This window comes from Lissotriton vulgaris, chromosome 1_1 (genome assembly GCF_964263255.1).
Source record: "Lissotriton vulgaris chromosome 1_1, aLisVul1.2, whole genome shotgun sequence".
In the NCBI taxonomy this organism is placed as follows: Eukaryota; Metazoa; Chordata; class Amphibia; order Caudata; family Salamandridae; genus Lissotriton; species Lissotriton vulgaris.
The window spans coordinates 1520047680-1520119768 of record NC_141685.1 but is presented as its reverse complement, the minus strand read 5'-3'; the positions used below and the strand labels follow the sequence as shown (position 1 = coordinate 1520119768).

Sequence of the window (72089 nt, the reverse complement as noted above, 5' to 3'; positions counted from 1 at the left end):
AAAATGGCCCCTTGACACCCACCACATGGCCAAGCCCTGCCTGTACCAGGTCTCAAAATGGCCCCCACCCACATGGCCAGGCCCCAACACAACCCCAAAAAGTCGAAAAACACTCAGAAATCACCACAATCCCGTGCCATCCATGCCCTCAATAATGTTTAAATTCGAGACACCCCAGTGAAAGACTAGGCCCATGCACAACTGAGTACCCCATGGCATAATAGTTAAAAGCAAGGCAAATTGGGTACAGGCCTCAGCACACTGCCTGGCTTAAAAATGGCCCCTTGACGCCCACCGCATGGCCAAGTACTGCCTGTCCCAGGCCTGAAAATGGCCCCCACCCACATGGCCAGGCCCCAACACCACCCCAAAGAGTCAAAAAACACTAAAAAATCACCACAATCCCATGCCATCCATGTCCTCAATGATGTTTAAATTCTAGTCACCCCAGGGAAAGACTAGGCCCATGCACCACTGAGCATCCCTGGGCATAATGGTTGAAAGCAAGGCAAACTGGGTGCAGGCCTGAGCACACTGCCTGGCTTCAAAATGGCCCATTGACCCCCACCACATGGCCAGGCCCTGCCTGTACCAGGCCTCAAAATGGCCCCCACCCACATGGCCAGGCCCCAACACCACCCCAAAAATTCGAAAGATCCTCAAAAATCACCACAATCCCATGCCATCCATGCCCTCAATGATGTTTAAATTCAAGACACCCCAGAGAAAGACTAGGCCCATGCACCACTGAGTACCCCTGGGCATAATGGTTGAAAGCAATGCAAACTGGGTGCAGGCCGTAGCACACTGCCTGGCTTAAAAATGGCCCCTTGACCCCCACCGCATGGGCAGGCCCTGCCTGTCCCAGTCTCAAAATGGCCCCCACCCACATGGCCAGGCCCCAACACCACCCCAAAAAAGTCGAAAAACACTCAAAAATCACCACAATCCCACGCCATCCATGCCCTCAATGATGTTTAAATTCAAGACACCCCACAGAAAGACTAGGCCCATGCACCACTGAGTACCCCAGGGCATAATGGTTGAAAGCAAACTGGGTGCAGGCCTCAGCCTACTGCCTGGCTTCAAAATGGCCCCTTGACCCCCAACGCATGGCCAGGCCCTGCCTGTCCCAGGCCTCAAAATGGCCCCCACCCACATGGCCAGGCCCCAACACTACCCCAAAAAGTCGAAAAACACTCAAAAAATCACCACAATCCCATGCAATTCATGCCCTCAATGATGTTTAAATTCAAGACACCCCACAGAAAGACTAGGTCCATGCACCACTGAGTATCCCTGGGCATAATGGTTGAAAGCAAGGGAAACTGGGTGCAGGCCTGAGCACACTGCCTGGCTTCAAAATGGCCCCTTGACCCCCACCACATGGCAAGGCCCTGCCTGTACCATGCCTCAAAATGGCCCCCTCCCACATGGCCAGGCCCCAACACCACCCCAAAGAGTCGAAAAACACTAAAAAATCACCACAATCCTATGCCGTCCATGCCCTCAATGATGTTTAAATTCAAGACACCCAAGAGAAAGACTAGGCCCATGCACCACTGAGTACCCCTGGGCATAATGGTTGAAAGCAAGGCAAAGTGGGTGCAGGCCTGAGCACACTGTCTGGCTTCAAAAGGGCCCCTTGACCCCCACCACATGGCCAGGCCCTGCCTGTACCAGGCCTCAAAATGGCCCCCACCCACATGGCCAGGCCCCAACAACACCCAAAAAAGTCGAAACACACTCAAAAATCACCACAATCCCATGCCATCCATGCCCTCAAGGATGTTTAAATTCAAGACACCCCACAGAAAGACTAGACCCATGCACCACTGAGTACCCCTGGGCATAATGGTTGAAAGCAAGGCAAAGTGGGTGCAGGCCTGAGCACACTGCCTGGCTTCAAAATGGCCCCTTGACCCCCACCACATGGTCAGGCCCTGCCTGTACCAGGCCTCGAAATGGCCCCCATCCACATGGCCAGGCCCCAACAACACCCCAAAAAGTAAAAAAACACTCAAAAATCAGCACAATCCCATGCAATCCGTGCCCTCAATGATGTTTAATTCGAGACACCCCACAGAAAGACTAGGCCCAAGCACCACTGAGTACCCCTGGGCATAATGGTTGAAAGCAAGGGAAACTGGGTGCAGGTCTGAGCACACTGCCTGGCTTCAAAATGGCCCATTGACCCCCACCACATGGCCAGGCCCCGCCTGTCCCAGGCCTCAAAATGGCCCCCACCCACTTGGCCCGGCCCCGGCACCACCCCAAAAAGCCAAAAAACACTCGAAAATCACCACAATCCTATGCCATCCATGCCCTCAATGGTGTTTAAATTCAAGACACCCCAGAGAAAGACTAGGCCCATGCACCACTGAGTACCCCTGGGCATAATGGTTGAAAGCAAGGCAAAGTGGGTGCAGGCCTGAGCACACTGCCTGGCTTCAAAATGGCCCCTTGACCCCCACCACATGGCCAGGCCCTGCCTGTACCAGGACTCAAAATGGCCCCCACCCACATGGCCAGGCCCCAACACCACCCCAAATAGTCGAAAAACACTCAAAAATCACCACAATCCAATGCCATCCATGCCTTCAATGATGTTTAAATTCAAGACACCCCACAGAAAGACTAGGCCCATGCACCACTGAGTACCCCTGGGCATAATGGTTGAAAGCCTGTCTAACTTCAGACCTATCTCATTGCTTCCAATTCTATCAAAGATCCTGGAAAGGCATATTAACACATCTGGTGGAGAGTTCAGGTTTCTTACATCCATCCCAATCAGGCTTTAGAGCGCACCATTCGACTGAAACCACACTTCTAGGAGTCACCGAGAGCCTGCGACACAGTGTCAACCGCGGAGAAACATCCGCCCTTATCCTCCTCGATTTTAGTGCGACGTTTGACACTGTGCCTCATTCCATCCTCCTCGCGACTCTCCGGTCCCTGAGAGTAGAAGGTGCAGCTCTCGCCTGGATAGCCTCTTTCTTAAAAGACCACACTTTTCAGGTATTTTCCACCTCTGCTGCTTTTACAACTTATCCCTCTGCGTTTGGTGTTCCCCAGGGGTCGATACTCAGTCCCTTAATATTTAATATTTATGTAGGACCTTTAGCTACTATTGTGGAGGAGGCGGGTCTTACACTATATTCCCACGCCGATGATTCACAGATCATCTTTTCTCTCTCTAATAAAGAGTGTAATAACACCTCTACTCTGAAAGAAGGTTTGATCCGTGTCTCGAAATGGATGAAGAGTAACTTTTTGAAGCTTAACGGTGACAAAACTGAGGTTGTGATACTGGGCAAAAAGAAGGATCTCTGGGGCCCCCACCATCGGCCCACTGACATGGGACCTACTCCTTACCGGTAACTGCAGTCCACAACCTTGGGTTTCTCATCGATGAAAAACTTACAATGAGACAGCAGGCTGTAAAGGTGGCCTCCATCTGTTTTGCCACCTTGAGATGGCTACAGAAGATCCTGTGGATGTTGCCCTTTTCCACACGTAGAACGGTAGTCCAGGCGTTGGTTGTTTCCCACCTGGACTATGGCAACATTCTATATCTTGGATCCGACCAAACAACCATAAAAAAACTTCAGGTTGTGCAGAACGCTGCTGCCCGTCTACTCTGCAACGTTCCCAGAAGATCATCTGCTTCTACAGCACTTTGTGACCTTCATTGGCTAAAAATCCCTAAAAGAATTAAATTGAAAGCCCTGTGTCACGTTTTTAAAATCAAACATGGCTCAGCTCCAAGATGCCTTCAGGACCTTATTCAGGCCTACAAACCCAGTCGAACTTTCAGATCATCACTTCACGGTGACTTTTCGGTCCCCAGATTTAGACTGGTAAAAATGGGAGGCCGTTCTTTCTCCCACTTAGGTCCTAAATTATGGAATACTCTTCCTGTGTCCCTAAAGACAGAAACCAATCTTTTTCGTTTCTGTAAGGGACTTAAAACTTGGCTCTTCCAGCAGTAATATGTAGGCCTTTAAAATCAGTAAAAATCAGCTCGCCAGTCTTTCTTCTTCAGTCTGTCCCTGAGCGCCGGGATACCCACTGCGGGTAGCTGCGCGCTTTAGAAGTTTAAATAAATAAATAAAATAAATAAATAAAGCAAGGCAACGTGGGTGCAGGCCTGAGCACACTGCCTGGCTTCATAATGGCCCCTTGACCCCCACCACATGGCCAGGCCCTGCCTGTACCAGGCCTCAAAATGGCCCCCACCCACATTGCCAGGCCCCAACAACACCCCAAAAAGTCGAAAAACACTCATAAATCACCACAATCCCATGCAATCCATGCCCTCAATGATGTTTAAATTCAAGAACCCCACAGAAAGTCTAGGCCCATGCACCACTGAGTATCCCTGGGCATATTGGTTGAAAGCAAGGGAAAGTGGGTGCAGGCCTGAGCACACTGCCTGGCTTCAAAATGGCCCCTTGACCCCCACCACATGGCCAGGCCCTGCCTGTAAAAGGCCTCAAAATGGCCCCCACCCACATGGCCAGGCCCCAACAACACCCCAAAAAGTCAAAAAACACTAAATAAACACCACAATCCCATGCAATCCATGACCTCAATGATGTTTAAATTCAAGACAGCCCACAGAAAGACTAGGCCCATGCACCACTGAGTATCCCTGGGCATAATGGTTGAAAGCAAGGGAGACTGGGTGCAGGCCTGAGCACACTGCCTGGCTTCAAAGGGGCCCCTTGACCCCCACCACATGGCCAGGCCCCGCCTGTCCCAGGCCTCAAAATGGCCCCCACCCACATGGCCAGGCCCCAACACCACCCCAAAAAGTCAAAAAACACTCAAAAATCACCACAATCCCATGCCATCCATCCCCTCAATGATGTTTAAATTCTAGTCACCCCAGAGAAAGACTAGGCCCATGCACCACTGAGTACCCGTGGGCATAATGGTTGAACGCAAGGCAAAGTGGGTGCAGGCCTGAGCACACTGCCTGGCTTCAAAATGGCCCCTTGACCCCCACCACATGGCCAGACCCTGCCTGTACCAGGCCTCAAAATTGCCCCCACCCACATGGCCATGCCCCAACACCACCCCAAAAAGTCGAAAAACACTCAAAAATCACCACAATCCAATGCCATCCATGCCTTCAATGATGTTTAAATTCAAGACACCCCACAGAAAGACTAGGCCCATGCACCACTGAGTACCCCTGGGCATAATGGTTGAAAGCCTTTCTAACTTCAGACCTATCTCATTGCTTCCGATTCTATCAAAGATCCTGGAAAGGCATATTAACACATCTGGTGGAGAGTTCAGGTTTCTTACATCCATCCCAATCAGGCTTTAGAGCGCACCATTCGACTGAAACCACACTTCTAGGAGTCACCGAGAGCCTGCGACACAGTGTCAACCGCGGAGAAACATCCGCCCTTATCCTCCTCGATTTTAGTGCGACGTTTGACACTGTGCCTCATTCCATCCTCCTCGCGACTCTCCGGTCCCTGAGAGTAGAAGGTGCAGCTCTCGCCTGGATAGCCTCTTTCTTAAAAGACCACACTTTTCAGGTATTTTCCACCTCTGCTGCTTCTACAACTTATCCCTCTGCGTTTGGTGTTCCCCAGGGGTCGATACTCAGTCCCTTAATATTTAATATTTATGTAGGACCTTTAGCTACTATTGTGGAGGAGGCGGGTCTTACACTATATTCCCACGCCGACGATTCACAGATCATCTTTTCTCTCTCTAATAAAGAGTGTAATAACACCTCTACTCTGAAAGAAGGTTTGATCCGTGTCTCGAAATGGATGAAGAGTAACTTTTTGAAGCTTAACGGTGACAAAACTGAGGTTGTGATACTGGGCAAAAAGAAGGATCTCTGGGGCCCCCACCATCGGCCCACTGACATGGGACCTACTCCGCTACCGGTAACTGCAGTCCACAACCTTGGGTTTCTCATCGATGAAAAACTTACAATCAGACAGCAGGCTGTAAAGGTGGCCTCCATCTGTTTTGCCACCTTGAGATGGCTACAGAAGATCCTGTGGATGTTGCCCTTTTCCACACGTAGAACGGTAGTCCAGGCGTTGGTTGTTTCCCGCCTGGACTATGGCAACATTCTATATCTTGGATCCGACCAAACAACCATAAAAAAACTTCAGGTTGTGCAGAACGCTGCTGCCCGTCTACTCTGCAACGTTCCCAGAAGATCATCTGCTTCTACAGCACTTCGTGACCTACATTGGCTAAAAATCCCTAACAGAATTAAATTTAAAGCCCTGTGTCACGTTTTTAAAATCAAACATGGCTCAGCTCCAAGATGCCTTCAGGACCTTATTCAGGCCTACAAACCCAGTCGAACTTTCAGATCATCACTTCACGGTGACTTTTCGGTCCCCGGATTTAGACTGGTAAAAATGGGAGGCCGTTCTTTCTCCCACTTAGGTCCTAAATTATGGAATACTCTTCCTGTGTCCCTAAAGACAGAAACCAATCTTTTTCGTTTCTGTAAGGGACTTAAAACTTGGCTCTTTCAGCAGTAATATGTAGGCCTTTAAAATCAGTAAAAATCAGCTCGCCAGTCTTTCTTCTTCAGTCTGTCCCTGAGCGCCGGGAAACCCACTGCGGGTAGCTGCGCGCTTTAGAAGTTTAAATAAATAAATAAAATAAATAAATAAAGCAAGGCAACGTGGGTGCAGGCCTGAGCACACTGCCTGGCTTCAAAATGGCCCCTTGACCCCCACCACATGGCCAGGCCCTGCCTGTACCAGGCCTCAAAATGGCCCCCACCCACATTGCCAGGCCCCAACAACACCCCAAAAAGTCGAAAAACACTCATAAATCACCACAATCCCATGCAATCCATGCCCTCAATGATGTTTAAATTCAAGAACCCCACAGAAAGTCTAGGCCCATGCACCACTGAGTATCCCTGGGCATATTGGTTGAAAGCAAGGGAAAGTGGGTGCAGGCCTGAGCACACTGCCTGGCTTCAAAATGGCCCATTGACCCCCACCACATGGCCAGGCCCCGCCTGTGCCAGGCCTCAAAAAGACCCCCACCCACATGGCCGGGCCCCAACACCAACCCAAAAAGTCGAAAAACACTCAAAAATCACCACAATCCTATGCCATCCATGCCCTCAATGATGTTTAAAATATAGTCACCCCAGAGAAAGACTAGGCCCATGCACCACTGAGTACCCCTGGGCATAATGGTTGAACGCAAGGCAAAGTGGGTGCAGGTCTGAGCACACTGCCTGGCTTCAAAATGGCCCCTTGACCCCCACCACATGGCCAGGCCCTGCCTGTACCAGGCCTCAAAATGGCCCCCACCCACATGGCCAGGCCCCAACAACACCCCAAAAAGTCGAAAAACACTAAATAAACACCTCAATCCCATGCAATCCATGACCTCAATGATGTTTAAATTCAAGACACCCCACAGAAAGACGAGGCCCATGCACCACTGAGTATCCCTGGGCATAATGGTTGAAAGCAAGGGAGACTGGGTGCAGGCCTGAGCACACTGCCTGGCTTCAAAATGGCCCATTGACCCCCACCACATGGCCAGGCCCCGCCTGTCCCAGGCCTCAAAATGGCCCCCACCCACATGGCCAGGCCCCAACACCACCCCAAAAACTCAAAAAACACTCAAAAATCACCACAATCCCATGCCATCCATGCCCTCAATGATGTTTAAATTCTAGTCACCCCAGAGAAAGACTAGGCCCATGCACCACTGAGTACCCGTGGGCATAATGGTTGAACGCAAGGCAAAGTGGGTGCAGGCCTGAGCACACTGCCTGGCTTCAAAATGGCCCCTTGACCCCCACCACATGGCCAGGCCCTGCCTGTACCAGTTCTCAAAATGGCCCCCACACACATGCCCAGGCCCCAACACAACCCCAAAAAGTCGAAAAACACTCAAAAATCACCACAATCCCATGCCATCCATGCCCTCAATGATGTTTAAATTCAAGACACCCCAGTGAAAGACTAGGCCCATGCACAACTGAGTACCCCTGGGCATAATGGTTAAAAGCAAGGCAAATTGGGTACAGGCCTCAGCACACTGCCTGGCTTAAAAATGGCCCCTTGACCCACACCGCATGGCCAAGTACTGCCTGTCCCAGGCCTCAAAATGGCCCCCACCCACATGGCCAGGCCCCAACACCACCCCAAAGAGTCGAAAAACACTAAAAAATCACCACAATCCCATGCCATCCATGTCCTCAATGATGTTTAAATTCTAGTCACCCCAGGGAAAGACTAGGCCCATGCACCACTGAGCACCCCTGGGCATAATGGTTGAAAGCAAGGCAAACTGGGTGCAGGCCTGAGCAGACTGCCTGGCTTCAAAATGGCCCCTTGACCCCCACCACATGGCCAGGCCCTGCCTGTACCAGGCCTCAAAATGGCCCCCACCCACATGGCCAGGCCCCAACACCACCCCAAAAATTCGAAAAATCCTCAAAAATCACCACAATCCCATGCCATCCATGCCCTCAATGATGTTTAAATTCAAGACACCCCAGAGAAAGACTAGGCCCATGCACCACTGAGTACCCCTGGGCATAATGGTTGAAAGCAATGCAAACTGGGTGCAGGCCTTAGCACACTGCCTGGCTTAAAAATGGCCCCTTGACCCTCACCGCATGGCCAGGCCCTGCCTGTCCCAGTTCTCAAAATGGCCCCCACCCACTTGCCCAGGCCCCAAAACCACCCCAAAAAAGTCGAAAAACACTCAAAAATCACCACAATCCCATGCCATCCATGCCCTCAATGATGTTTAAATTCAAGACACCCCACAGAAAGACTAGGCCCATGCACCACTGAGTACCCCTGGGCATAATGGTTGAAAGCAAACTGGGTGCAGGCCTCAGCATACTGCCTGGCTTCAAAATGGCCCCTTGACCCCCAACGCATGGCCAGGCCCTGCCTGTCCCAGGCCTCAAAATGGCCCCCCACCCACAAGGCCAGGCCCCAACACTACCCCAAAAAGTCGAAAAACACTCAAAAAATCACCACAATCCCATGCAATCCATGCCCTCAATGATGTTTAAATTCAAGACACCCCACAGAAAGACTAGGCCCATGCACCACTGAGTATCCCTGGGCATAATGGTTGAAAGCAAGGGAAACTGGGTGCAGGCCTGAGCACACTGCCTGGCTTCAAAATGGCCCCTTGACCCCCACCACATGGCCAGGCCCTGCCTGTACCAGCCCTCAAAATGGCCCTCACCCACATGGCCAGGCCCCAACACCACCCCAAAGAGTCGAAAAACACTAAAAAATCACCACAATCCTATGCCGTCCATGCCCTCAATGATGTTTAAATTCAAGACACCCAAGAGAAAGTCTAGGCCCATGCACCACTGAGTACCCCTGGGCATAATGGTTGAAAGCAAGGCAAAGTGGGTGCAGGCCTGAGCACACTGTCTGGCTTCAAAATGGCCCCTTGACCCCCACCACATGGCCAGGCCCTGCCTGTACCAGGCCTCAAAATGACCCCCACCCACATGGCCAGGCCCCAACAACACCCAAAAAAGTCGAAAAACACTCAAAACTCACCACAATCCCATGCCATCCATGCCCTCAAGGATGTTTAAATTCAAGACACACCACAGAAAGACTAGGCCCATGCACCACTGAGTACCCCTGGGCATAATGGTTGAAAGCAAGGCAAAGTGGGTGCAGGCCTAAGCACACTGCCTGGCTTCAAAATGGCCCCTTGACCCCCACCACATGGTCAGGCCCTGCCTGTACGAGGCCTCGAAATGGCCCCCATCCACATGGCCAGGCCCCAACAACACCCCAAAAAGTAAAAAAACACTCAAAAATCAGCACAATCCCATGCAATCCGTGCCCTCAATGATGTTTAATTCGAGACACCCCACAGAAAGACTAGGCCCAAGCACCACTGAGTACCCCTGGGCATAATGGTTGAAAGCAAGGGAAACTGGGTGCAGGCCTGAGCACACTGCCTGGCTTCAAAATGGCCCATTGACCCACACCACATGGCCAGGCCCCGCCTGTCCCAGGCCTCAAAATGGCCCCCACCCACATGGCCAGGCCCCAACACCACCCCAAAAAGCCAAAAAACACTCGAAAATCACCACAATCCTATGCCATCCATGCCCTCAATGATGTTTAAATTCAAGACACCCCAGAGAAAGACTCGGCCCATGCACCACTGAGTACCCCTGGGCATAATGGTTGAAAGCAAGGCAAAGTGGGTGCAGGCCTGAGCACACTGCCTGGCTTCAAAATGGCCCCTTGACCCCCACCACATGGCCAGGCCCTGCCTGTACCAGGCCTCAAAATGGCCCCCACCCACATGGCCAGGCCCCAACACCAACCCAAATAGTCGAAAAACACTAAAAAATCGCCACAATCCTATGCCATCCATGCCCTCAATGATGTTTAAATTCAAGACACCCCAGAGAAAGACTAGGCGAATGTACCACTTAGTACCCCTGGGAATAATGGTTGAAAGCAAGGCAAACTGGGTGCAGGCCTCAGCACACTGCCTGGCTTAAAAATGGCCCCTTGACCCCCACCGCATGGCCAGGCCCTGCCTTTCCCAGTTCACAAAATGGCCCCCACCCACATGGCCAGGCCCCAACACCACCCCAAAAAAGTCGAAAAACACTCAAAAATCACCACAATCCCCTGCCATCCATGCCCTCAATGATGTTTAAATTCAAGACACCCCACAGAAAGACTAGGCCCATGCACCACTGAGTACCCCTGGGCATAATGGTTGAAAGCAAGGCAAACTGGGTGCAGGCCTCCGCACACCGCCTAGCTTCAAAATGGCCACTTGACCCCCACCACATGGCCAGGCGCTGCCTGTCCCAGGCCTCAAAATGGCCCCCACCCACATGGCCAGGCCTCAACAACACCCCACAAAGGCGAAAGACACTCAAAAATCACCACAATCCCATGCCATCCATGCCCTCAATGATGTTTAAATTCAAGACACCCCAGAGAAAGACTAGGCCCATCCAGCACTGAGAACCTCTGGGCATAATGGTTGAAAGCAAGGCAAAGTGGGTGCATGCCAGATCACACTGCCTGACTTCAAAATGGCCCCTTGACCCCCACCACATGGCCAGGCCCTGCCTGTACCAGGCCTCCAAATGCCCCCCACCCACATGGCCAGGCCCCAACACCACCCCAAAAAGTCAAAAAACACTCAAAAAATCACCACAATCCCATGCCATCCATGCCCTCAATGATGTTTAAATTCCCACAGAAAGACTAGGCACAACAAAACCGAAGTCCTCATCCTAGGCACCTCTCCCTCCGCCTGGGATGACTCTTGGTGGCCAGAGGCCCTTGGAAAAGCACCCATCCCGACGGACCACTCACGGAACCTGGGCGTCATCCTGGATTCCTCACTCTCGATGAACAGACAAGTCAACGCCGTTTCTTCATCTTGCTTCAACATTCTTCGAATGCTCAAAAAAACATTTCGCTGGATCCCCACCGAAACTAGAAAAACGGTCACCCACGCACTTGTCACGAGCCGCCTGGACTACGGAAACACCCTACACGCCGGTACCACCGCAAAACTCCTGAAAAAACTCCAACGTATCCAGAATGCTTCAGCCAGGCTCATATTAGACATCCCGCGTAATGAACACATCTCTGGTCACCTGAAAAACCTCCACTGGCTTCCCGTCAATAAGAGGATTACTTTCCGGCTCCTAACCCACGCACACAAAGCACTTTACGAAATTGGACCCGAATGCCTCAACACGCGACTGTCCTTCTACATCCCCTCCCGCCAACTACGATCCTCCAACCACGCCCTTGCCACTGTACCTCGCATCAACAAAACCACCATGGGAGGTAGATCCTTCTCCTACCTGGCAGCTAAAACCTGGAACTCACTTCCCACTCACCTTCGCCTTACTCAGAACCACCTAGCATTCAGAAAGCAACTCAAAACGTGGATATTCGACAAGTAATTCCCCACCCTTCCTCAAGCGCCTTGAGACCCTCTGGGTATGTAGCGCGCTATACAAATTTCTTGACTTGACTTGACTTGACATGCACCACTCACTACACCTGGGCCTACTGGCTAGTGAGGCTTTACAGGCACCCCAAATTTTTTAAAAAAATCAACATATAACAGTGAGCTAAAATTCCATGACATAAATGAGAATTAAGTTTAAAAAAAAATCACAGAAACAGTTCTATCCTGCACCCATGGCTAACCCTGGGCCTACTGGATACTGTGGCTGCCCACCACAATATATTTTTTGTTAAAGTGAAAAAAATTTTAGAACTGTAGTTGCCTCAACTGCAATGCCCCAAACAAACAACACCAACTTACTAGTAAAATCTCAAGTCCAAAAGTGATCCAAACTTCAAAGTCCAAAAAGTCCTCAAATACAAATCCAGCAGCAGTCACAGAAAGTAATGCTTCCAGCTTAACAGCCAAATGAAAAGTGACCAGTACATGCACAAAGCACAGGGAGGAGCCTGCTGGACAGGAACAGGAAGTTGGAGACTCTGAGGCACTTCCTTCCTCCCACCCCACCCCAATAAATGGACTCCTGCACCAAAAAGTGCAGTCAAATGTCAATCTGAGGAGTTATTCAGATCAAAATCATCATTTTCACAAGGTTCATGCTTCCTGCGGTGGATTTCTTGTGCAGAATTGCAATTTTTGCAATTTCGGGAACGCAAGCTGTTCGAATCTCCCGCCGGAAGTCAGCTGTGCGCCGTCGCGGGCTTTTATGACGTACTCGCGTTGTCAAACTCTCGTCGTGCAAGATGGCAAGCCGCGATAACGTAATTGCGTTAGAAAAACTCTCGCGCGATCACGCAGCAAGATCCAAAATGGCGCCGCACACGCAAAACCTGAAGAAAAACAACTCGGCGGACTCAGAATCATGATAAGACAACGCAGCACGTGCGATATTGTATTTTTCAAGCGCGACCAAGCAAAATAATTCATAGCTTGCAAATTTGCGGATTATTGGGTAAATTCGCGCGATTCGCGGATCGCGAAATCGTCAAAAATCCGCAAATTTGCCCGCAAAACGGATTTTACACCCACGCTTACTTAGGAGGTTCTCAGTTTGCAAAAAGCACACACACACAGCCCCAGAAAACACAGCAAGGGTCAGTCCTTTCCTTCAGTCTCTTCAGCTGTTTCTTCCTTGGCAAAGGTTCCTCTTGACCACGAAGTAGGTTCAGTCTAGTTCACTCTTGATCAAGCCATCTCTCCAAAGTTTAGGGGCTTCAGCTCTCATATTTATACCCCTAAATGTCTTTGAAGTCTTTGTGTTCAGGGGCACTGACCCCTGTTCAAACCAATTCTGGGTGCCTCCCTGTCAGTGACACCTGCTTCCTTTGATTAGTGGGGGTCTGGATTCTGAATCACTCAGCAAGAGACAGGACCATTGTTTTAGGGCAGCAACCCAGGCCTCTTCACCTCTAGGGCTACTCCTCCCCCCTACACTCCAGATGCAGGTCAGCCTGTTGCTGTCTCACCTCCTTCCCTGGGTCAAGAAATTCCCTATATGCTATTACTTTCAAATCCAGTCAGTCAATCCACAACCAGGCAGAGACACACAGAAATGTTAGAGTACAAAAATCATGCCACTTCTAAAAGAGAGGCTTCTAAACACACAATGCAAAAACCACTTCATAAAGAGATGTGTTATTACATTGTGAGTTCAGGCACACTAAACTTCACCTCTCAATCTTAAGCCTTTGGGAAGATAGGCTGGAAAACATATTACACAGCCTCCCCATTCTATCCTATGGGCAAGATGGCCTTTCCACAGTGAAAAACGAAATTGAGATTATTTAACTGTAAGCACTTTCACATGCACTGCACCCTGCCTGGGGGTTATCTTGGACCTATCAGAGGGGTATCTGAGGTGCATAGAAAGGGAAGGGTAAGGTCTGGCAAGTGTTCCTGTCAGAACAACATGGCAGTTTACCAAACTGTGTGCAGGCACTGCAGTGGCAGGCCTCAGTTCCCTTTTTAAGGCTACTTGTGTGGGTGACACAATTAGTGCTGCAGACCCACTAGTAGCATTTGCATTACGAGCCCTGGCACACATTGTGCACTTTACTAGGGACGTTACTAGTAAGGCAAACACAACAATCAGGGACAACCAAGAACCATTACAATTTACACAGGGTGTACTTGCACTTTGACACTGATTAGCAGTGGCAAAGTGTCCAAAGCATCTGAGTTGGCAAAACAAAATCCATCACAGCACCAAAAATAGAGGAGGCAGTGGCAAAAAGTAAGGGTAATCACACCAAGAAATGCCAGGTCTAACGCCTGGGACCAGTAAATTAAATGCTACTGGTGGGCTTGCGCCACCCCCCAAAGTAGCCTTTCAAACCTGTCCCAGGCCTCTGCCATTGCAGGGCATGTGCAAGCAATTTACTGCTGCTGTGATGTGGTACACAAAGTGGATGCCACGTCTGTGACCCCCCTTTAACTGCATGTCAGTCGCCCCTAAGGTACGCCCTAGCTAGCCCTATGGGCAGGGTGCATTGTAGGTAAAAGGTAGGACATGTACCTTAAGTGTGTGACATGTCCTGGTAGTGACAAACAGCCATTTTGGTTTTTCACTGCTGTTAGGCTGCCCTCTCAAGTGTTTCAGTGGTAATTTGTGATATGAGAGGAGCAGCATGGTCAAGTTTGGTATGTTTGGAATAGTGATAACAAATGCTACATAATGGTGTGCACAGATTTATGATCACTATTTTAGAAATGCCACTTTTAGAAGTTGGCATTTCAGTGTGCTATGTGTCTTTGCCTGTCTGATGTGTATTGCATGTTTGGCTCTCTAGTGACAGGGGCTGGGATAGTGTTTGGCTCCAAAGGGGCAGGGCGAGACAGCGCTAGGCTGAATAGGCAGATCTACATTTGGAGCAATGGGAGGTGTAGCCCCTGACCTTGAATTGGTCTGTGCTTGCCGGGTACAATGTTGGCTCTGCCCCCCTGTGGTGTGGCTGAAGACAGAGCCCAACCTGAAAAAGGAGGGTGAAAGCCCTGTAAACAAAGTGCTTCAGTACACCCCAGAACCAGTTTCAACTCGTTTCCCAAGCCCTGTGCCAGGTCGAAACAAAGAAAAACCCACTATAAATATTGGGGCTGTGACCCCATGTCAGTGTGCTGCCTTGGGGGCTTACTTGCCCCGGATTGGACTGCTGGGCACCAGGAGGAACCACCACAAGTGATTGCCCCTCTGCTGAGGGCCCTGTGAGCTGGCCTGCCTGGTCCCAGCTCTGCCCCTGATGACCTTGGATTACATGTCCTGAGGAGCGCATTCGGCACGAGGAGGGTACTGAAAAGACCGGAGAAGATGTGAGGAGTGCCCCAGGGGATCCTGAGGCCAGCAGCGCTGTACTGCATAAGTATTCCCAGGGAATTACAGCGTAGGGATTCCCCCTGCTAAAGGAAAGTGGAGCGGGAGCCTACCCTACATTTCCTTGGCACTGAGAAGCCACTAATGCGAACTTGCATGGCCGGAAGAAGCGCGGCCAAAGAGGAAGTCAGGCATCGGTCAGCCTGTTTGAGTGCGGGACTTTCGTGTGATCGAGGAGAGCCCTGCGGGTGGTGATGGCGATCGCAGCAGGCCAAAGAAGGACCGGAGCCTTGTGGGCTCCATGATGAAGTTCCGCGGTGTCCAAGAGCAAGGCTAAGATGGCCCAGGTGAGTGGGGCGGGTGCCTATCGGAAGCTGCTAAAAGGAGCAGGGAGCTCTGACCGGCCGTCAGTTGGCCAGACTGCAGCTAGAGGAGAAGAGCCCCAGAGGGGCCAATTGGTTAGACTAGGACGAGCCTGGTGAACGGGGCTCCTCAGGCACTGTTTGTGCCAACACAAATTCCTTTTTGGTCCCATTCTAGAAGCCCCTGTGAGGGGGGCTGAGGAGGCACGTGGGTGCTGCTCTTGAGGAGCACAGCTGCACCGCCAGAGCACGGGTAGCTGCAATGACGGCGCACCTTGTTTTAGAGTCCAGGAGTGAGACTTGAGAGGTACTGTGGTGCCAAGGCTGACTTTCCCAGCTACACCGCAAGAAAGCGGGCAGCTGCAATGACCAGGGCATTCTTATTTTGATAATAAGGAAGGGGGGAGATGCACCCCCCGCTCCCTTGTGCATCGCACACATTTCTCTGCTGCATTGGCAGCCAGAGGGCCTGGTGGAAGGCCCTAGGATTATTGAGCCCTGACTTTTGGGACAGAAAGCATTTGGGGACTGCCCAGATGTGCCCCCAGAGGAAGGCCAGTGGGCCTGTGAGCCCCTGAGGTGCTGGGAGGGGAAAAGGCCCTGAGAATGTGCATGATGCATTTATGCCTGAGGTGATGTATGCACCTAGGGAGTGTTACCACAGTACCCTTCTAAATGTGATTTATGCCTAATGAGTTTATGCATAATATGTTCCGCTAAGTACAGTACTTTACCAGTAGTCACTGGATGTGTCATTACTTACCTGTTCTAACGGTTCTGACAGTGGCCCGATTGGCCCTGTCATGTTTTTAATCCCCTTTAAAGTATTGCCTAGTGCCAGGTGGCACAGTGTATATGTGTGATTATGATCTAATGTGTTTATGAGTAATACAAAGGCTATTTTTATATAACCTTGTGTGGAGTTTCTTTTGTAGTGTGCCTAGTGTGTCGTTGCTGTGTGTGTGTTGCACAAACGCTTTACACATTGCCTCTGGGCTAAACCTGACTGCTTGTGCCAAGGTACCAAGGAGATGAGCAGGGGTTATCTTCAGCGTGTAACTTCCTTGCCCTGACTGGAGTGGTGGTTTCTGCTTGGTTTAGGCGCATGCCCTAGCCAACCAGAAATCCCATTTCTAACAGGTGCCTGCTGTTGTACTTGACATCTAGAGACTGTTTTCTGCTGAGAGCTGGAAAAGTAACACAACTTCTAGAATCCGCACCTATTTTGGACGCATTGCTTCGCCTGCCGGCAGCTACAGAAATCGGTGCACGCCGCATTGAATGCACCGATCTCTGAAGTCCGAGAACACCGCACCGATTTCGACGCAAGGTCTGCTGTGCAGCTGCATGAGTTCATGCACTGTTCCAGATCGTTGCATCACATCGAGGCTCCAAGTTTGTCGCATCTTTGGGGGACGCAGTAAAAAACTGACACATCACATCCAACCGCAGTAAGAAACCGATGCATACCCTCCTCGCCATTAAGGAAGCAAAGCATCACCTCCCCTGCACTGCTGTAAGGAACTGACGGATCCCCTCCCCTGGAGCGAGGAACCAACTTATCACCTTCCCTGAGTGTAAGGAACAGACACACCACCTTCCCTTTGGCCCGTTTTGTTTGCTTGCGTGATGCTTCCAAGGTTCTTTGTGAGAAAAGTGTTGCATCTGCAATTTGCTTTGAACTGAATTATTTCTACCATCTGAAAGTCATATTTTTATTACTGTACTGTGGATTTGTGTTGTTTGGTCCTGGTGTGGTGTCCATTTGTAGTGTTTAAACTGTATTACTGTATGTGTTCTCAAATGCTTTACACACTGCCTCTGAGATAATCCAATGTACACATGCCAAGCGACCAAGGCAGTGAGAAGGTTTTTTTTTAGAAGTGTATCCCCCTTACCCTGACTAGAAGCAAGGGTCCCTATTTGGAAAAAGGTACCTACCTCAGCCAACTAGATATCCCTATTTCTAACATTTGTGGTCAGCGGTGAGAATCTGGACTTGCATTTGTGTCTTACATACAGTAATTGGTGTTCACTACTAGTATAGAGGTACAGTGTTCCTGGGTGTCAAGTTGGCCGACTGGTGAGTATTCAGAGTGGTGGGGAGGTGGGGAGGTGGGGAATACCTCTTTTTGGAACAAGGACACTCACAGACCCAGCTAGCTAGGTGTCATACTTCATCATATGAGTCTGCTCCTCGTCGAGCGGGCGCTGCAATGCTCGATGGGTACCCATAAAGGGGCTCTTTATCGGAGATCTTTTGTTCCTTGCCTTATAGGTGCTGTGGGTGTGAGGGGCCTGGTAAGATGTAGATGTGTTGTGTGGGTTAAAACAGGTAAGGGAATCCTCTATAATTATTTTTGTTCTGGAGATTTCACAACCTGAAAAAAAGTAAAAAGCAGACGGAGGGCAACTATTTTGATTTAATCTGACAAAAATGACGCTCTACCCCTTACTGGTCAACATGTTTCTCGCCTATAAAATGTCTCTAATAGATCGGTTGGCGATTCCTCATGACCTAGTGACTAAATGAAAACTAGCTACAGTGTGTGGTGTGGTTCTGCATACCACTTCTTCTCTCAGTAGGACATTGCCACGGAGAAAAGCAGCCAACCTCTTAAGGATTCAAGTGCTGCTTCATCAGTCCGCAGCGGAGTATATGGACACTCAACGTAGTGTTGCTTCTACCTCTCAGAGCAGTCTGGTTCACCCACCTGCTCCGCTGCATTCCTTTCTGGTGCAGGTAGGTAGGCCCAAGGTACCCCGGTGGACAGGATGCAGTGTATGTGAGAGGTAGTAGATGTGAAGGGGAAGGAGGAGCACACCTATATCAATATTTGCATTCAAATTTTACCACACCTTGTTTCTTTCTTACGATGGTTATCTGTTTTCTAGATACTCGTTACCCGACTGCAGCATTACTACACGATATTGATCACTGGGCACCCGCCCTTGAAATAGGGGTGAGTGTTCATTCTCTCGCTTCTACCATCTTATTGTCTATAGAGAACAGTGGTTTACCTTTTTTCGATTGTCCTGTTTTTAGCCCCTTAATTCTACCCTCCTCGCCTTGCAACTAAGGGAACCTGCGTTTCCCCCTAGGTGAGCATAGACTCTTTCACTCCCTGTGGGACATCCACAGTTTGAACTAGCTTTTCTTTTCTCACAGCGTCATTTTTATCATTGCAGCATCGGAGTTGGACTTCCTTAAAGTCTGATACTTAGAACTCAGCTAAGTACTTCCTGATATAATTGTTCACAGTTTAAACTGTCCATTTGTTTACCTTGGTTGTTCCGTTGCACACCACGTGTGATTTCAAGATAGTATACAAAAAATTCTATTAGTCACATGTCTCTCATGTTGTTCACCTATGTGGTCTCATATTTCTCTTTACTTCACTAATCGCACATGGGTGGACATGTTTTAATACACCATATATTAGTTTGACACTTATGGACACCCTTGAACTCATGCATCTCCATGAACTTATGTAATGACACCCACGTGTTGTCTTTCATAATCAGTCAGCAAGTCTATTTGTTATTGTAACATTGATGTTTTTGTTCACAGAATGCCCCTGACGAAGTGACGCTCCAGTCCCGAAATGTATCAGGCTTTCTTTTAAACATTTTGAATATTATTTTATGTGTTTTTCATGATGTAATGACTACATGTTATGATTTCCAAGTGATACGATGTATATCTGAGTATCTATCAGATTTTCCTGACATGACTATGATGTATAATCATGCATAAGAAGATATAGGAAAGCAATGAATCTCCTGAGGCGGAAGCCGGGAGCACGACCGCAAAAGCAAATTTGTAATAATTTGAGTGTCACTGTTGTACTGTTTTTAATTCCTACCTGCACTCTGTTTCGGGGCTCTCTCACGCTCCTGACACACCCGCGCAGCGGATATTAGCGCTGCCGCGGGACAAACCACAAGGTCCATTGCCGCCATTCCGGGCGAGCCCACAGGCCACGCCCCTTTCGAGAGACTACGCCCCCTGACTTCACTACTTAAGGACGCTGATTGCAAGCACCACTTAAAGCACTGAATCTCCTGAGGCGGAAGCTGGGAGCACGACCGCAAAATCATATTTTTAATAATTTGAGTGTCACTGTTGTACTGTTTTTAATTCCTACCTGCACTCTGTTTCGGGGCTTTCTCACGCTCCTGACACACCCGCGCAGCGGATATTAGCGCTGCCGCGGGACAAACCACAAGGTCCATTGCCGCCATTCCCGGCGAGCCCACAGACCACGCCCCTTTCGAGAGGCCACGCCCCCTGACTTCACTACTTAAGGACGCTGATTGCAAGCGCCACTTAAAGCACTGAATCTCCTGAGGCGGAAGCCGGGAGCACAACCGCAAAAGCATATTTTTAATAATTTGAGTGCCACTGTTGTACTGTTTTTAATTCCTACCTGCACTCTTTTTCGGGGGCTCTCTCACGCTCCTGACACACCTGCGCAGCGGACATTAGCGCTGCTGCGGGACAAACCACAAAGTCCATTGCCGCCATTCCTGGCAAGCCCACAGGCCACGCCCCTTTCAAAGGGCCACGCCCCTATCGCCCTTCTCCCTCTCTGTATAAAATAGGTGCTTCTTCCGGAAGTGCAGCGGACGAGCGCAGCGGGAGCGCCGTTTGCGCGCCGAAGGCTCGCCAAAGGAAAGCCCGTCTGCGCACGTCCACGCCAGGCCAGACCCTGGGCCCGTAACCCCTGGAGGAAACTCCACTATAGTTAAGATCTACACGCGTGAGCTGCTACTTTCCCTGCGACCCCCTGTCAAACATAACTGTATAATCTTAACCAACGACAGGCACAACTCTATCGCATGCCCTGCATGCAACTTTCAACTTGACGTCCCGCAGCTCTGTCAGCCCAGATTCAATGACCGTAAGTCGGCACACACGTGGCTTCTTGGCAGCCTGAACTGCAGGTCACTCAACAAACACAAAAGAGACAAATTTGATCTCCTGTCCGACAATGCACTAGATGCCCTTTTCCTCACTGAGACGTGGCTATATGCTAGCTCAGGCCCAGACATTGCTGAAGCCCTACCATCAAACTATGCCATCATCAGAAAAGACCGAACCACCGGAATTGGAGGTGGTATAACAGTCATCTTCAAAAAATCGCTGCAATGTACTCTGGAACCCATTCCCTTAACCGCTTGTGAGATGGCCCTTTTTAAACTCCAACTCCACCAGAATTTCACCTTCACTGGTCTCCTGATTTACAGTCCACCTGGCCCTATTCAACCTTGGGCCACCCAACTAGTGGATTAGATCGCTTCAGTACGGGTAAACTATAACAGCCTATCTATTTTAGGCGACCTGAACATTCATTTCGAAGACCCAACAAATAAACCAGGAAAAAATGTAATTCATGACCTGGCCACCATGAACCTCACTTTATGGAACTCGGGCCCAACACACAAAGGGGGCCACCTCCTGGACCCTATTTTTTCCAGCTTTCCCCTGCCTCACTGTCAGCCTGCTCTGCCTCTAGACTGGTAAGACCACTTCCTAATAAAATTCAGCGTGGATGATCAAACGACTTCTAGCCTTCCGAGCTTGACAAGCAAGTCCACCACAAGAAATTGGAAGAAACTGGACATAGACCACTTCGCCTCTGTCCCAATCGGTGCCCCTCTATACGAAATATTTGACACCGAGGATATGGAGATCGTAGCCACCAAAATTAATAAATGGCTCCTAGGTGTCCTAGACATTTGCCTTCCCCTGGCTCACAAAAAATCCACCCCTCACAACTCCCCAGCCTTATGGTATAATGAGCAACTGAAGGCTGCTAAATCCAAATGCAGACGATTAGCACGCCTCTGGGAGAAAGATTACTCCTCGGTAGCCAGCTCAAACTACAGAAACGAGCTCAAGCTCTATGATAGAGCCTGTAACACGGCTAGAGCCAATTATGTAGCTAAATCTATCTCTAAAGCTACAATTAAATCTAAAACTCTTTTTAACCTCGCAAAAGAGTTAGCAGGCTCCAATACATCAGTCAAACCTCTTCCTCTGAACAGTTTCCAATGTGAAGAACTGGCAAAATATTTTACAACGAAGATTGAGACAATCTACCAGGATATATTAAAATAGCACCAGCCCGAACATAGAGGATATTTCCTCTCAACCACATCTGTCCTATGAGCCACTAACATCATGGCCCGGGATCGACGTTCAGGGTCTGCGAGACATCCTAGGGAAAGTAAAATCTGGTTCGCCCACCGACACCCTCCCGATCTCAATACTCAGACTACTGGACACCCCAATACTTGACGTGATATGCCAAACTCTGAACTTATCCCTCTCCATGGCTAAAGTCCCGGCATCCTGGAAACATGCCATGTTTTCACCTCTACTCAAGAAACCATCGGCCGATCCGAAAATCCTGGCAAACTTCCGTCCAATATCCCTCCTGCCCGTCTTCTCCAAAATCTTGGAGAAACATGTCCATGAACACCTCGCAAGGTTTGCGGAGGTTAATGATATTCTGCACCCCTCCCAATCGGGTTTCCGCCTCGGATTCTCGACGGAGACAACACTGCTCGGAATGATGGAAAATCTCCGCCTCCTGGTCGATAAAGGGGACTCCGCTGTGCTGATTTTACTCGACCTCAGCGCAGCGTTCGACACCATCTCCCACAACATACTGCTTGCCTCACTCTCCAACATGGGCATTAAAGGAAATGCACTGGATTGGATTGCATCTTTCCTGACACTCAGGACATTTCAAATCTCCTCCAGCACTGCGGCATCAAATGTCCATCTCTCCCCCTATGGAGTGCCACAAGTCTCGGTGTTAAGCGGCCTGCTTTTTAACCTCTATGTAACCCCGCTCGCCCAGATCGCTGAAGCAGTTGGTCTTAATATGTTCACGTACGCCGATGACTCAAAAATCGTATTCTCCCTCTCAAATAGTGACCACAACTTCCCCTCCCTCCTGCAGACAGGCCTCAGGAACATCGCCACCTGGATGAGCACTAATATGCTTAAACTTAACGGCAGCAAAACTGAGGTCTTAATAGTGGGTCCAAACCAAAACCTCTGGAATCCTAGACACTGGCCATCTGAAATGGGCCCCTTACCAACCCCGTCGCAACAAGTCCGTAATCTTGGCGTTACCATTGACAATGGCCTAACTATGGAGCCCCAAGTCAATAACCTCACAGACACCTGTTTTACAATTCTGAGATGGCTCAGAAAAATCATTTGGATGCTCACGGATGACACACAAAAGACTGTGGTCAACGCATTAATCACCTCCCGTTTAGACTACGGTAATGTCCTCTACTTAGGGGCACCATAAGCAGTCATGCAACGCTTCCAACTTGTGCAAAACGCTGCAGCCATAGTAGGGAACGTATGTCCGGTCACCTTAAGGCGCTTCACTGGTTAAGAATCGAAAATAGGGTCAAATTCAAAACTCTTAGCCTCATGCATAGAATAAAATGGGGCAATGCCCCCAGATACCTCCAACCCTTCGTGCAAACCTACACGCCGGCTCGTTGCCTGAGATCCTCCACTCAAGGCCTTTTCTGTGTTCCCAAAACACGACGAGCAAGGATGGGAGGAAGATCCTTCTCCCTTCTAGGCCCCAAGCTCTGGAACTCCCTCCCGCCACCTCTCCGTTTGGAAACTTGCTACACTCATTTCCGCAAAGCCATTAAGACCTGGCTTTTCAACCAGTAACCTGCTCCAGTCTCTTTCCTGAGACTTTTTCTGCCCTCGTGGTTCAGTTTCTTCCAGCGCCGGGAAACCCTTTTTGGGTAGCTGTTGCGCTCAATAAGCCCAATAAATAAATAAATGAATATAACTTAATACAATATTTGTTTTGAAACACTGGTTTATTTTTTCCATTGTACGACTGAAATTTTAAATAATTAATTGACGTGGGTTCTTTAGGAATCCAGTGCACAATGTGTACTACCATGTCTTTCCTATGTGAGAGGTAGGACATACCCTGATGTGTGTGGCATGTCCTAATAGTGAATTACTGCCTATTTCGTTTTACACTATTGCAAGGCTACCTGTTTCCATAGGACAGAATGGGGAGTTTGCTTATAACATCTTATAAGCATACCTACCCCTGGGAACAAGGTAGGAAAATAAAGTTTAGTATGCCTGGACTCTGTGTCTTTTAGTGAGGGTGATTTTTACGTTTAAAAATTCCACTTTTAGAAAGTAGGTATTTTCTTGCTAAGCCATCCAGTGTGCCTCTGCTAGGTTTGGGTATTGCATGTCTAGCTTTTGGATGGCAGGGGCTGGGGAGGAGCAGTGGCTTCAGAGAGCCGATGAGGCAGGGCTGGGCTGAATAGACCTGGGCTGCATTTATAGTAAGGGGAGGAGATTTCCTTTCACCTGAATGGGCTTGGCCTGCCTTCCACAATGTTATCTCCACCTCCTGCCAGGAAGCTGCACCAGAGAGGACAGAACCGGTTTTGACCAAGCACAGGGCATCTCTGCTACCAGAGAACAAAGGAATTTGAAGTATAAATATGGGGGCCCAGACCCCAGAACTTTAGATCATTTCTGGGAATCTAGAGAAACCTTTGCTAAGGAGAAGAGCCGGAGAAGCTGAGGAGGAATACTGCCTCTGTGCTGCTTGCTGTCTGGGGTTGGCCTGTAGTGGCTACTTGCTGCCAAGAAAAGGAAAAAATTACTTTGCTGTTTGTTGTGTCCCCTGCTATGATGAAAATCTCCAAGGGCTTGAATTAAGCTTGCCCCCTGTTCTGACGTCTCAGGTACACAAAGACTTCACCCCAGCTTCCCTGAACTTCCTTGCTGGGAGTTCTGACCGCAGTAGGAAACCAACGCATCACCTCCTCCACAGTAAGGAACCGACGCATCACTTCCCTTGAGCTGCAGTAAGGAACCAACGCATCACCTTCCCTGGAGAAAGGAACAAATGCATCACCTTCCCTGTGGCCCATTTTGTTTGCTTGTGTGGCGCATCCAAGGTTCTTTGTCAAACAAGTGTCCCATCTGCAATTTGCTTTGAACATGAACTATTTCTAACATCTGAAAGTCATATTTTTATTACTGTACTGTGGATTTTTGTTGTTTGGTCTTGTTTTGACTTAGATAAAGATTACTTTTTTATTTCACTGGTGTGGTCCATTTGTAGTGTTTTCACTGTATTGCTGTATATGTTCAAAAATGCTTTACACACTCCCTCAGAGATGAGCCTGTCTGCTTATCTCGAGCTACCAAGAGGGTGAGCAGGGGTTATTTTAGAAGTGTATACCCCTGGTAGCTTGGCGCCCGGCGGAGATGGCGGCGTTCATGTAGGCGCTCCGTGGTCGCTGGGGTGAACGAGCGGTTCACGGACCTGTTTTTCACCGAAGACGACGGAAAGAACCCTCGGAGGGGTCCAGGAATGCTCCAACGCTCATTTCGCCGCTTCTGGTGACTACCTTCTTTGCCTTTGCCGCAATTCCTTTCAGAGGCGGCGTCATGACGGCTGCGATCGCCATTTTGTGGCTCTGAGGCGCGTTTCCCGAGCGGCTCTCCTCTTCTCTCTTCGGCAGCGATTATAACTGCATGCCTCCTCCTCCCTCGAATAAGGTTGGCCTTAATTTCTTCATGCAATGCCTTCACTGACTGTTATGCTTATACCATTTCCACAATAAGCTTTTTTATGATATTTTTCAACTCAGTAGCCATCTTGAACTGTGTTTAACTCTATGAGGATTTAATATTTTGATCAGCTGAACATGATGCCGAGCCTTCCTTTCTTCATATAAAGTTGGTTATCGCTTCCTTTTCACATGTTTTTGTGATTATCGCCCCACGTCCTCGTGATACAGCTAGGTTTGCCTTTTTCAATTTTGGGTGACCACTGTGCATCTCTCTGATATTCTTCCTCATGGATTTTTTCCCTGGTGCTCCTGCAATCCTCGTTGACCTCTCTTGTTACTTGCTGCTGTTCTCACAATTACAGAGGCCTGGGTGCTAGTCTTTCCTTCCTGTGGGGGTTATTAACTTATGGATAGAGGCGCAACGGGTCGTGCTAATAAAACTCCATGGCACACCTTTATCAAAAACTCAAAAGTGTTTTCTGAACTGGCTCATTTGGAAGCCTCTCAGGCATCTCTTGTCCACATGTAGCAGTCCAGCGTGGAACATCCTGTGCAGCCCTCAGGGAAAGCCACCACGAAAAGGCTTAAAAAGGATCCTCCTTCACCGTCTAACTCCTCTTCGACAGTATCTATGGAATTGTTATTGGAGGAGATACGAGCCCTTCATCCTTTTATGGAAGAAACCAACGCTAAGCTGCAAGTTCTAACTGATAACTGGTCGCAGATGGACGCCAGAGTTACGTTGGGGGAACGCAATGTCTCCTCTCTCCAGGAATCATTCTCCAAAGTTACCCATATGCACTTGCAGATTTCTTCTCTCCAGAAGCAGGTTGAGGAGCTTGAAAACCGGAATAGGCGTAATAACCTGTGCATCTAGGGCCTGTTGGAGGGCTGTAATGGGAGTGACTCCATTGCCTTCTTCAAATTCTTTCTTCCTAAGCTCCTGCATCCACCAGAGGACACTTTGCTCAGCATACAGCGGGCCCATAGGCTTGGTCGCGCTCCTTCACCTGCTTCCACCTCTTTAAGACCAAGAGGCGTCATCATGTATTTCCTGGAATATACTGACCTTCTTAAAGTCCTCTCAGCGGCCAGAGCTTCCCCTCACCTTACATGGTCGGGATCCACCCTGTTTTTCGCGCAGGATTATGCTAAATCTACAGCCAGTCGCCGCAAGGCTTTTTTGGATATGAGGCCAGAGCTCTGTTCCATTGGCGCCAGATATGGTCTCTTCCACCCTTGTTTCTTCAGAGTTACTCACAATAATAAGACAACGACCTATGAAGATCCTGTGCGACTTCGGAGCTTCCTGAATTCCTGCCATGCAGCTGACATGGACACCTCTGGTTCCTCCTACGCTTTTCCTCCATGACTTTCCTGAGTTGTTGTTGTTTTCCTCTAGTTCAGTTGCTCTTATTTGTTCTTCAAATTTCATAACTCTACTTCATGTTCTTATGTATTTTTTGAATGGTTCATGCTAGTTTTGTCTTTTTACATCTCCCCTTGTTTATCCCTCCCTTGTATTTATTCGTATTACCTGTTTATTCATATACCATCCTTGTTATTTACTATTTTCTTCTGTTTCGTTTCCTGATATTTTTCCTCATGTCTCCACAGAATTTGCTTTATGTCCCGTGACGCTCCCCCGGCTTGACGGCCCGCTGACCATGGACGTCCTGCCTTCTCCAGTTGGCTCTACCCCCTCCACCCTCTCGTTCGCTCTTACTGCTAATTGTCCTTCCTCGTTTCCCATCCTTGTAAGTACGCTCTCCTTCCCTGCCTAACATGTTTGCCCCTTCCTTCCTTTCCCTCTTCATGTTCTTTTCCATATTCAACTTTTGTTTACAGGTGTCATCTTTTTTCTATTCGTTTCAACCTTTCTACTCCTTCTCTTTTTGTGCCTCTTCGTTCTTTCATTGGGTTTTTCTCTCTTGTTTATCTATTCGGATATACCTCCTTATCATGTTCTTAACATTTGTCATTTGCCTTTGCTTATACTTTCCTTTTTTCACTGTCCCTCTTCTTTCTTTTGATTTTCTGTTCACTGTTCTACATTTTAACTTTTTTCTTCTCCTCCCGTTACTTCTCTCTCTCTTTCTATTCTTTTTCTCCTCTATTTTTGGCATCTATGATCATTTCTTTCTCTTTCGCTCATCTTTTTTCATGAGCTCTCTTTTTGAATCTACTTCTTATTTTCATTTTCTTCTATTTTGTATATTATGTCATCGAAAATCATTACATGGAATGTTAAGGGCATCAACTCTCCAATCAAACGACAAAGAATTTTATCTCACCTAGCTAGATTAAATGTTGATATTGCATTTTTACAAGAAACTCACTTATCTGATGCAGAATCTGCTAAACTTAAAAGAGGTTGGTTGGGTGAGGTCTACTTCTCCCAGGGTGATGGCAAACGAAATGGAGTAGCTATTTTATGTCGGAAAACCCTCTCCCATTCCCTGATTACTCAAGAATCAGATGCTGAAGGCCGATGGATACATGTTAAACTGTCTCTTAAAGGTGTTCCAATTTTTTTTGGAATGTGTATGCCCCCACAGGTGGCGATCCTGTTTTTTAGCATGACTTCTCTCACCATATCACCAGATTTGTTGATGATAATTTCATCTTAGCAGGTGATTGTAACGAACCTTTTGATCCCTTCCTCAACAGGAATTCCAAAACTCCCTGTATCCCAAATAAATCCCATAAACTCTTTGCTCAAGCCATCTCCCAGCACAAGCTCATTGACACTTGGCGCTTGTGCAATCCGACGGCAAGAGAATTTACTTGCCATCATTCCCAATCTCGGATTGATTATATTTTTGTTACTCATAATATTGCCCAAACCTTTACTAATGCCGAAATTGGTCCGATTCTACTCTCGGATCATGCCCCTACTTTAGTACACCTTAATATACTCCCTAAACCTGTTGGACCTAAGAGGTGGCGCTTTAATAATACTCTTTTATTAGATCCCAAGTTTACTGCTTCCTTTATTAAATTTTTTGACAAATTTTTTCTGTTTAACGATACTCCTTCCATCTCTAAACACACCATATGGGATGCTTTTAAAGCTGCGGCCAGAGATGTCATAATTGGATATGTAGCAAAGAAACGGAAAACTGCCTGCAAATTTACTGTAGATCTTCTTCAAGGTATTAAGAAATTGGAGCACGCCTATTTTACTTCCCACTCACAAGACAGTTTAACAGCCCTGGTCAATGCCAAAATGGAATTCAACAAAAAATCCACAGAAGATGCTTCCTTGTATTTATTGAAATCTAGTGCAAAGTTTTATGGAGGTAGAAATAAAGCCGGGAAAGTTTTAGCCAATTACTTGAAAGTCAAGCATAATAGATTGAACATCGAATACATCTATGACACTCATTCTACTCTTAAACACAAAGACACAGACATTCTCACTGAATTCTACACTTTCTATAAAACCTTGTACTCCTCTGAAACCCAACCCTCATCCCAATCTCTTGATCATTTCTTTTCTACCAAACACAAACCTGACCATTTCCCTCTCGATCTTTCTCACTTAGAACTAGACATTTCTCAACAAGAATTACTTACAGCCCTCCAAACTCTAAAAAAAGACAAGGCTCCTGGACTGGTCTTACTGTTGAATTTTTCCTTCATTTCTCAAAACTCCTTATCCCAAAATTGCGATCTCTTCTAGACACATTTGTTGCCTTGGGTGCTTCCTCAGGTTCTTTCTCTGACGCCCACATTTGCCTTATACCCAAGGAAGGAAAGGATTTTCACTACTGTAAACATTACAGGCCCATTTCTTTGATCAATATTGACTACAAGATATTTGCTAAATCACTTGCAGTGCGTCTTGACCTTTTACTCCCAGATCTCTTAGGACAGGAACAATCAGGCTTCGTCAAGGGTCGATTTATCACTGATAATACTAGACTCTTGTTTAATGTCTTATCAAAATCATATAATTTACCCCACTACCTCGCAGCAATTGCTCTAGATTCTGAGAAAGCATTTGATAGGGTTGAGTGGACGTATCTATTTCATACCCTTAAATGGTTCGGTTTTGGTCCCAAATTTATTTCTTTGATTTCCTTACTGTATTCTAATACCCGTGCGGCAGTTTGCGCCAATGGCCTAGTCTCTTCCTTTTTTTACTTGGGGAGAAACGTGCGTCAGGGCTGTCCTTTGTCCCCCTTTCTTTTCAACCTGGCTTTAGAGCCTTTTTTATCTAGACTTCCAGATATTCATGGCTTTCAAGCTTTGGATTCTCAAGTTAAGCTTGCCGCATATGCTGACGATATTTTACTTTTTATCTCTAACCCCGTTGAATCTATCCCTGCCTTCCTTGCCGAAGTAAGTGATTATTCCCATATATATGGTTACAAGCTCAACAATGATAAATATGAGATTCTACCCTTGACGAAGTACACATTTAAGCCTGATTTTAGTACTTCCAATTTTACATGGAGCTCTTCACACATTAAATACCTTGGCCTACACATTACCCCCTCTATTTCAATTACGGTCTCCCTTTGTTTAAATAGGTGTATTAAAACATTATCGGATATAACATCTAGATGGCATCCTCTTTATATATCATGGTGGGGCCGTCTAGATACAATCAAAATGATGTTATCTCCTATAGTCTTTACACTATTTCTAACATACCTGTCTCTATCCCTTCTAAATTTTTTAGGAAGATTAACTCAATTTTTATATCCTCCCTTTGGAACAATAAAAAACCTAGAATGTCCTTAGTTAGGCTTATACGCCCCAAGTCAGAAGGCGGAGTTAATTTCAGGGATTTCCCAGCTTACCACAAGGCGTTTCTGTTGCGACAGGCTTCCTTTTGGTTGCAAGACCTGATCTCTCCTTGCCCCTTATGGGCTAAGCTTGAACGCCTTTTTCTTTCTCCCTTTTCCCTCGCTGAGTATCTTTCATTCTCACGTAAACCCTCTTCTATTCCCACTTCCATTCACAAATTCACCACTAAACTACTTCTATCCTCTTCTCCTGCTCCCCCTGTGAACATTGCAGATTTCCTCACCTCTATCATTTGGCATAACAACTCCCTCTTCATCCGCGACAAACCCTTTTACTGGAAGTCGTGGCGGGAAAAGGGATTAATATGGTTTTCCCAATTATTTTCACACTCTTCTTTCATTCCCTTCCCTACCCTTCGCACCACTTATGATTTGCCTGCTTCTTTTGCTCACAAATACCTTCTTCTTAAAGAGACAGTAATGACAACTTACAACCGTCTCTTGCTCACACCTCTCCCCTCTTCTCCTTCACTCACTCCCACCTCACTACTTCATTCCTTTTTACGCACCACTCCTAAAGCCTCCTCCATTTACAAACACCTTCACACCAAAGATACCATCAGACCCAAATCTAAAGTGGAGGAATGCTGGGAACACGATCTTGCCACATCCCTTCATGGGATAAGATCTGGAATAAGATTCGCAAATCTTCTAGAGCAGCGACCTTGGCACAATCCTTGTTCTTCATTTACAACAGACTTCTTTTCACGCCATTTGACCTCCATAAGCGCTTTCCAGCCACTCCACACATTTGCTGGTTATGTTCCTCCCCTCAAGCAACTTTATTCCATATGCTGTTCCTGTGTAAATCTGTTCACGACTTTTGGTTGCAAGTTTGGGCCCAAATTAATGTAATTTTCCACACTCGCATTCCTTTTTCATACACTAACGTTTTCTTGGGTAGTCTTTCTCCTTGTTGGGAAGATATTGATCTTAATACTAAGATCATCGATTTATTGTTAGCTGTTGCGTTTCAGCAGATTACAGTCAACTGGAAGAACTTTTCTAGCATTTCCTTTAAAGCATGATGGTATAATGTTTGCCATAATCATAGACTGGACACTGCTTTTGTTTTTCCTGTTCACATGGCGGCAAAACGCATGGATTTATGGCTTCCTGTTACGCTTTATCTTGATTTATGTGCTAAGCGTTCTTTTCGCCCACGACCTTCACAGCAAGAAGTCTTAAAACTCCCTTAAAAGCCCTCCTCATTCTATTTTTCCTTCAATATCAATTATATGTATTTCCTTTTGCATAATCGTATTACTACAATTACTGTCTCCACTTTATCTAGTTTTGATGCTCATGATCAGATTTTAATATTGTTTGCAATTGTATTGTGCCCACTGCTTACTAATGTACTTATATTGTATTGACACCTATCTTCTCCATTTACCAAATACAATTCTTTTTTGAACTTAAAAAAGAAGTGTATCCCCCTTACCCTGACTGGAAGCAAGGGTCCCCATTTGGACAAAGGTACCTACCTCTGCCAACTACAGACCCCCATTTCTAATAATGGGCTTTACCCTGAAATTTATTAATAATACATTTTTCGTGAGTGGATTTTGGCTTTGTGAGGTTTTTCATTTCCGCTGTTCATCCTCCCCCTCTTTTCCCCTTTGTTAAAAACACCAACATTGTATACAAGGAGAACCACACTGTACACAGTAAATCTCAATCACACAAAAACGTATAGAGATTATGCAATTTCTGGTTGTTTTATTGGAATCAATCATAGAATGGAAACAAGAATATAAGAGGAGATTTGTCAAAATTCCCGGTGAGTTGACATCTAGGATGATCAATTGCATTTTAACAGATGAAAAGATAGGAGTTTAGAGGAACCAGAAATTAGCATGTGTGTAGAATCATTCTGCAGGAACCTAGATCAGATCCAGTGATCCCCTAAAAGAGAGACAAAAAGCGAGTAATTATAAAGACATCTCTGAGGAAAAAACCTGAACAACATGGCCTGAAGAGAACTGTTAAGCAATGATCTAGCTCACTGTATCTTGTTATTTTGCACAAAGGTATAATATAAATTCTGATAGTGTATGTCAACACTGATCATCTCAAACTGTAAAGCTGTAGCCTTCTTCAGCACCGAGCTGTTAAGGGTTGAATGGTTTGTGCATGAAGCGCATTTTTGAAGAAATTAATGTGAATGCTCTGGAAACATATACAGTGTTGATTTTGAACAAAAATCCTTTTGAGCAGCAACTTTGATCAAACTTAAAAAATGTTCCAAAATTAAATATCACTCAAATGAATGTTCGAACACCTTTATAGAGGAGAAATAAATCTCAATGGTCTCAAGTTCCTGTTGTTCACCAACATGGCGTGCGAACGAATCGTGCTAGTAAATTGAAATTGGACTCTGCGATACAGTTAATGAGCATTAGGGATAAGCTTCATTGATATTTCACAGTATGACTGAGAACATTACAAATGGAATACAAATATGACCAAAGTGTTCATGCAAAATATATATTTTACTACAGCTACCTTCACTTTAAAAAAAAAAACGTTTAGCTCTAACCTATACATTTTTTTTATATTTGTTTTGAAAAAATTGCTAAGGTAACCTCAGCAGTAGCCTCAATTTCAACCTATGTGCTTGAATCCAAATTTCCCTAGTCTTCTAATTGGCTTGTGTAGCAGCCCTCATTCTTCTATTTATTCTTGTCATTTCTTTCAGTGAGGTGCTTATTATAACCAACCCTCTTTTACATTCCTGTCCAGTGTCATATTTACTAGCTGTTACCTAGTAGCAGTCCCCCCAGCGCATTGAGACCCTCATGGGCGAGTAGCGCACTTTACAAATGCTCTGATTAATTGATTACCTCACCTTATACACTTTTTACAATTGCTCCACTAACAGTTATTTTAGCTTTTGAATACGTTTCTCATCCAAACTCACTCATACAACCATTTACTTTCTGTGGAATTTTAGTTTTGGTTACATTTTAATTCCAAAAACCTGATAAGAGAACCTGTTGATTTCGTACTGATTTTGCCTATTGCCATTTATTTGTGGTTAGCCTTTAATGTCTGATATAATAAATCATGTTTTGCTTATTTGAAGAAGGTTTCATATTATTATTATAACCAGATGACATTGCCCATGTGTTTGCACATAGATATCCACAGATTTGCACCCTCAGAATGCCTTCTGATTTTCCTAAATCGGCCATATGAGAGACGAATGCCTGGTGATTGGCTGAATCACATATAGTATCACTTATCTATTCAGAACTTGTCTTGGAAAGTTTAAGCTAGCAAACAATTCAGAACATTCTCAGTAGTGGCCGCTTGCTTTCTAAAATGGTGGTGCAAATGTGGGGCCCACTTACAGTGCACATACACTCAATTACTCAAACCTGTGTATTTTTCTGTTCTGGGGACAGAGACCGTTTGCTCCCGCTCCCTTCACGACCTCAGAGTGGCATTTGAGGTCATTAACAGCCACGCCTATGGCTTGGCTAATTAGCAGCCAAGACTCAAGAGGGAACGAGAACGTGTTACTAGAGGTGGAAAGGCACCAATCCTGATGCTGCTCTCATGCTGCTGCTAATATTGCCCAGCATTAAAGAAGCACCTCAATTGGCTGTAGCGCCTGCCTCGAAGCTCCATGAGGCATTGGGTGCCTGTGCCTGTTCTCAGCCAGTTGTCCAAGACACCTCAGGTTAGAGAAGTTTAAAATGCGAAGGTCAGTCTGGCTGTCGCAAGACAGTCGGACAAAGTGAAGCGCATTTTAAACTGGAATAGCAACTACCACTGCTTCCTTCTGCCAATCAGCTGCAATGGCCCCGCCCAGCGCTGCACCTTGACGCGGCTGAACTGAAAAATAAAAAGGTAATGAAATCTCTTCATTACCATTTTATTTTTTATGCCTGCAGCACTGTCAGGCGGGGGGAGCACTCCTCCGCTCCAATGGAGGATCTGCCGCCGGATATGAAATGCCTGGTTAGACAACAACTAATTACTATAAATTAGCCTTGACCCGGTTATAAGTAGGGCCTGATTTAGAGCTGAGCGGCAATTAAAACATCTACAGATTCTGTGAGAAGTGCTAAATCCAGAGGAGAATTAAACTATAACTTTTCCTCGACCTAGAGCTAATATTGTCACTGATTTATTATCTTCTGGATTTAGCACTTCATCGAGAATTTTTAGACTCTTCTATTACCATTCTCTCCCTTGCAGAACTAATGTATAGCATATATTTTGTCTTCCCACTATGGAACTCAGTTCAGTGAAGCTGCCAATCAAGGGAGTTTGAAATTGGCCACCCGGGATTCGTTCTACATTTGTGGCTCTGTCCAAGTGGGGTGTTTGAGAGGAGGCCAGATATGTCTAGATTAACCTCTCCCAGACCCCTGGTGGTGCAGTTCAATAATACCCTCCCAGTGATGGACCTAGGGCATCCATCCTTAGTTGAGCTGAACCTTTGAAGCAAGCAACTTGACGCTGCAACACTTGACTATGCGACCCCTCTTTGACAGGGGAATAGAACTTGAGCGCAATATGAACCATCATCAGCCTGGTGTGTTGATTGAGTGTAACTACCCAAAGGTTGGAGTCAACAAGCACAGCATGAAAGAGCAGTGAGGCCAACTGGTACTATCTCAAGGTATGCGCAGCACTGTATTGTGCCGCAGCAGAATGTTCATATCGCTGTGAAGCGCTGTTAAATAAGGCAGCCTCGTGTTGGTAACACCAGTGCCCACTTCTCTTTAGAAAGGGCTGCACATTAGAGGCCCAAGATATGAAGAGGGGTCTTCACTATGACCGTTCAGTTCTAGGCAATACGTTTTATAGAACAATTCTGATGCGACAAATTGGTTGCTAAATCCCCTTGGCAGCCTATTACACAAAGTCTAAGGATGGTGGTGGCATGTTATAAAGAGGTTATCTGACCCAGTTTAAGTGAAAGACTATTCACTAGTATAAAAGACGTCAATGGAGAATGATGAATTTCGCCCAGTGTCACACAGTGAAAGTAAAGCCAGAGTCAGGGATTGCAATCTAAAATGGAAGGGAGGCGTCACTTTCATATACATTCACAGCAATTCCTGATATATATGCCTGCATTTAAAATTTCGAAATCCTGAAAAAAATTGCAAGATAGAACGTTTACAGTAGTAGAGTAAATGTTTAATATCCATTTGGCCTGTGAGCCAGAATCACCTCCTGCTGTGTCAATGCTGTGTTCACTATAACAGGTTTCTTTGTAGACAAAAATATATTGTTTCGAATGTATTCGCGATCTGTCGTGAAGCTTAAATATGAAATATCTATTTACCTTATTTTCCAAGTAAACCACCACCACCGCCGCCAGTAAGTCCTCCTAAAAGGCCAGGCAAGTTGTTAAGGGCACCCTGGTAAAGAAAAATAGGGAATGAATATTTCAAAGAAAAATGTGTAATTAAAACAAATTGAGATACCAAAATGTAAGAATGCCAAACTATTATAGTCCATCATAGGCACATTGCTAACCTTGTTTTGGATTAAAAAAATAATGTCATTCATGGCTGTCCTATTTGATGTCAGTAACTCTGTAATCATTAGGACATTACATACAGTAACTGCTGAATAGGTGAAAAGGGATGCCCTCGCTGAAAAAAACTCCCCGATTTAGTATCAACCGTTATGAACATGGTTCTGTCATTTAAAAAGGTGTAAATATAGATGTAGCTTAGTGAAGAATCCTATAAGAATGGCAGTGTGCTCACTACTGAATGATGCTGCAATGCTCTGGTCAGAAGTAGCATGGAATTCTTCCACAGAGCTGATTTTTCCTGGGAGTTCACTCATTGAAGTACAAGAACTGCACCTTGCCTACCACAGCCTGTTCTCCAGACACCACCAGCACCTGGGACAGCTCTGTCTATCGTATGACTTTAAGTGTGTACAGCGGTACAAAAGGGGGTGGTGATGGACGGAGCATCTGAACCAATCAAACACTCACACCCAGTCAACGGATCTGGGTTTAATCCGTCACCGTTCTTTAGCCCACTCTGCCACCCCAGTTCAGACATATGCAAATCAGTCTGACCCTGTGCCTCATGGGAACCGTCCAGCCCGAACTGCCAAGCCATGCCTTCCCTGGACTGGAAAGGCACAGGGTCAGACTTATTTGCACATGGCCATGTCTGAACTGGGGCGACAGAGTGGGCTAAATGAAGATGATGGATTCAACCCAGATCTGTTGACAGGGTGTAAGTGTTTGATTGGTTCAGATGCTCCGTCCATCACCACCCCCTTTTGTACTGCTTTGTTCGCCATAAGTTGGCAGGGTATGCTTAGACGTGAGTCCCTTGCTCACTTTGCCACTGGATTCAAGCAAGCCGGGCTGAAGACGGCTGAAATGCCAGAAACCGGCCCTCGAAGCTTGTTTCCGGTCCAGGGACGGCATGGCTCGGCAGTTCGGGCTGGACTGTTCCCATGAGGCACAGAGTCAGACTGATTTGCATATGGCCATGTCTGAACTGGGGTGGCAGAGTCGGCTAAAGAACGGTGATGGATTAAACCCAGATCTGTTGACTAGGTGTGAGAGTTTGATTGGTTCAGATGCTCCGTCCATCACCACCCCCTTTTGTACCATATATAAGTGTGTACAGGGCCGACTTCAGTGCTGGTGGCGCCTGGTGCTGCCATCTTTTTGGGCTTCCATGACCTCCTCTTCGGATTCCCTCACTATCACTACCACCCAGTAAAAGTGACACTCATCACTCCATAGCCCCTCTTTCACATACATTTTATTTGTTTTAAAGCGCTGGTAAAGTCTGGCTTAACTATACCACTCCGCTTCACATAAAATACAGATTTGTTCCTGGCAGCAGACATATTAATCCTCTGTGCTACTGAATGATGAGTCAAAATTGCAACTAGACAAAACTCTGATCTCTCTCTCTAGTAGGAACATTAACCACAAGTTATCTTGACATTGTAATTGTTGCCTGAAAGCTGGATGCTGGAGGAATTCCTCATTCTTAATTTGAATTACAAGTTATTGATAAACACAACACCCCCCAGATGACCCTTTGCAGGTCTGCGCCTAGTGTGGGGTGATCGCCTTAAATGCCATGAATGTGTATTCATGTGAACCGAAATCCCTTACAACACTGATAGTTTGGATCTAAACAGTTTTGGTATAGACAAACAGACACACTTCCATGCTATTATAACAAGTTGGAATACAAAGTCAAGAGGTTTAGGCGTATTAGGCAAAGAAGGGCTGTGATTACAAATTGAATTCACTAAAATGATGGCTCAACAGAACAAGTTCTAATAATCTTTCTTGCAAAGATCCACTTTTCCACTATTTCACATTCTCTTTCAAATTGTTAATAGAGTGTAATACCAGTGCAATGTGTTTACAATGGAATCCTGGTAGAATATATAAAGCTGTTTACTTTCCCAGAATGGTTGGATTTTCCCAGCTACCTCTCATGCAACAGTTCTGAAAATGAATCCAGGGCCATTGTTTCGACTTACTTGAGCTCTGTGTATTTATAAACTAATCGGGTGACCTCGTCGAACTTTACCTTAATTGAATGCTACAGCTAATTCTCCTGGATGCTGACTATTCTGGATTCCCATTGTTCATGACGAGCTCAGCTCGTCATGAGTGTATGGAGGTGTACATCATGACGAGCTGAGCTCGTCATGAGCGTCCAAGGGGTTAAGGTTCCCTCTGCCAGTGCAGTGAGGCAAGTGTCAGGGACAAGTGTGGGGCATACAGCATAGTCCCAGGCTGATAAACAACGTTGGCATTTCCTGGCACGGTCTTTAGCCTCTTCCTGTCGCGTGCTCATCCTTCCCTAAAACGGGCCTTGTCTCCGCTGTTCTCTTACACTGACGTAAAGCAGAGATGCAGTGGTGGCATCTAATGACAGTTCGAATCTATGAACCACGGGAAGGCACTTTCATTTTTTTAATTAACCAACCTCTCCCATGACGTTCCTTGTGGCAAAGACCTTTTCCCAAAGGCATGAGTCACTGGCCACCTTTGCCAACTACAGACCTGGCATATGACATACTTACACACCATATGTCCACTAGCTAAAGGCACCACAGACATGGTATGGCAGAGTCAATATTACAAAGTCTGTGCCTCGTGTGTATAAGGCCTGTCGCGCTTTTTGTCATTTGGGGGCATGCCTTCCTCTCACACAAGGATTCACAAAACCCCATTATTTCACAGAATAAGGGGCAGCTGAGCTGATAGACAGACAGTGTGCTCTCAACGCTCAACTTTGACTGCATGCGCATGACATGTGTGCATGTTCAAGAGAACATGCTAGAATTATTGCAAAGCCAAGCATGACCTGGGTAGGCTGCAAAACATTGCCACATGTGCATTTCCATATACCATGCAATTTCATATGGCTCCTTCTCACGGCATCACCTGCCCTCAAGGGCAGAGAAAGGTGACGAGGGCAGAAACAGCATCGATCATTTTACTAAAGGTAGTAATGATAAAGTCTTACTTCACCAGTGTCATAGCATAGTGGTGGGGGCACGTGAAGACTGTGGCGCTCTCAAAAACCCATTGTTAAAGACACAAACCCGACCCCAGAAGCAGCCATAAGACTGACCGTGGGAAGTGTGGCAGTTACACTGAGCTCAACACTAAAATGATGAATGTTTTTCAAACTACGATGAATCTCTGCGAGACAGGACGACATCCCTCTGCTTTGCATAACACACCTCATAATGGTCTAAGAGCGAAAGGTAATTCGCTCTGCTCACTTCCGAAATAAAGAAATGACACTATTAAATAGCCGTGTTTAGTCTCTGACCTTACATTGGGTGATACTGACAAAAGTTGGTTTGAACTTACCGCTACTTGCACCAGAGCATCACCCTAGGGGAAGAAAACATAGATGTGACTTTAGTGTAAATCTTTTACAAACAGAAAAAAAGAGCAAAATCAACAATACCAAAACAAATATTGGAGACATTTATTCATACGTAAATTTGGATTTGAATGTAAATTTACAAAAAAACTTTTTTTAAACCTGCCAGAAATGTATTAAACGATGCTTGGTAAGCATAATTTATCTGTACTCGTAATTCCTACTCAATGGAAGGGAAAAGGGCATTACAATGCGTTTTTTGACTTGGAAGTCCGACAAATTTCCATCACTTAAATGGTCAGAGATTTACTTCATCACAGGGCTGGCGAAACCCCACTTCTAGGATTAGAAGTGCAACAGATCAACACTACATTTGGCGTGGGTCTGGGGGAAGTGCTTCCTCCTTACGGAAATATGTTTTCCCCATCGAGAAAGCCTGGGAGCTTATTTACAAAGAAGTAGAGCAACGCAGCAAGCAAATTTGGTGTGCTGCATTGCGTTACCTATAGAGAGCAGTACTTTGCCAAATCTTCAAAGAAATGGTGCATTTCTGCTCTCCCCACGTGCTGAGGCACTTTATGCTGCATACGGACAATTCAGGCACCAATGCGCCATAGTGCAACGGTAACTGCTTTGTGGTCCGGTAGTATTTGTACTTGTTACTTCCTACACAAAAAAACTATTCTTTGAGGCTATTTTCCTTTGCTCTCCCAATGTGATCCCTCCCATCCTCACGATTTGTATTCCTCCCCCTCAAGCCTGTGAAGCGCTCTGATACCCTCAGGGGTCTGGTTCGCGCTCTATAAAACTATAAAATAAATAAATAAATATTTTTTACTTCGTATGTGTCCTGCAGAATGGGGTACACAGGTTAAGGACAAATAACATAGAGAAATAAAGATATTTCTGCTTGTAAAGCCAGCATCAGGTATGAGCACCATTTTGACGCCAGCTCATGTCTACTTCTCTTTGTGAATATGAGTTTGCGGCAAAATCCAAAGGTGGATACACTGGAATGCCTATAGAATACCTCCCTGACACAAAGTAACACAAGGTAGTGAAATGTGTTGCATTCATTCTTCATAAAAAGGCCACGCAAATCATCACTAGTGTGGATTTGTAAATACCAAATAGACTTTGCGTCAGGTTGCATCAATTTTAGGAAACTCGCATCAAAGTGTGCATTAGCACAGAGGACCATATTAAACCATTGCAGACGTCTCCATTATAGAGACCTCTACAAAGAGGGAATAGGAGTCTTTTAAAAAAGTTGCATTGCATTCTCTGAAGTGCGCCTGAAAACCTGTGCTTGGTGTATTTCTTGGAATGTTTGTGAATCAGGGAAAAAATGGAAAAGTGCATTCAGGTGAAGGAGTAAATCTCCAGACCTGTTATTCCATTTTCCCTCAATAGGATCTGTAGCACTGGTAATGCTATTCCAAACTGTCAGAAAATGCTTTTTCATGGATGAGGAGCGATAAAGAAAAGGAAAAACTCACTACTGTGCTACTTCTCAGTGTACCACTATAATAACAAGCAAACAAGGAGTGACCACAACTACAGTTCATAAGAATAATTAGTTTGGTGCTAATATCCACCCTAAGGAAGTAAATCACATCATAAAGCTCTAGCAAAAAATGTGTTGTTGTTGGTCATTATTACAGGACTGTACTGTAGCAGAAAGTGGCATGGCTGCTTCCATAAATTGTCAAAATGGCAATTTCCCTGTATAGAAAACCTTCATACATCTCTAAGAGAGGTCAACACTAAACAACGGTCTCTAAATGGTCAGAGAACAACAACCAGGAGGCTTTTTAAATTCATTCTTTAAAAAACACAAAGCAGAGGATTGTCAGTGATACTGAGACAATGTAAGTAAGTAATTATCTTTATTGCATGATTCATAAAAATCTTTGCAAAAAACGACATTAAGAAAAAAAACGTGTACAAGCACATAGAAGGAAATGTTTAATAGTCATCAAATTAATTTAGAACCATTTCAAATGTACAGTATTTCTGTGCTATTATAGAAAAATGAGATGTAAAATCATAAATGTTATGTAAGGATTAAAATACAATGAATGAACCTAAGACTTCAAGTTGACAATTGTTGAACTAATACTATTTTCTATGTGCTATGCTATGAACACCATGACAGAGCTGACAGAGAAGCTAGTATAATCTTCGAAATATCAATGAGGAGTTTTTTTGTGTGTTTTACCAAAATCAAGTCACTGTTTAACAGTAAAAATTGTACTGAGACAATGTGGAAGGTGTTTTGACCTACTGCCACCTCTTACTGTTTTTTTCTTCTCTAATGGAGCAATCATGGTATACATTATTTGTGTTTCCAAGAGCTTTGAAATGCATGGATTTTTGACATTTGCTATTAAATATGATTTGAGAGAGGATGGTCTGTCTGAACATTTTATTGAGTCATCACTTTTCTGTTTGACGTGCATGCTTGGTGTTCAATGTCTGACGGGGCTAGAATTATCAATTATTTTAAGTAATAAGGGGCATAGGTATCAAATAACGGTATTGCAATTCTCAAATAGCGATTTTTAGAGAATCGCTATGAGAATCGCAAAACGGGATGTAATAAAAAATTCACAAATATTTTGCTATTCCTTGGCATTCCTTAATTGCAATTAGCAAATTGTGAATCACATTTAAGGAATACCTTCTCATTCATTCCTATGGGCTAGGAGACCCATACGAATGAATGGGAAGACATTCTCAATTTGCGATTCGTAATTAGGGAATCGCAAATTGAAAAAGAAATTTAAAGGGTGCCAGGGTGTCAAAAGGACACCCTGTTGCAACCCTGAAATATGTATGTGAGCACATGTGGCGCACATACATCCCCTAAGGGCATGTATGTGCGCCACATGGCACTTTGAAAAATGCACAAAAGTGCATTTTTCAAAGAAATTGCAAATGACCACCAAATTGAAGTTGGTGGTAATTTTCGATTCCTTAGGGCCACATCGCAATTTTCCTGCATTGCATTTAAGGAATTGCAATTTGCTATTCCTTAAACACAATCGCAAAATAGAGAATCGCAATTTTTGTGATTTCCTTTTCGGATGATACATCTCAAAAGTCCTTTTCCCGTTCGCAAACGGGCCAATTCTGAGAATCGCCCCGTTTGTTAACGGGGAAACGGCTTGATAAGTATGCCCCTAAAGCCCTTATTTTTAAACACCTACAGCCTACACGTAGAATGGTAGCAGTGAGCTTGATAACAAGTTATGACTACTACAGTATCATCTACATTCTAATGCATCTGCTCAAAGTTATTGCTACACACACTCACTACTACATTCCAGAGATGGCAGCCACTAATTATTGTGATCAGTGGAGTGACCAAGGTTCATTCAAATGCTACTTTGCTGCAGATGAGTGTGACCCACACAAAGTCAATTCAATGAAGCTGTGGTGCAGCAACGAAATGAGCCATTAGAGATTGAAGAGAGGGTGCTCGTTCCCCTCCCATGCAAATCCCATTTTGGATACAACTCCCATTCAAGCCCTAATCAGGATAATAACATCACTCTAATGGTCAACGCTATTAGAAATTGGTTTTCTGTTTGGCACGGTATGCACCCTGTCCAAGCTGTAACCACAATCTTAGTCAGGGTAAGTCACAAGCACACCCTAACTAATCCTATGATCAACCTCTGGTAGCTTAGGAGACAATGTGTACAGTATTTGTGCAACATTTAAAACAGTAATGCAGTGTCTTTAAGTGGGGGAGACTTCAAAGACATAGTTTTGAAGTTCACAGAGGTCCTCCCTTCCTACCCTTGCTCCAGATTCACTACAGGGGATTGAGCAGTCCTTTATGTGGGGACAGGACACAGCCTATTCAGGTGTAAGTTTGAGTCTGTGCCCAGCTCCTCCCTCCCATCCAGCCCAGGATGGCCCATCAGAATGTGATGGCCCATCAAGTCACACCTAGGATCCCTTTACATGTGGCTGTCTAGAGGAATGTCAGCTGTCACCCACTCTAAACATGGATTCAGAGAAAGGGGCAGGAGGCACAGAATGGCTCAAGTGAGAAAATGCCAACTTTCTAAAAGTGGTATTTTCAGACTTGCAATTTAAAATCTGACTTAACCAGGAATTCTGATTTCAAATTGTGACTCCAGAGACACCAAACTTGAAAAGTCTATCTATTCACAATTATTAATTACACTTAAAAAATGTAATAGGATAAACCCAATGTTATCCTATGGGAGAGATATGCCTTGCAGTAGTGAAAAACGGATTTTGGAGTTTTACACTACCAGAGCATGTAAGACTTAAAAGAGCATGCCCTACGCTAAATACATTGCACCCTGACCTCTGGATTGTCCAGGGCCTACCTTAGGGGTGACTTCTATGTGTAAAAAGGGAAGGTTTAGGCCTGGCAAGAGTTTATCTTTCCAGATCACAATGGCAGTGTAAACTGCACAGACAGGCTCTGCAATGGCAGGCCTGAGCAATGGTTAGAGGGGTATTTAAGTGGGTGGCACAAGGAGTGCTGCAGGCCCACTACTAATATTTAATTTAGAGGTCATGGGCACATGTAGTGAACTTTACTAGGGATTTATAAGTAAATGAAATATGTCAATTGGGGTAAGCACACAATGCCATGTTTAGGGGTGAGAGCGCAAGCACATTAGCACAGGTGAGCAGAGGTAAAGTGCATTTAGTCCTAAAGCCAGCAAAAACGAAATCAGAAAAATGGAGGAGGTAAGCAAAACTTTGGGGGAAGACCACTCTAAGGCTGTCAAGTCTAACACACACTGTTAGTGTTTACCAGCACAATGAGTGCCAGGTAAAATCTGGCATGAATTGCCTGCTGAACACTCCACCATGTTAGTTTGCACATCATCAAGGGAAAAACATGATATCAGAGCACTATACATTATTCTGAGGTCTGGAATGTACAATTTGCACACAGTGCACATGCAACTGTCTATTGTGGAGCAAAACTGTGCATGTGGCCTATATGTTCTAAAACTATTTTGTGTTTGGTTCATCATGCACAGTTTCCACAGGAATTTGTGCACTGCTGTTTTGCTATTTTAGATTTATTGGCAAGAAATTAACATAATTTAAGATTCAAAATGTAGTTTAAGTGCAAGCTGTTGTGTTACAGGCTACTAGAACACAACTCTGAAGCCACATGCTAAAAGGAGAGAAATAGTGGTACTCATCTCTTGGAAAGAGGTTGAACAAGCCAGAACAGCGCCAGCGCAGGGACAGCGCCATTGCCAAGACAACGCCAGGACAGCACAAGGACACGTTTGGGTAATCGTGCACTATTTAAATCTGAATAACATAACACACCATACAAAAGGTTCTGAAATACCATGAAGCATGCTTGTGCTACATAAAAACGAATCCCTTACCAGAAGACCGCACACTAATTTAAACGCCGGCTCTTCAAGACCAAGCTTCATCTAAAAGACAATTGAGAAATTAGTGAATGATACATTTATAATTAACTGCAAGGATAAAAGTAACAAGCAGCGGACAAATGTCACACGCGATTAGAATTTACAATATATAATTTCACCATATGTGACTTTTTGTAATAGAAGTAGATTACTAAACTAAAATGAAAAAAATGTGTACTTTATCTTTGCCATTTTAGCTTGGTAAGAAGTATTACTGGCTCACAGATAAAAGACATTTTAATACACCTTTCATTTCAAAGCCTTTAACAAGAATGTTATAAATATAATCCTCATTTTCTTTCTTGCTATTGCTTTTGCAACTGACAATTTGTGAATTTCCAATACGCATCTAGAACACATGTGCAGAAAGGTAAGTGCCACTATACCTCCCAGGAGTGTGAACATATCCAAGACTCACAACAAGACAGGACCCACTCCTGAGCCTGACAGCAGCAGACATAGGGAAGGGCCTAAGGCAGATCTGGCTCACGCACGATTCCTTGAAGGGCCTAAGGCAGACCTGTGTCACGCATGATTCCTTGAAGGGCCTAAGGCAGACCTGTGTCACGCATGAATCCTTAAAGTGCCTAAGCAGACCTGTGTTACGCATTATTCCTTGAAGGGCCTAAGGCAGACCTGTGTCATGCATGATTCCTTGAAGGGCCTAAGGCAGATCTGACTCATGCATGAATCCTTGAAGGGCCAAAGGCAGACCTGTGTCACGCATGAATCCTTGAAGGGCCTAGGGCAGCTCTGACTCACTCATGAATCCTTCCTGCCTTGATACTGCCATGCCCAGTAATAATACACTTGCACTGCGTTAGTGTTGGAGTAACCAATGATAAACCAAACCGTTTGTTAAAGAAATAAACGCTACATTTTAGATAGGTAAACACCGTCTTCTCCCAAGAACGTCCAGCGCAGGGGCACGTTTGAGACTTACTTATGCAGGAAGTGCTATGCAGCCCTTGGGCTGCCCACTCTGCCGTCCTGCAACACTTGTCATTGTGGAACCTGCGTCTTCTGCAGTCCAGGGGAACATTTGTGCTGCACAATATGTGCATTACAGATGTGCACTCAGCCGAATATTCTAGGGATCATTATGTATAAGTTCTTATTACTGCTTCGTTACTGTCTCAGAAGAGTTCAATATCTGGAAAGAGTTCTTGTGTTTGAACCTGTGACTCTAGATCCCAAACGAGGCCTATACCGGGGTGTTCTCCCTCTTGAAACTTTAGAAGAGATTGCTGTCTGCTTCAGTTCACGTCCCCTTCATTTGTTGCCAGAGCACGAACAGAGGCCTGACTTCCCAAACCGTGTTTATCTGTGTGTTACTGCTGGAAATGGAAGTGTGTGCCACACCGAAGCCTGGAATAAAACACTTCTACTCACAGGAAAATCTCTGTTCAAGGACCAGTGTTGGTTGCACTACGATTTAAACTATCATTTGACCTTTTAAATCACTGTAATATTAGGCACTTGACATAAGAATTTTACTGAGATGAGCTATAAGTGTGCCACAAACATATGGTTTGTGCTATATAAATACAACACACATACATATATTTATACATAATATTCACAGCAGATACTGTAAAATACTAATGTGCAGATGTTTTTTATAAACCTCGGCTGAAGATTCTTCAAGAATCTACATTGTGCCTGAAAAATTCACCTTTTGAACCTAAAGTGTTTTCTTCTTGTGAAGCAGGGGCACTGGGTGATTTAATTTCCCTGCAGGCTCCCTGGCTGCCACCACTAGCCTGACAGGCACTGCTGTCCTCATGAAGCAGATGCTGGCTGGCGCTGGTTGGGCTGGGTCCCTGACAGCCCTCTAGCACAGAGATCATAATGCTCTGTAGGAAGCACTTTGGTTTTACACTCACAAAACTGCAGTATGTCACTTTTTTAATATCGATGCTGATAATGTGACGCGGGGAGGGGGCACTGATAACGATCCAATCAAAAGAATGCTACAGGGGCGGCCTTAGGCATGTGCAAGCTGTGCACCTGCACAGGGCCACCAAACCCCAGGGGCCACCACGCCAATATATATCCTTAATATAATAATCCTCTGAGGATGGATAAATATTTGCGTGGCGGCCCCTGGCAGGGATTTGGCGGCCTCCGGCTCTGTTCCACTTCCAAACACCCTGACCCCCCCCTCTTCACTGGCCTCCGTGCTCCGCCCGGACCCTCTCTTCCGGGGCCCCCTACCTACGCTCCCTGCACAGGGCCGACATGAGCCTAGAGCCGCCCCTGAATGCTATTAAGTCATTATAGGTTGCTCCCACTTCATGGAGAATCTCAGTTGAGCCGCATAAAAGTCTCCCGGGTTCCAAACTTACTCGTGGTACTGTCCTTGTCTTACTGGTTGACAATAAGATGCAGTATATAGTCTTAGGTATTGATAAGGAGAAAATACATTCCAACGCAGTCATTAATTGTAAACAGCTGATCTTACCAGGAGGTCTCTGACAGGTCCCTGCAGTTGTTTAACCAGTTCTCCAACTTGTGCAGTTATTTCTTCCTGGAAGGTAATTTATAATATATTAGAAAAAGAGAGCTTTTACATAACAAGTACCTACACAAAACCACATGGAAATATTAACTAATACTTTACTTGCACCTATAGCTGCTGCTTAGTTGAGGATATACGATCCCATATGATGTGCAGTTCTCACCCATTATTATTAAAAAAAAATCATGTTCATTCATCTGTTCTGTGTTGCAAAGTGAAAACCATAGTATTAAAGTGTTTATGTTTCTCTTGTACATGGCATTGGTAAAACATCTTACAGAAATGTTTGCCGACTTGCCACATGAACAATTGATGCATCTAACCTGGGGCCTGTTGGACACAGGGCCGTGGCTCATTCAGAGGCAATGTATGGATCGGCTATCATTGTCTCTACTTACCTGCTGCACACTGTTAGATGTCAAGGAATGAGGCTAGCATAACACAATATGAGGTGTGACGCCATGGCATAAAGTGGATGCATACACTGTAACGGTCAGCTGCACTGACTCCCTGTCAAGAAGAGATGCCACGTCAAGCTGCTCACACACACCTACATGCCCTCCGCAATACAAGCCCGGAATTCCTGAACAACCACCTGACCTTCCACCAGCCCACCAGACACCTGCGGTCTGCCACCCTGGCCCTCTCCACGGTCCCCCACACCCATCATAAACGAGCCAGTCACAGTGCGATTTTAAATCAAACTGAAAGGCAATGGCTGCACTAGTGTGTGCTTCAGCCAAAATTGAATGTCACAGATGCACTCAATGTAGGAAGTCCCTAATACCAAGGCTTCTTAACTGGAGACCTTGTCATAAACATCTTAGGGGGATATTCTCAAGGAAGTGGAGGGGAGAGGCGTTAGCCTTCTTGGCTCAACGCCTCTCACCGCCACTTCTAAAACACAAGGCTGCACCCTATTCTCAAGAATGTGGTGCAGCATGGCGTTTCCCCCTGCGATGGTGCTAAGTTTCACGACATAGCGCCAACGCAGATATCCTTGCACCAGCGTGCAAGGGTGTCTGTGTGCAGGTGAGGGTTGTGTATGTCAAGGAAGATACACCTTCCTGCACATAAACAATCCTAAAATACCATTTTGTAACTTTCATGTGCGCTGCTTTGAAAAGGTTTGTTCATGTACAGGAAGGGACACCTTCCTGTACAGGAACAAAAAGCATGGCATTTTGCTTTTTCCATGTGTGCTGCACTAGGCAGAACACATGGAAAAAGCAAAGACGAGAAGAAAAGCATTTCTCCTCGATTCACCAACTTAAGACCAGGATTCTTCTGGTCTTAAGTTCGTTGCTGCCACCTATTATCGCCAACCTTCATAATAGGTGGTACAAAAGGGGGTGGTGATGGACGGAGCATCTGAACCAATCAAACACTCACACCCAGTCAACAGATCTGGGTTTAATCCATCACTGTTCTTTAGCCCACTCTGCCACCCCTGTTCAGACATGGCCATATGCAAATCAGTCTGACCCTGTTCCTCATGGGAACAGTCCAGCCCAAACTGTCAAGCCATACCTTCCCTGGACCGGAAACAAGCTTCCTTGGACCGGTTTCTGGCATTACAGCCGTCTTCAGCCAGGCTTGCTTGAATCCAGTGGCAAAGTGAGCAAGGAACTCATGTCTGAGCATACCCTGCCAACTTATGGCAAAAAAAGCGATACAAAAGGAGGTGGTGATGGACGGATCATCTGAACCTATCAAACACTCACACCCAGTAAACAGATCTGGGTTTAGTCCATCACCGTTCTTTAGCCCACTCTGCCACCCCAGTTCAGTCATGGCCATATGCAAATCAGTCTGACCCTGTGCCTCATGGGAACAGTCCAGCCCGAACTGCCGAGCCATGCCTTCCCTGGACCAGAAACAAGCTTCCTAGGACCGGTTTCTGTCATTACAGCGGTCTTCAGCCAGGCTTGCTTGAATCAAGTGGCAAAGTGAGCAAGGGACTCACGTCTGAGCATACCCTGCCAATTTATGGCGAACAAAGCGGTACACAAGGGGGTGGTGATGGACGGAGCATCTGAACCAATCAAACACTCACACCCAATCAACAGATCTGGGTTTAATCCATCACCAGTCTGTAGCCCACTCTGCCACCCTAGTTTCATGTGCGCTGCTTTGAAAAGGTTTGTTCATATACCGAAAGGGACACCTTCCTGTACATGAACAAAAAGCATGGCATTTTGCTTTTTCCATATGTGCTGCACTAGGCAGCACACATGGAAAAAGCAAAAACGAGGAGAAGTAAAGCATTTCTCCTTGTTTCACCAACTTAAGAACAGGATTCTTCTGGTCTTAAGTTTGTTGCTGCCACCTATTATCGCCACCCTTGATAATGGGTGGCAGCATCGATCACAATGGATGTTGCAGTGGAACACCCACCGCAACAACCACAGCACGCCCCATTCACGCTAAATTTAGTGTGAAAGGGGCCTTATCCTCAAGACTGTGTTAAGCCACTTAACATGGCGCAAAGCCACCTTAAGTGGGTTAACGCTGCCTTGAGAAAAAGGTGCAGACCCTATCGCCACGGGAACGTCAGAAAAAGTGACGTTCCTGTGCCGATAGGCGCTTGAGAATATGCCTCTAAATATTTTATTTTAAGTTGCACTAGCAAATGTGAGCGCTCATACTAAGACTGATAAGAGCAGACATAGAAGTGGACAGTGGGTACTCAAGACAGTGAAAGGCATTGCTGAAAAATACAACTGAGGGCCTGATCAGTTGAGAGTTCACTTTTGTTCCATCAAATTCTGACACTGGATATCCATCTCAAAATGGTGGAACTCGCGTCCTCTGCTGTACATCTGCCCTTCTCCTTAAGTGGAACCAAACCTATGGATTATTTAGTAAGTCGCCCTTGGTAATGTTAGCATGTGGTGGAATGAGGAGGAGCTGGTATAACAGCTCTGGCCTCTGTACTCTGCTCACTGAACCAGAAAAGGTAGAGTGAGGCAAAACTGGACCAGCTGGCTTGTAGATGCCGCAATGCAGCGAAGGAGCTTCCTACCGCCCTTATACACATGTATTTGTCAATGACTTAGTCATATTGAAAAATAAATTAAGCTATTTCGAATTAATATTTCCTCGTTTGAATTTAAAAAACAAGAAACACAAGAACATTATCACCATTTGCACATAAACAGAACAATAAGATTAAACTTAAATAATGACAATAACCTAAAAAAGAGTATGGCTAATTCAATATTGTGAATAATGATACAGCGTTTAATAAGCAGGAAAATAATAAGAATTAGATTAGAAATAATGCTAAAACCAAGACAGCAGTTTTGTTACTAAAGTTAAGATTAATATTTATTTTAAGTTCACTCGGCAATGTAGTGAATGAACTTAAGATGAAGGGAACGAGGAAGATTATAAAAGCATTAAAACAAATCGAGACACTTTACTTGGTGATGTACAAAGGATAAATATTTTCTGAAACCCAATTTACACACATTATGATTTGCACACTGTATAGTTTTATCAGTGAAACTGCAAATCCGTGAAGGTTTAGAGGCCATTTTCTTTGAAAATGTGCTGTTGGTAACTGACAGTGCGCTCCAACACCATGGTTTAGTACAAGCTGTGTACCACACCCTTCCCACTCTCCTACTGAATGGGCGTGGCCTCATATACTACACTTGTTCTTTGGTAGACGCTTGGGGCAGATTTACAAGGCCCTTGTGCCACTTTTGCGTCATTTTTAACAAGGGTAAAGTGACACAAACGTGGCGCAAGGGACTTGTAAATCTGCCCCTTAGATTTTTCACAATCCCTATGATTTCAATGCTGTAACCCTGATGACAGCACTCCCACTCTGAAAATTGTTCCAGCACCACAGCTCTGAAGGGGGCAGAGTTTTTCCACAGTAGACACAGCTCACCATTGGACAGTCAGTCTTTCCACCCATTCCACGTCACCGCACACATTTTTGGGGACCCACACTTAAGTTTCTGCATCACACATTTACCGAGAGCAAGAGAGGGAAAAACTGCAACTGCTTACCACCGTTTTTTTTCCACCAAGCAGAATTTCATCAACTACGCAGCCAGCTCTTTCCTAAAAGGTAAAGGAAAAACTTACAATATAAGTATAGTATACACAAGACAATTTAAATAATTAGAGATGCTAAAGGCTACGAGCATTCCCTGTTAGGGCCATTTATTTTTACTTCATATATTACAGATCAATAAGAATATGTATAGTGTACAGAGCGCAGTATACACTCATAGCTGAGTGCAACTCTAGGACTCTGTCCGCCAGATTCTCCATTGAGTCTTTATTTAATCCCAGTAACAGCCGGGGGACACTCAGGCACCAGCCTCTGATAGCAGTGTGCATGGTGGTACCCCAGTCTAGACCTCTGCCTCACCACAATGTGAGACAGCTTTCTACAGGCTAGTTTAGCACTAAGATTTGTTCAGAAAAACAGTTTGAAAAATTACCCACATGTTATAATCCCAATATTAACCATAAAAAGTCCAAACCTGTATTTGCAAACATTTAACAGTGTTATTGTACACCATTGTGCAAACCCACGGACATGGTAGGGGCACATTCAAGGACACCATTGAGATTTTCGGATTCTTGGACAGGGACAGGCTGAAGACAAACATAGAAGACAAGCAAGGTAGGACACACTTACCAGCACTTCTTTTGCTTTCTGTGTCAGATCTTCCCATTCCTGCAAACTGCATTCATTGTTTGTTCCCTTCTTTTCCTGAGATAAAATAAAAAAGAATCATGGTGAAAAGCTAAATGGAACTGTAGGTACAAATAAATAGGGTACAGAGAAGACAATACGTGTATAACAACAAAAAACAGTCTTTGGAAGTAAAGAATGGTATTTCTTTTTACTAAGAAGGTGTTCGCTTCAGTCATAAAGGTTTGACCTTTTGAATAATGAAATCCTTGAGGGCAGGAACTGGAGAATGTCGCAGAGGAAATGATGCTTGCATGAGGTATTACGGTAACGGCTTATGCTGAAATACTGTCAAAGCGAGCCCGGTGGTCATGCAGGAGTCTTGTATGAGACTGCACATGCCCTCAATGAGGCAGCAGAGATTCACTGCTCCAGCCCCTTGAGAGAGTCCGGTGGGTCATTGATACCTGCTGACACGGGTGTGCACAGAGACGCACAGGAAAGCGCCACTGATGGGACACTTGGAAGCCCACACTGCACCCGGATGTGGTGTCCATGGAATGTGGTGGCCAGGGCGAGAGGGACCCGGGAAATGAGAGAGAGGGGACAAACATCTCTCACAGGTTCTGAGGGACACATCCCTTACTGGATACTGAGGGAAACTCCTGGAGCGGACGGTGAAACAACTTTCACATTCCTTGAGGTGAGAATTGAACAATGGTCAGAGAGATCTGACTGACAATATCACATCATCCTAAGCTAGAGCCAACGCAATGCTCAGAGCTCGACTAATACTTTGGCAGTACCTGGCAGGTGTCATATGAGCAGACGAGAGCTTGCACGCTTTTCAGAAGTTCTCCAAGGTCTTTGTCCTGTGAGTGAAGGAAAGACAGTGAGCCATATTTGTTAATGCTGTGCTAGCAATATTGAGAACTTAAAAAGACAATACATGGTGCTCTGGTCATGAATGTTATAAAACGATAAACTTGTGCGATGTGATATTCCACTGTAGGGGCCGGACTGGAATTTTAAGGCAGAGGCCCTGGCCATGAGTGTTGGTTAAATTCCACAAATCAGAATTAGTACAGGTAATGGTATTCTAACGTATGCAATAGTTATCAGTCCCCACTGTTGATGGAATTTACCAGGTTAAAAGATCTGGTACACAGCAAAAATGCATTGCGTTTGGTGTGGTAAAAAACACAGACATTCATGTCATGTTTCATTTCTAGGGTGAAAACATGGAATAGAAGTAATTTACTGAATCTGGTGGAAATATCACACCCTAGTCCACCACCATCAGGACCGTAGAGTACTGGACATGCCTTAATAAGAATGGGTGTTTGGCCTACAGGGAAAAAAACCCTTCAATAGTTTCCGGCTTTCTCCCCCCTTAAAGATGAACTTACCAGAAGCGCATTGAGACACTTAGAAAGAGGGAGGCCAGGTGCGGGGGTAGCTGAAGAAAAATAAACATGCACACTGATTAAAGAACATAGTTTAATGTATGTGGCACCAAACAAGCAGTGTTTCCACCAGAAAAATGTGCTACAATAAAAACATTGATCGAACAGCGCTCACCAGTACCCATGTGTGAGTTCATCCGTAGAGTGCTGTGACCCTGTTGTGTGGGCAGTTAACAGACCATGGTTTGCTTCCACAGACCACTCACCACTCATTGGATTGCCTCGTAAGGCACTTGTGATGCAAAACATTGAGTAATGTACCAGTCCACGAGTCAGCATGGGAGTGGAATGCACGCACTCTTAGAGGCATGACAGAAATGCACATTTTTAAACCGGGTAGATCTTTCTCAAGAGCCTTTCAAACTGGATGGATGTGTTGAGAGTTCTACTGAAGGCAACTCCCTCTAATAGCAGTGGGAAAGCAAAAGAGAACTTTCTGTGTTTTTCCAACATATAGATGTGGTGTGCAACTGTAAATCTAAGTGATTTTATTAACCATTTCAACTGCTAGACTGAAATGTGATGCTTGCGCTGAGCCATGTGAATGGGGTGGATGCCATTAGAACATTAACCTACAACTTTGTTGTTCTTATTCTCTGTCCGAAGAAGTCTTATCTGTGGCAGGAAGCTAACTTGACTTGCTACATCTGCAGACAGACCATGGCTTCAAAGATCATATATGTACAGGCATCCTTCAGAAAAATCCATGCATGCAATGGATATATTCATGGTTTTACTGGAGTCAAGGTGCCAAAAACTGGCAAGTGAGGTTAAATTGGGTATCCCCTATGCGAGTTACATTTCGAACCTTGTAGTGAGGTACCAGTTTTACCAGTTTATGGATTAAAAACTTTATAATCATATCTAAGGGTTGCAAACTCACTCAATGTCGCAGAATGGATAAGGCTCAGCCGTCTGGAACTGAACTCAGACAAGACGGAGGTCCTCATCCTATGACCATCCCCCTCGGCCTGGGATAACTCCTGGTGGCCACCTGCCCTGGGCACCGCCCCCAAATCCACTGGCCACGCACGCAACCTGGGCTTCATCCTGGACTCATCCCTCACGATGATCAAGCAAGTCAACGCCGTCTCATCATCCTGTTTCAACACCCTGCGCATGCTCTGAAAAATCTTCCGATGGATCCCCACCGCAACCAGGAAGACGGTCACCCAGGCCCTTGTCAACAGCCGCCTGGACTACGGAAACACCCTCTACGCCGGAACGACAGCCAAGCTCCAGAAAATACTACAGCGCATACAGAACGCCTCAGCAAGACTCATCCTGGACATCCCCCACCACAGCCACATTTCTGCCCATCTGAAGGACCTGCACTGGCTCCCCATCAGCAAGAGAATCACATTCCGACTCCTCACCAACGCACACAAGGCTGTCCACGACGCGGGCCTCATGTACCTCAACAACCGCCTCGCATTCTACACACCGACCCGCCAACTCCGCTCCGCCAGCCTCGCCCTCGCCACCGTTCCACATATTCGCAAAGCCACAGCCGGAGGAAGATCCTTCTCCTATCTGGCAGCCAAGACATGGAACTCCCTCCCCACCCACCTCCAGCTGACCCAGGGCCATCTTGCCTTCAGGAAACAACTCAAGACCTGGCTGTTCGAGCAATAGCGACCTCCCCCAGCGCCTTGAGACCCTAACGGGTGAGTAGCGCGCTCTACAAATTCCTTGATTGATTGATTGATTGAATGTCTAAAACATTCTGTTATCATATGAGACAGTCTTTGCACACAGTCCCGTGTTGCTGAGCATTTAGCAGCTCAGTCACTCACTCTTGAAGGTCATCCTCTGGCATATGCTGCCTTGGATACTTTCTTGAGAGTACCTCCCTTGGATTTGTCTCCCTACACAGTATTTCACTGCCACTAAGATGCCCGGAGATGGCCCCACACAAGAATGTGGAATGTGTATGGTTATTTGAGTAATACAGTTATGCAACAGGTACAGTAATTGGGCACAGACTAAGTATGTGCGTCAGAAAGAAGCCGAACCCCCTCTCTTCAAGCAGCACAAATCCCCCACACAATAGGATACGCCCATTACATGTCTCTGTCCATGGACTTGAATCCTACCCCTAGGCCCTCGCCCAGTGCTCCACACTCCTGTTTCCTAGCTAGGATCCTTCTATACACATGCTTACATTCAGATGTCCTGTCTTACAAAACGCGGCGAGATGTCAAAGTACATAAATATGCAGGAGCACAAAGATGTTATCAACACATTATGATACACTCTATTGCTGGAGCTCCTCAGAGACCAAGCAGGTGTACTCACCGGCAGCGACGCCGAGGGCCACCAGCAGGAACACGGCTGAGGTCTTCATGGCTGCGAGAGGCTTCTCTGTCAGACTTCAGCTGCAGGCCCCGGTCGAGTGCTGATGAAACCCTTCCTGGAGGTCACCCTCATTTATACCAGAAGAGACCTCTCGACTCCTCTGCCAGTGCCAAGCCACACCAGGAATGTCCTTCTTCACTTACTTCTTGGCACACAGATTTCGAAACGGTCCTTCAAGTGTTTTCTTTCTTCACACCTTTCCCTTTGGCATAAAGTAGTGATTGGCATCTCTTTGTTTGACATTCCCTTTGAAATAAATGTAGGCACAGGACGTGTGCATTCCAACTGGCATTGTACTACTAAAAATCATTTGAATTATCTCCCTTCTAATGTTTTAATGCTGTTCCTCAATCATGTCTTCAAAAAGATGGAGGGAACATCAGCTGATGAAAGGGCATTAATTACTCTGTAAAGAAAAATGCAGTCATTTTGTATAAACTATGTTACTGACTGAGGCACAGTGAATTATGCCTTCTGGGCTTACAGGATATTAGTAAGAGATGAGTTATACCCACATCTTCTCGGGGAAACAGATGGTTTATGTACATAGGTTCTCTGGCTGACAGGAATTATGCATAGGACCTAAATCGAAGCTCAGGAGCTGGCGCCCAATTCCCCTACTCGATACTGATGGGAAACTATTTCCCAAATCTTCTTTAACTGTTTTTGGCCAAGTGGGCCGAGGACAATAACACATTAAAATGTCATTAAACGGGCTTCAGAGGCAATTGCTCAACCTTCCACGGTATATTGGTGATATTCACTTATTCTAATAAGGCTCTAATAGTAAAAGACAGGAGGCTGTTCGTGTGTTACAAACATGGACAGTAATAAGCTATGGGTTGATTTACTGTCAGGGGGAATCGAACATGCTCTCTTCTTATCAGCAGAACTTTACACAGATGCCTGGGTTGGGGTGAAACTCTCAGACAGTAGCAAACTACCACCAAATATTCAAAAGGCAACAGTTTAGAACAGGGGTTTGACCCTGCATATCTTTTGTTTTCACTTCATATTTTGTTGGATACATTGTAATATAAGCACATCAATGCCTCCAAATTTGCAAGTACACATGCCAGTCATCTAGCATATGCTGATGACTGGGTAATTGGGGCCCATTGGCGAAAGGGGGGGGGGGGGAAAGCACCGACCCGAGACTCAATGTAAGTGTGACAAAGGCCGCTTTATTGGAAGCAGGTGCATCCTACACAATAACATCCTTGGCCTGCGCCGCACAACCTAAAACTCATACATATGTAATTTCCTGCCTCACCCCCACCCCCTCCCCTAACTGATTCCCACAATCCACCAACAGTAACAATTAGCATAACGTCAATTTGCCTCTCCACCTGCCTAAATACTTTATTGTGCTTGACCTACCCCCGATAATCCAAACAGTTCTCCTACTCTTCCCCCATATATTAGGAAGAAACCGCCCCTACATACAGAATGCACCCCACACCTGCTCCAGCGACATGCGAAAACCCCCCACCCAATCCAAAAAACCCCTTTGTGCACCGAATACAAAACAGTGTAAACAGCCTTGAAAAACCCTGGCGCAATTCGCCACCGGGCGAAACACGTGTCGGCTGTCCACGTTTTGACCTATATAAAGAAAGAGCAATTTTCCACAAAGCACGGACTCTTCCGATTCTATTCATACAAAAAAGGCTGAGCCTAAGGACACCAAGATGTAACGTCCAACACACTCATCACCCCCTACAAAACCCCTATTTGCACCAGCCTCCAACAAAACTGCAGGGTATGCTCAGGGTCAGGGTATGCTCAGATGTGAGTCCCTTGCTCATTGCACCATCAGGATTCAAGCAAGCCGGGCCGATGACGGCTGCAATGCCAGAAACCGGTCCCCGGAAGCTTGTTTCCTTCCCAGTAAAAGAATTGGCTTGGTAGTTTGGTTTGCCCTGTTCCCATGATGCACTGGGACAGGGACAGACTAATTTGCATGTAGCCAGGTTCTGAGCTGGGATGGTGCAGTGAGCTAAAAAACGGTGATGGATCAAGCCCTGATCTGTTGACTGGGTAGGAGTATTCTGCTTAATTCAGAAACTCTGTCCATCACCACCCCCTTTTCTGAATCGTTTTGTCCACCATAAGCGTGGAAGGGTATGCTCAGATGTGAGTCCCTTGCTCATTGCACCATCAGGATTCAAGCAAGCCGGGCCGATGACGGCTGCAATGCCAGAAACCGGTCCCCGGAAGCTTGTTTCCTTCCCAGTAAAAGAATTGGCTTGGTAGTTTGGTTTGCCCTGTTCCCATGATGCACTGGGACAGGGACAGACTAATTTGCATGTAGCCAGGTTCTGAGCTGGGATGGTGCAGTGAGCTAAAAAACGGTGATGGATCAAGCCCTGATCTGTTGACTGGGTAGGAGTATTCTGCTTAATTCAGAAACTCTGTCCATCACCAATCCCTTTTCTGAATCGTTTTGTCCACCATAAGCGTGGAAGGGTATGCTCAGATGTGAGTCCCTTGCTCATTGCACCATCAGGATTCAAGCAAGCCGGGCCGATGACGGCTGCAATGCCAGAAACCGGTCCCCGGAAGCTTGTTTCCTTCCCAGTAAAAGAATTGGCTTGGTAGTTTAGTTTGCCCTGTTCCCATGATGCACTGGGACAGGGACAGACTAATTTGCATGTAGCCAGGTTCTGAGCTGGGATGGTGCAGTGAGCTAAAAAACGGTGATGGATCAAGCCCTGATCTGTTGACTGGGTAGGAGTATTCTGCTTAATTCAGAAACTCTGTCCATCACCACCCCCTTTTCTGAATCGTTTTGTCCACCATAAGCGTGGAAGGGTATGCTCAGATGTGAGTCCCTTGCTCATTGCACCATCAGGATTCAAGCAAGCCGGGCCGATGACGGCTGCAATGCCAGAAACCGGTCCCCGGAAGCTTGTTTCCTTCCCAGTAAAAGAATTGGCTTGGTAGTTTGGTTTGCCCTGTTCCCATGATGCACTGGGACAGGGACAGACTAATTTGCATGTAGCCAGGTTCTGAGCTGGGATGGTGCAGTGAGCTAAAAAACGGTGATGGATCAAGCCCTGATCTGTTGACTGGGTAGGAGTATTCTGCTTAATTCAGAAACTCTGTCCATCACCACCCCCTTTTCTGAATCCAACAAAACTGAGCCCGAAACCCCCAACGCCCCCAAACTCCCCCGCAACGGAAGCTCCCCTGGAAAGGGCGATGCCTGCCCATGGGCACCCCCCCCGAATCATGGCCCAGGGAGGGTGGGAGGAGAAAAAATTGTTGTACAACCGCCACCCCCCGCCCGGCGGCCGAGACACCTCACTTAAAATGGTGTCTCTGCCGCGTGGCCGGGCGGATACCACAGCCCAGCCCAACGGAAACCCCACCCAAGCCCCGCCTCCAGCCCAAAAGCTACCGAAAACACCAAGCCCGTCCCGTTTGGCGCCATCTCTACCCACCCCCTTTCCCCGGCCCCAAATTGCCCCGGGCGGGGCAGGCCTCCCTTCGGTCGGCCGCCCCCCCCCCCAGGACCCCATTGGGGCCCATTGGCGAAAGGGGGGGGGAAGAAAGCACCGACCCGAGACTCAATGTAAGTGTGACAAAGGCCGCTTTATTGGAAGCAGGTGCATCCTACACAATACCATCCTTGGCCTGCGCCGCACAATCTAAACCTCATACATATGTAATTTCCTGCCTGACCCCCACCCCCTCCCCTAACTGATTCCCACAATCCACCAACAGTAACAATTAGCATAACGTCAATTTGCCTCTCCACCTGGCTAAATACTTTATTGTGCTTGACCTACCCCCGATAATCCAAACAGTTCTCCTACTCTTCCCCCATATATTAGGAAGAATCCGCCACTCGAGGGACGTGCTAACGGTCCTCGACCCCCCCCCTAGGACTCCCCCTCCCTCAACCCGGGACGTGCCACCTGCCCCCATTCGGCAGGACCACTCCCTAACTATATGGCTGCCGCGGACCCCCCTCCAACCCCGTGATGTCTGGGCCACGCGCTCAAACCGCCGGCAGGTCCTCCCCCCTAACCACAGGGCCATGCCCTTCGTCCCAATGTATAGGGCCATGCCCTCCATCACACGCACCGGGCCATGCCCCCCGCCACCACGTATAGGGCCATGCCCTTCGTCACCAATGTATAGGGCCATGCCCTCCGTCACCAATGTATAGGGCCATGCCCTCCTTCACCAAGGTATAGGGCCATGCCCTCCACCACCAAGGTATAGGGCCATGCCCCTGCCACCAACGTATAGGGCCATGCCCTCCGTCACCACGTATAGGGCCATGCCCTCCGTCACCAAAGTATAGAGCCATGCCCTCCGTCACCAATGCATAGGGCCATGCCCTCCATCACCAATGTATAGGGCCATGCCCTCCGTCACCGAGGTGTAGGGCCATGCCCTCCGTCACCAAGGTATAGGGCCATGCCCCTGCCACCAACGTATAGGGCCATGCCCTCCGTCACCCACATATAGGGCCATGCCCTCCGTCACCAACTTATGGGGCCATGCCCTCCGTCACCAATGCATAGGGCCATGCCCTCCGTCGCCAATGCATCAGGATGCCTTCGGTCACCCATGCATAGGGCCATGCCCTCCGTCACTAACGGGGCGTGCTTCCTGACCACGGAATCGAGCTCCCTACGAGGTATGCCGCACTGAACCGGGGCCGTGCCCCCTCTCTAGCGCCCAGGGGCCCCCGTCAACAGAAGGCCTGAGAAGCCGCCCGGCGCCTGCCGGCAGTCCGCTGAAGCCAGCCGTCCCACCAGAGAGAAGCCCTCCGGATGCGTGTCCCACACCGGAACCCGTCCGCCAGGAAGAAACCCCTGCCGCAGTGCCCCCAACTCCCCCCCATCACCTACCATACCCCGCAGCCCCCGACCTGGCAGCGTCACCGTTCCGCGTCAGAACCCCCTGCGCGCTGCGACCCCCCTGTCCTCCGGCGGGCGTGCTCCCTGGCCACGGAGTCGAGCTCAATACGGAGAATGACCACACCGACATGGGACCGTGCCTCCTCTCTGGCGCCCGGGAAGAAGTCCTCCACACAGTGCGTCACCCCCCAGAGCCTGTCCGCCAGGAAAAAGCCCACTGCAAAGAACGTACCTCTCACCTACACACGACTTGAAATGCCCGCGGCCTAACCGCGCCGCTGTCCTCGTCCACGCCGATAACGCCCGTACCGTCAGCTCGAGCCCCCCCAACCTGCACCTAGGCCGACACCCCAAAAAGTATACACCTCGTGTCAACAAAATCCAGACCTTAAAGGATGTCTTTGCCAATTGAAAAAACATTAATTATGTTTTGTATATATTGCATTAATTCGAGTCCCTTAAAACCTAACTGACCACAAGGTCGGTTATTATACCTTACAGTGGTTGTGCTCTGTAATCTTCATGTAGGCGATGCTAGGGATGAACAAGGTGTACTGAGTGTCTGAACAAGTCATCCTGAAATCCCTTTGAAATGTGGAAAGTATTTCCTTAATACCTAATTTTCATATAGGTGGAGCTCCTCCGTTCCCCACCTGCTTACTATGTGATTCACCGATGAGGCGGGGTGAATCCGCAGATGTTCCCCTCCCATTGTGCCCCCTCCCTATCTTTTTCCCAGACAAATACCCAACTTGTTTAAATATTTGCCTATATTTGCGCGCATGCAAACCCTTCCACGCCAAATGTTTTCCAGCTGAATTACTACCTGGGACCACATTCTAGTGAGCACTCATCCATTTTCAACGGGTACTAACTTATGTACACCAACCCAAACCAAAATCTAATCTAATGGTCTGAAGTACTCTTGTGCGAACTGGAATCTACATAGCACTGACATGTCAGGCTGCATACAAAGTCCCACCGATGGATTCAACTCAGATCTGTGACTGGGCCAGTGTCTGAACAGTCTCAGCGCTCTGTCCCTCATCTCCTTGTGTTCCCTTTTCTGAATAATCTATGACCTTCGTTTAAGAAAGGATTGTTGCATGAGCAGCAACCTTCCACTGACCCAATGCTAGTTTTGACTTGATTTTCACCATCATAACTGTGGTATCGTTGAAGACCATCAGAAGTATGTAATAAATACCACCACTCCGTAAGCATTCACTTACAAGGACTGCTCTGTTCTTGTTTACTATGTGTTCAAAACCACATATAACACAATATGAAAAATTGTGAGTCTTCATCGCCTTTTGCTGATATGAACCCTAAACACACTATGGCTGACCTATTTGGTGTCTATTCTAGCAGTGTTGAAACACCAAACCCTTAGGAAATATATGGTGTTAGTCACTTTATAAATGTAATTAGATGGTAAATTAGTTATTTATCAGATGCAGGTGGCACACAACTATGCATGAATTTATTCCATTTAAAGATGCCGTGTTCAGGCTTCCCAGGAAAGGGATGGAGTAGTACACTTGAGTCACGATCTCGAGTGTCACCCAGTAAATGTGCTCCATCTGCTTCCAACACAAAACACCATTCACAAACACACCAGAAAGATCAGCCATCTGGAAAGCAATGCTGACCACACACAAGTGCTGCATATTCTGCAAAAAAGCCTTTCCAAAAGAAGAGCCCTCTGGTGGAGCACGCACTTCTACCCATATGTCTTCCCTCACGCCTTCCCACATCGTCGTGTTTTTATCTCATGTTTGCAGGTTTTGGAAAGCACATATACATACAACACAGGACCTGCATCAAAACATCTCACATACCCCATAAGCTGTCACTGATCAGTAACCGTGATAAGAAGAATATTCATGCAAGACATGAGGTAAGGTCCTAGCCAACGCTACCAGAAATCTGACTTCAAATCACATTGCCCAGCTAGAAGCAGCTTAAAACTGACGCCTGCCAATTTGCCCACAGATATTGATGAGCCGTTTAAATATTCGCGTGATTCAAATCCCGAATGATGTTAAAGTGCTACGATCAGAGCGTGCCTGTATGTCGGAATATAAATTAACTCTGTGCAGGACCCTGTCCCCCTAGTCTTTGGCGCAATGGTCACACCTAGACTTAATCCTATTAGCACTATTCTGTCCTCAATCAGAGGAGTTGATCACCTCAAGCAGCAGCGAAATGTTCATAAATAGCAGTATATCCAATAAACATGACGAACACGCCTCCTTTCACCAACTAATAGCAGCCTAATTGGACTCCCTTTTCAGAGTCTAGGCAAAAAATACGTCACGCTTATATAATTAAAGGTTTGTACAGCGTCGCGCATGAAAGTGAGGCTATCAGAGCACATTACCATACAATTAGTCATGTCATTAACCACACACGTCGCGCATGACATTGAGGCTATCAGAGCACATTACTATACCATTCGTCATCATTAACCACACAATAATTACGCGAGCGTGAAGAACGTGTCAGGGGTACGTGAACGCCAGCGAAAAAGAGATAAGCCCCCACCATCAGATTACCTCGTAACTGAAATAAGCAAACATAAAACTAAGGCAAAATTGCAGAGTGTAAACGTGACGGTCGGGCGGCTACCGTATCTTAAGGGAACAAACATGTAACCCTGCGGGTAGCTATCCCGTACTCCATGCACCCCTATGCAACCAACATGTCCCCACGTAGCTCAGGATTCAGGCTGCTACCCCACCGCTTACGGATAGTGGCACAAGATCAATGTGAAATTTCAGTACACTGCTGCAAGGCTTACAAGGCACAGTCTCGGCCGCTCTACCCAAACCTGAATGCAGCCCGTCCTCTGTTATGTAATTGTTCCGTGCCTGCCCCAAAATACACCCCGGCGGCCGTATGGACCCTTCGGATAGGGGCAGCGGGACTCACCTAGTCCCACGTGGGAGCCTGACCGCCCGCACCAAGCAGAACAAGCCCATCCGCTCGGTCGTGTGAAGCCGCATGCTGCTCACCCGAGCTCCTCCGGTCTCCCGCGATGTCCGTGAAGCACCCAGCCTGCAGTGAATCCTGGTGACACGGATGATTTCCAAAACAATTGCCACAGTCAGAAAGTCCATTCTGACGACATATTGTTCCTCCGGTCTCCCGCGACGTCCGTGAAGCATCCAGCCCGCAGTGAATTCTGGTGACACGGATGATTTCACAACCATTGCCACAGTCCGAAAGTCAAAAAATTGTTGTACAACCGCCACCCCCCGCCCGGCGGCCGAGACCCCTCACTTAAAATGGTGTCTCTGCCGCGTGGCCGGGTGGATACCACAGCCCAGCCCAACGGAAACCCCACCCAAGCCCCGCCCCCAGCCCAAAAGCTACCGAAAACACCAAGCCCGTCCCGTTTGGCGCCATCTCTACCCCCCCCCCCTTTCCCCGGCCCCAAATTCCCCCGGGCGGGGCAGGCCTCCCTTCGGTCGGCCGCCCCCCCCCCCAGGACCCCATTCTAGCTTCCACACAAATTGGTTTACAACAACATTTACATTGGCTAAAAGGTTTTAATAATATGTAAATGTTTAAGATATACCACAGAAAAATAAATGTACTTTCGATGTACTACCTCAAGGTTTAGTTGGGCATTGAAAAAAACCCATCATTGAGCAAGGTATGCAATGTGCTTATCATGGAGTACAATTAGGCAAGAAACTGAATTGTAATCTTCACATAACATGTTTACTGAGTAATTCGACAAAGGTTTTTATAGCAATTGAACGATTCTTCAAGAAATGTGGCGGGGTCGTCGACCCAACTATTACAGTTGCAAAAGCAGACCTAATTAATTTGATTTTTTAAGGAAGGCTGACCTTTAAACAACAGACTGCACCTAAACTTGAGATATTGTTTTAAAAAGCATCCTCAGAGTATCTTAAACCTAAGATATTCTGCGCCACAGTGTCATTCAAGACTTGAATTGGTCCTGCTCTCACTGACTGCATTCAATAGTATTGATAATATCAAATATGATTGTGACAGCCCGACCTCTGATGAGGACCCAATTAAAAATCAAATTTAAAAAGAAGTTAGCACTTCAATTGAAACCTCGCAATATTTAGTTAATTAAAAAACTAGCTCTTTACTAATTGATTATAAATTGCCAGCGATATGTGCCATTTCTTAGATGGACAGGTTCGAACATTCATTATTTATAAAAAACGACTATTAAGATAGGTATTTGTTCGTTGCACCTTGATCAATCATCATAATCTTAAAACGTAAGTTATTTAAAGTAAACATATACCATGAATAGGCAATTGTGCCTGGACTCCGCAGGAAATTCCTAAACAAAAATATTTTTGGGGAGGTTTCAGATTTTATATTTGTCTTTTTTACAATTTGAAGGACCATGGAATAGAACCCTTAAGTACGACGTTCTTTGCTGGGTACCTCATTCTAATGATCAAACAATTGAACAAAAGACAATATTTTATACGAGTATTTCTTAATTCTAGTGTCAAAACACTTCAAAAAGCAATTTCAATGTATTTTAAGGGCATAACTGAAAAATACACTTGTTTAATAATTACATTTAAGCTATATTACAAGAGCTGTAAAATACGGAATTGCAATTTCAATAATGTTAATAATATTAAATTCAACCACATGTTTCAAAAGAAAGTTTTATAACAAAGTTTGTTCTTGGGCCTGAACCCAAAACGTATTCTAGGCATTGCACGACTTTAAAACCCAATATACAGTGGCATTTGATTAAACAAATCATGTATTGATTGTAACTATTTTAAACGGTATGGTTTTTATCCATTTTTAAACTGGTTTTATTGAAATATGTGTTTCTGTTGTTTAATATACTATGGCCGAAATAAACGTTATTTTACGACTTCTACTGAACAGACTAGAGGCCTCATGAGTGATATTCTTATGTAACGAATGGACTCTCGAGTGGAGATGGTCAGTGGTTGGTGTGGAGCCTTGCAGAGGGGCACTGGACTGTCCAGTGAGGTACAGAATAGACAGGTAGCTTTTCGAATTTGATGGACTATCTAGGTTATTTTCAATTAGAAAGGGAATCTCACTTCACCTCTGTGAGCATGTGTAACGAAATCAGTCTTTTGACTGGCTTTTTCGGAAGGTTTTAATTGGTAAAATCTGTACAGCTAGTATGTGGCCTTCTTAGCAGAGAAATATCGTCCATTAATCCCCAAGCCCCTCCAGTTCCTGTTTTTCCATTGTAAAGTCATAATTTCCCCGTATTGTGCCTTTGCTGCTAAGTCTGCCAGAATCTGTGATACACAGGACAAAGAGCTCAATATTTCAGATAATCTCTAAAAACAATTATCAAATATTTTAGTCTATCCCTGGTGGTGGCAAATATATGCACTTATCCACTCGGTCTGTCCATAACAGTAACCCAAAAAAATCTCAAAAAACAGGGTTCTCCTAATACAGAAGCAAATGACGGCTAAGGTTATGACCCACACTGCAAACGAGGCGTGATATGGCACTGACAGGGGTGGCAGCAGGCAAGAACCGTGCAAACAGTTAGAGCAACAGCAATCACAGCCTAGAAACAGAGAAGGAATGAATTGAGAGTTTCCAAGGCCCCGAAGAGAGGTATGCATACCCTTCTGCTTCAATCCGGCTTTGAGCACCATCCAGTTGGCAGCTGGATGGGGTGTGTGTGGGGGAAGGGATACTTGCCTGCAGTCATTGCCTCCTCACACAAAGTGTGATCCGAAGGATGTCAAGTTCTGAAGCAGGGGCGAATATATCAGACACAGTAAGTGGGATCACATATCTGTTGAGACATGTTGGCTCAAAGTCCAATGACGAGCGTTTGTTGGAGTGAAACACAAGCCAGAATAGAATTAATTTATTAAAGACAACTATGCTGGGTCATAAGTTGTTTGATCCTGAATGACTTAACACATGTAAAGCTAAATGATAAATACCCCAATCAGATCGACTACTGGCTCAATTAAATTACTTTGACAGGCCTACTGAGAGAAAATGTATTTCAAACTTCAGGTCAAAGAAAATACCTTAATTACAGAATGGGTGTTAGACCTGGCACCATTGCTGGTCTAGATGCTTCAGGCACTTTGCCACTGCTCTTCAGTGCCAAAGTGCGAGTGCTCCCTTTGTAAATTAGTGTTATGGTTTGGGGTTTAAATATTTGGCTTTTTGATATACTAGTCAGTCCCTAGCACAGTGCACCGTGTGTGCCCGGGCCGGTAAATCAAATGCTGCTGGTGGTCAGCAGCACTGATAGTGCCACGCACATAAGCAGCCTGTAAATGTAACTTTGGTCTGCCATTGCAGAGCCTGTGTGCGGTCTGGTACTACCATGTCGACATGGCAAGTGCACCCACTTACCAGGCCCTAACCTTCCCTTTTTTTACATGTCAGTCACCCACAAGCTAGGTCCAAGGAACTCCTGTGGGCAGGGTGCAGTGTATGTGGGAGATTGGACATGACCTGGTGTGTGTGGCATGTCCTGATAGTAAATTACTGCCTATTTCGTTTTGCAATATTGTAAGGCTACCTGTTCCCATAGGACAGAATGAGGAGGTTGCTTATAACATCCTATGAACATAACTTTCCCTGGGAATAAGGTAAGAAAATACAATTTAGTATGCCTGAACTCAGAATGTTAAAATGCATCTTTTAGTGAGGGTGAATTTTACATTCCGTGTTTGAAAATACCCCTTTTAGATAGTAAGTATATTCTTGCTTAGCCATTCAGTGTTCCTCTGCTAGGTTTGTGTATTGCATGTCTGGCTTTTGGATGACAGGCGCTGGGCAGGAGCGGAGAAGCTGAAGAGGAATACTGTCTCTATGCTTTTTGCTGTCTGGGGTTGGCCTGCAGTGGCTAATTGCTGCCAAGGAAAGGAGAAAATGACTTTGCTGTTTGCTGTGTCCTCTGCTTGAAAGAATAACTCCAAGGACTTGAATTGAGCTTGTCTCCTGTTCTGAAGTCTCAGGGATACAAAGACTGCACCCCAGCTCCCCTGAACAACCTTGCTGGGAGTTCTGACCTGCAAAGAGGTGCTGTTGGAATTGGCCCTTTTTGCAGGGTCATTCCTGACCTTTTTGCCTTCCTCCTAGTCTTTTTTTCTGAGCTGGTGTTGGTCGGATAGTCAGATGTTGGTTGTTGGTTTTAGGACTCTGGGCACTTTAGCACTGCTGTCCAGTGTAAAGTGAGTTTGTTCTCTGTGGTAAACATGGTAAGATTGATCTACATCAGTTTGGCGTATTTAATTACCTGTCAGTCACTTTTAAATTGTAATCTCAGATACCCACTTTCTCAGATAGCCCTGCTCACCCCCATGGTAGCTTGGCTCGAGCAGCCAGGCTTATCTTCGAGGCAAATGTGTAAAATATTTGCAACCACACTCACAGCAACCAAATGATGGCTCCACAAATGGACTCCACACAAGTTTCATAAAAAACGAGTATAAATTTATATAAGAAGATATACGATAAAAGCACACAATATAAATCCAAAGTATGCATATTTTTAATATTCCTCCTGGCCGGTTGTTAGGCCAGCCAGCCCTTGTAAGTTCTGGCGATAATAATGAGCACTTCTAAACGTTCCAATGCAGTCCTATGCTATGCAGTTCATAATGCTAGTATCAGGCACTTTGCAATGTAAAAATAATGCAACTCGTAATGCTAGAATCAGGCACTTTGCAATGTAACAATAATGCAAATCGTAATGCTAGAATCAGGCACATTGCAATGCAAAAATAATGCAATGCGTAATACACTAATCAGGTAGTTCGATATGCAGGAATAATGCAATGCGTAATACACTAATCAGGTAGTTTGTTATGCAGAAGCAATGCAATGCGTAATACGCTAATCAGGTAGTTCGTTATGCAGAAACAATGTTATGCTATACTATGCTATGCTATGCTATACTATGCGGTTTTATATAGCGCACAGCTGCCGTAGGGTGTCCCAGTGCTGAACAGAAAACAGCAGAACAATAGACAACATACAACAGTTTATAGTGGGGGAAATAAGTGCGTTTTGAAAGCCTTGCGAAAGACCAGGTTGTTTTCCATACTACGAATGGCGGTGGGGGGTGCATTCCAAAGTCTGGCTGCCAGTACACCAAAGGATCGTCCACCAGCACAAGCCCTCCTCGCCCGTGGAACATTTGCCAAATGCTGGCCCATAGACCGGAGTTGGCGGGAGGGGGTGTAAGGTGTAGGCAGTTTGGCCAAGATGTCTGTAGAGGAAAGATTTAAGATTTTAAAAGGCATGCAAAGAGTCTTAAACTCTATGCATTTTGCCACAGGCAACCAATGTAGCCAACAGATAACACTGGAAGTGGGGCATGTCCTGGTCAGTCATAACAAGGCTCTAGCCGCAGCGTTCTGGACCCTTTTTAGTCTTGTAATTTCAGCCTTATTGACTCCCAGGTAGAGTGAGTTGGCGTAGTACAGTCTAGAAAGAACGGATGCCTGGACAATCACCTGCCTCATGGCCGGGTCAAAGAACCCCAGCACTGGTTTGAGCCCCTGTAAAATGCCAAAACAGGTTCCTGCTACTTTCTTTGTTTGTGTCTTAAAGTTAAGGTCAGAATCTACCCACACACCCAGATTTTTTACCACCTGTTTGGGGACGGGTGCACAGCCCAGCTTAGCAGGCCACCAGTGCTCGATCCACACCTCAGTGTTTCTCCAGACCAGCAGGGCCTTGGACTTGTTGGCATTTAACTGAAGACAGTTGGCAGTCATCCACTCAGATAGATCTCTAGATCTCTCTGGAACTTACAAGCGCCCTACTCCGAGTCATCTGAGAGTGCCACTACCAACTGTGTGTCGTCCGCATAAGAAACTGCTGTGAGCCCCCTGCTTTTTGCCACTGCTTCCAAAGGCTGGAATGCATATTACGACAATCAGGTTGTTCATTATGCAGAAATAATCCAACGTGTAATACAATAATCAGGTAGATTGTCATGCAGAAATAATGCATTGCGTAATACACTCCAGCACCGATCACAGTGCCTCAGGCGGTCTCTCCTCCACTCTCCATCAGCCTCTATCAACAGTTCCCCTCCACACGGGTATGATTTGAAGAAAATGTGTAGCTCCGCACTCGGGCCCCGGTACTGCCACACCTTTTGCAAGTACGGGCAGCGATATGAGCCGAAGCAGAGGCTCACACTGCAGGAATGGGAGAGGCCGAGAGCGTCCCCAGGCGTCCAAATGTTACCTCTGGGCACAACCTCACTCTCCTCTTCTCTTCCTGTGACTTGGGCCTCCGATGCAAACTTTGTGAATATTGGGCAGTAGGACTCCAGGTCCCGCTATGACAGCGGTGGGCTCCAGCCGGCGGCTCAGCTCCTCCAGGGTTGCTGGTCTGGGCCGCTGACGCTAAGAAGATCTCAGGCTGCCACAGGGTGCATGCACACAGCGTCGCTGAGACTCCCTTTAGCTTCGGGTGCATGATGACAGGCGACTCCTCATGAAGGTCTCAGGCTGCACGAAGCACACACACACAGTGTCGCTGAGACTCACTTGAACTCAGGTGCACAATAACAAGGCAATCCTCATGAAGGTCTCAGGCTGCACAAAGCACACGCACACAGTGTCGCTGAGACTCACTTGGACTCTGGTGTGCACAATAACATGGCAATCCTCACGAAGGTGTCAGGCTGCACAAAGAACACGCACATAGAGTCGCTGAGACTCACTTGGACCCCGGTGCACATGATCACAGGACAATACTCACGAAGAGCTCAGGCTGCAAAAAGCACTCGCATACAGCATTGCTGAAACTCGCTTTTACTCCAGGTGCCCATCATCACAGGGCACTTCTTAGGAGGTTCTCAGGTTGCAAAAAGCACACGCACACAGCCCCAGAAAACACAGCAATGGTCAGTCCTTTCCTTCTGTCTCTTCAGCTGTTTCTTCCTTGGCAAAGGTTCCTCTTGATAACGAAGTAGGTTCAGTCTTGTTCACTCTTGATCAAGCCATCTCTCCAAAGTTTAGGGGCTTCAGCTCACATAGTTATACCCCTAAATGTCTTTGAAGTCTTTGTGTTCAGGGGGCACTGACCCCTGTTCAAACCAATTCTGGGTGCCTCCCTGCCTTTGACACCTGCTTCCTTTGATTAGTGGGGGTCTGGATTCTCAATCACTCAGCATGAGACGGGAACATTGTTTTAGGGCAGCAACCAAGGTCTCTTCACCTCTAGGGCTACTCCTCCCCCCACACTCCAGATGCAGGTCGGCCTGTTGCTGTTCCACCTCCTTCCCTGGGTCAAGAAATTCCCCACACTAAACTTCACCTCTCCATCTTAAGCCTTTGAGAAGATAGGCTGGAAAACATATTACACAGCCTCCCCATTCTATCCTACAGGCAAGATGGCCTTTCCACAGTGAAAAATGAAATTGAGATTATTTCACTGTGAGGACTTTCACATGTACTGCACCCTGCCCAGGGGTTATCTTGGACCTATCAGATGGATATCTGAGGTGCATAGAAAGGAAAGGGTAAGGTCTGGCAAGTGTTCCTGTCAGAACAGCATGGCAGTTTACCAAACTGTGTGCAGGCACTGCAGTGGCAGGCCTCAGTTCCCTTTTTAAGGCTACTTGTGTGGGTGACACAATTAGTGCTGCAGGCCCACTAGTAGCATTTGCATTATGAGCCCTGGCACACATTGTGCACTTTACTAGGGACTTTACTAGTAAGGCAAACATAACAATCAGGGACAACCAAGCACCATTACAATTTACACAGGGTGTACTTGCACTTTGACACTGATTAGCAGTGGCAAAGTGTCCAAAGCATCTGAGTTGGCAAACAAAATCCATCACAGCACCAAAAATAGAGGAGGTAGTGGCAAAAAGTAAGGGTAATCACACCAGGAAATGTCAGGTCTAACTCCTGGGACCAGTAAATTAAATGCTACTGGTGGGCTTGCAGCGCTGCTTGCGCCACCCCCCAAAGTAGCCTTTCAAACCTGTCCCAGGCCTCTGCCATTGCAGGGTATGTGCAAGCAATTTACTGCTGCTGTGACGTGGTACACAAAGTGGATGCCACGTCTGTGAGCCCCCTTTAACTCGCCCCTAAGGTAGGCCCTAGCTAGCCCTAGGGGCAGGGTGCATTTTAGGTAAAAGGTAATACATGTACCTTAAGTGTGTGACATGTCTTGGTAGTGACAAACAGCCATTTTGGTTTCTCACTGCTGTTAGACTGCACTCTCATAGGACTGCATTGGCATTCCCTGATAAGTGTTTCAGTGGTAATTCCTGATATGAGAGGAGCAGCATGGTCAAGTTTGGTATGTTTGGAATAGTGATAACAAATGCTGCATAATATTGTGCACAGATTCATGATCACTATTTTAGAAATGCCACTTTTAGAAGTTGGCATTTCTGTGTGCTATGTGTCTTTGCCTGCCTGATGTGTATTGCATGTCTGGCTCTGGAGTGACAGGGGCTGGGATAGAGTGTGGCTCCAGAGGGGCAGGTGAGACAGCGCTAGGCTGAATAGGCAGATCTACATTTGGAGTAATGGGAGGAGTAGCCCCTGACCTTGAATGGGTCTGTGCTTGCCTGGTACAATGTTGGCTCTGCCCCCTGTGGTGTGGCTGAAGACAGAGCCCAACCTGAAAAAGGAGGGTGAAAGCCCTGTAAACAAAGTGCTTCAGTACACCCCAGAACCAGTTTCAACTCGTTTCCCAAGCCCTGTGCCAGGTCGAAACAAAGAAAAACCCACTATAAATATTGGGGC

General features: G+C 46.2%; 1 protein-coding gene across 1 annotated transcript; it reads right to left on the bottom strand.

The window, feature by feature from the left end:
• Positions 1 to 31821: 31821 nt before the first annotated feature.
• On the bottom strand, positions 31822 to 55505 carry LOC147750756 (ranaspumin-like). Its single transcript, XM_086917978.1, has 10 exons — positions 55388 to 55505; positions 53033 to 53082; positions 52430 to 52495; positions 51627 to 51701; positions 50987 to 51040; positions 46907 to 46972; positions 44395 to 44445; positions 38977 to 39000; positions 35434 to 35509; positions 31822 to 32033 (listed from the first exon to the last, which is right to left on the bottom strand). Exons 1-9 carry the CDS (start codon positions 55434 to 55436, stop codon positions 35435 to 35437), a joined length of 510 nt encoding a protein of 169 aa, XP_086774104.1. The 5' UTR covers positions 55437 to 55505; the 3' UTR covers positions 31822 to 32033; position 35434.
• Positions 55506 to 72089: the final 16584 nt, after the last annotated feature.

What these genes read in the sequence shown, in the direction of transcription:
- LOC147750756 (XM_086917978.1), bottom strand. Translation starts at nt 55,436, where the DNA reads ATGAAGACCTCAGCCGTGTTCCTGCTGGTGGCCCTCGGCGTCGCTGCC. An exon ending in GCTCATATGACACCTGCCAG is followed by an intron (nt 51,702 to 52,429) that starts GTACTGCCAAAG and finishes ATTTTATCTCAG; the next exon opens with GAAAAGAAGGGAACAAACAA. An exon ending in AGAAAGCAAAAGAAGTGCTG is followed by an intron (nt 51,041 to 51,626) that starts GTAAGTGTGTCC and finishes TTTACCTTTTAG; the next exon opens with GAAAGAGCTGGCTGCGTAGT.